General features: G+C 35.3%; 3 protein-coding genes and 1 pseudogene across 10 annotated transcripts; 1 reads left to right on the top strand and 3 right to left on the bottom strand.

Annotated features, from left to right (window-relative positions):
* Positions 1-10,582: 10,582 nt before the first annotated feature.
* On the bottom strand, positions 10,583-12,823 carry LOC111892610 (methylthioribose-1-phosphate isomerase). The gene is made up of 10 exons (XM_023888662.3): positions 12,670-12,823; positions 12,475-12,565; positions 12,348-12,403; positions 12,113-12,271; positions 11,925-12,024; positions 11,700-11,842; positions 11,505-11,610; positions 11,244-11,382; positions 10,899-11,167; positions 10,583-10,810 (listed from the first exon to the last, which is right to left on the bottom strand). Exons 2-10 carry the CDS (start codon positions 12,544-12,546, stop codon positions 10,739-10,741), a joined length of 1,116 nt encoding a protein of 371 aa, XP_023744430.1. The 5' UTR covers positions 12,547-12,565; positions 12,670-12,823; the 3' UTR covers positions 10,583-10,738.
* A 2,030-nt stretch (positions 12,824-14,853) lies between these two features.
* Positions 14,854-16,855, bottom strand: LOC111892651 (probable cellulose synthase A catalytic subunit 1 [UDP-forming]; annotated as a pseudogene).
* A 24,009-nt stretch (positions 16,856-40,864) lies between these two features.
* On the top strand, positions 40,865-43,942 carry LOC111892535 (protein trichome birefringence-like 16). Its single transcript, XM_023888587.3, has 6 exons — positions 40,865-41,047; positions 41,498-41,715; positions 41,914-42,072; positions 42,173-42,328; positions 42,615-42,810; positions 42,907-43,942. Exons 2-6 carry the CDS (start codon positions 41,553-41,555, stop codon positions 43,727-43,729), a joined length of 1,497 nt encoding a protein of 498 aa, XP_023744355.1. The 5' UTR covers positions 40,865-41,047; positions 41,498-41,552; the 3' UTR covers positions 43,730-43,942.
* A 968-nt stretch (positions 43,943-44,910) lies between these two features.
* LOC111892621 (FKBP12-interacting protein of 37 kDa) lies at positions 44,911-48,592 on the bottom strand. 8 transcript variants are annotated; one of them, XR_002850586.3, is made up of 9 exons: positions 47,816-48,592; positions 47,491-47,739; positions 47,137-47,204; positions 47,025-47,061; positions 46,828-46,903; positions 46,427-46,581; positions 46,247-46,353; positions 45,811-46,049; positions 44,911-45,248 (listed from the first exon to the last, which is right to left on the bottom strand). XR_002850586.3 is itself a non-coding variant. In XM_042895406.2 (7 exons), the coding sequence occupies exons 2-6, from the start codon at positions 47,157-47,159 to the stop codon at positions 46,279-46,281; spliced, it is 366 nt and encodes a 121-aa protein (XP_042751340.1). In that variant the 5' UTR covers positions 47,160-47,204; positions 47,491-48,587; the 3' UTR covers positions 44,911-46,049; positions 46,247-46,278. The 8 variants fall into 8 exon arrangements, 1 of the variants encoding a protein (XP_042751340.1); XR_006183182.2 differs by having other exon boundaries at positions 47,491-47,962; positions 48,103-48,592; XR_008232575.1 differs by having other exon boundaries at positions 48,103-48,591.
* Between the last annotated feature and the right edge of the window lie 23,497 nt (positions 48,593-72,089).

The following is a 72,089-nucleotide window of genomic DNA, read 5'->3' as shown; positions in this document are numbered from 1 at the left end:
CCATTCTAAGAAGAAGGGAGAGTACCTTTTATGCTTTATGATAGGTCTTAATGATTAAGAACCATATCTCAATTGATCCTCTAAGTGAGTCTTGGTACAATTGTATGTCCAAGAAGAGGAATCAAAGATTGAAGAAATGGTCAAATCAATAAGTCAATCATACTTCGTTCCAAAACAAGTCCTAAAGTTAAGATTGTGACATTGAGTGAATAGTATTAAGAAGGTTTATAACATTTATCAATTGTGGAAAGTTGTGATGTCTTGGATAAGACAAAGACCAACTAAGACCAAAATTATGAAGTGTTTTGTTTTGATAAAAGCTACACTAACTCTTGAATATTTGTTTGTCAAGAAATGTTTTGACAAGAGAATCGTATATGTCAAGGAGTCAGTAGGAGTCTTTATAGTCTTGAAAAGTTTCAAGAACAAATCAAATAAACCTAATCGATCATCACTAGCACACGAGTTGAGGTTTACAACCTATCGTGAAGACATTATTTTCTGTGCCAATCCAATCGAATTAATTATGCATGTGAGTCCTATGAGTTCTCATTTGAATGCATAAAAGGCAAGGACCTTGATCAATGGAAAGTACATTGATAGGAAAAGGTGAGCTGCTTAACTACTTGGAAGACATGGTGGGCAGCTGTGCTACCATAAGGCAAGAAATCAAGATTAAGAAAGTTCGATCCATATGAGTTTGAATTCGTCGTAAACTTTGGTTTTGACAAATTCACATGGATAGGAACAAATACACCGTTTAAATCTAAGTGTCATAAGATTTCCTCCTTCATGAAAATGATTGTGAGGAAATGCTTTCACTAAGCAAGATTTTAAGAAGATAGTGATTGTAAAATTGCATTCTCGAATTCAATTATAGTTACGGCATCCCTTTCCATAATTTGAATTGTGAGGTTTGGCAATTAGTCTTAATTGTTTAGACACACATATGAATTATCGAAGGCAAATGTGTATAAGTTCAAGAAACCTTGATAAAAGATTATCAAAGCACTAAGTATTAGAAACATGAACTTAAGAAATTCAATAAGCATTGTTTTTCTGAAAGTTAAGATGTTTATGAATACATGTCGAAGCTAGTGGGAGCATAAGTGTTATGTTTTATAATAATCATCAAGATAGTGGGAGCATAAAAGTTATGATTGTATGATTATTAAGGCACGTATTGCAAGTTGGCAATATTAATTATAGAAAACAAGAGTTATACCTTGCAAAGTTGTAAGGGTTGTAAAGTTGTTTTGCTATAATTAAGGGAGAGAATATTATGCTTCATTTCAAATCTAAAGGATTAGGTTGAGAAATGTTAATAAATTTAGTCAAAGGTACAAAATGTGTTCTTAAAATTTCGATTATGATTACGGCATCCCTATTCACTATTCGAATTTTGAGAACATAGCAAATAAAATATTATGCGTCGTGTCCCATACGCTTCGGGTATAGGATCGATTGCAAATGCTTTAATGTTTGACCATTCTAAAATTTTCCAAATGTCTAGCACATTTAGAGGGAAAAAGGACTAGAATCGGTTTAGACTAAAATAATTAAACAACTATCAAAGGACAATCCAAGTTCGACGAGGATTGGTCGCTTGTGAGTAGTTGGAAGTATAGTATTGGAAAATATGGAAATGTTTCCATATTGGATGGACTATATCGACATCATTACGAATAGATAAGATTCTATTAAGAATGAGTTGTCATATGGAAAATATGGAAGCGTGTCCATATTGGGAATTGAATATTGAAAATCTATGTCTAGATTAGAAACTTCTATGCAAAAGGATGTTCAAAGAAAGTACTTTGAATGAGAGACATCACATCTATGGAATTGTCTTGTAACAATCTCCGATAGAAGACTTTGTAATATCATTGGCAATAGTCTTTGTGACTTTGGTGCAGTGACATTACAAAAGAGATCATTGCATAAAATGTTAGAATCTAGCATATTCTATAAGTAGCAAGAATTTGATATTCTTTCACTTATGAAAAGGATTTGGAGTTGTGAAATGAGAATGATTGGAAATGTGTTCAATGTGATCTACTTCACGAAGTAAGAACCATAGGTAAACATTGTGTGCATGCTAGGAGCATGGGACAAGTGTTGTAATTCAAGTAAGAAGTTGATTACCCGAAACGACAAATAATGAGTAATCAATATGGTGATAAATAAAATGTGTTTTATTTATGCTCAAAGGGTTGAGGCCATATGGGATTAGTATTATTCTTGTGTTTCACATTTGCATGTTTTGACTTCCAGAATAATTGAGTTTATTAAGAATAATCGAATTATTCGAACGGGCCACAGTCATTCATATGTTGGAAGTAGATATGAATGAAGACTGTCGTGAATTGGTGTGTGGATTGTCTAAAAGAGTATTAGACATAAGCAAATGTTTGCTGCAACGTTCATGAGTGCTTATGAATGTGATTTGAGCATTGGATTAGACCCACGCTCACTTGGATCACTCCATGGATTGTATCACGAGTGATTGGTGAGACGATAACATCTTATATTCTTGAAACCGAGATGTGTGAGTTGTATCTTGCAAATCGGTTGCATATTGATAATATGTAAACGCACCAGTAACTTGGTGTTATAAAACATATTGTTGTGTGTGATTCAGTGTGTGAGTACAAGCAAGCATTGTATCAAAGTTTATCCGTTCCTTTTATTCAAAGTAGGATAAAAGCGATATCTTTGGGCCCCTCAATGGTTTAGTGATGACAAACGTAAATGCTCGGCCGGGCTAGGGCTAATTTGATTTGTTCAATTAGTCAGTCGTCATAAATTAGAAATCGAGATATAGTACAAAGAGAATGATTTGAAATCATATCTCATATGATATCTAGAATGGAGGAATATATGATCCCTTATCTAAGGACACGCGTATTTGATACGATCAGAGTTGACAGCGGCTTTGGAAAGCTACGATTGCAGATCGGGATCCGAAGTCATACGCAGAATAGTTGTTAGACTTATCCAAGTGGGAGACTGTTGGATTAGTGTCTAAGTCCATAACTATTTTGGTATGTACTTGACCCGATGGTGCATGGTCCTTTTGGGTTGCCTTCACCAAAGCAACTTGATTGGAGAAATAAATAGAGAGAGAGGTTATTATGATTTATTAATATGTTATAAGAATAATATATTAAAGGAGAAATCATATTTGTTTAATTAATATTGGTCAATAATTAATTAAGAATTAATTTTGTGATCAAGTGTAATTAATTAAACTAGAGGGGCTGAGTTGTAATTATGTGATAGTTACAAAATAAGGTAAGGATTATCTTATATATATGGTGAACGAATTTGAGGTGTAAATCCCTTAGAATTTGACAAGGATAAGGGTTTCTAAGACTTATCTTATGGTTGCTTGGTGGACAAGCAACTAGATAAGGATAAGGACTAAAACCCTAATATTTACACCTATATAAACCCCCTAAGGCTTGTGAATTCGGCCAACCCTTCCCAAGAAGTCCTAAGGACGAATTCTAACCTCTCTCCTCTCTCTTTATACCTTCTCCACTTGCTTATGGTGTTTGTGAACCATTAGAGGAGTGACACTTGTGACTCTCAGCTTTCCAAGGTCAATTCAAGGAGGAATTGGATTGTTATTGCTATATAACAATCAAGGTATGTTCTTAAACCTAATTATATGTTAATATTGATTTCCATATGCTAGAATTAGGGTTTATAGTCTTGGATTCAAAGCATGTACAATAGAGAAACCTAGATCCAAGCATTAGGGTTTGTATGAGCACATATGATGTCTTATGATCAAAACCCATCAAAATATTCAATGGTTTTGTTATTTGGTATGCATTGACTTATGTGAAGACCATGTGGGGAGCCCATGGCACTTGGTAGACCATGAGGGGGAGCCTATGGCCCTTGGATGTAAGACCATAGGGGTAGCCCATGGCATTCCAATTGAAGACCATGGAGGGATTCCATGGCAAATTTATATGTATATGTGCATGTCATTATGTGGTTATGTGTTTTGTGTATTTTGGGAAACTCATTAAGTGTGTGCTTACAGTTTTGTTGGGTGTTTTAGGTACTTTTGGTTCTAAGGGCAAGGGTCCGGCTTGATGGCGCAGCACTCTCCAATATTTTCGCACTTATTGTTTGGATACTCTGACTTTGGACAATGTGTTTATGTAATGGAATTTTGGAAAAACAAATATGGTTGAGATTTCTAATTATTAAATGAAAAATTTTATCTGAATTTGTGGGCTGTTACATTGACATTTTCAAAAATCGCATGTGTTCCTAAGATGAAGGGAAGCTCAGTGCAAGTAAGAACAAGTTGCACGAAGATAGATAGGTCTTTAGTTTAGTCAATGTAATAAGATGTTATTAATGAAAGATAAATTTATGTTTTAGGATTGTGTCGCAAGAATATCAACCCTCGGTGCTTCTGCTGCCGGCCTGGTGTGTGACATTTTTGCTTTTATTTTAATACTTTGTTAATCTACTCCTAATAAAAACCTCTCTTAGAATCCACTTATCCACCTTTTAGACTAACAATTTGCCACTTGGCATTATGTGAATCAATTAAAACATAGTTTCCCGCCCATATATGCATTTCACCAATCCCTTGAACCCGTAAAATCAGCTACATACTTCCTTCCAAACCCTAATAAATCATCAACTAAATATCTTCCAAAATTAGTTCTGATATAGTAGGGCTTCAGTTGAAATCATATAAACCTCAATGACATCTATTTTCTTTAACAACGATGTCTCCTCAACCCCTATTATATATATATATATATATATATATATATATATATATATATATATATATATATATAGCAAAGAGAGAGAGAGAGAGAGAGAGAGAGGTAGGTTCAAATGTTTCTCACATCTATTGTATGCTAGAATGCACCAATATGATTTTAGTATTAATTATATGTATATTAAATGTTATCCATACTTATAACTCATTTTTATGGAAACCAATTAAATTCGTCATTAATGTCAACAATAATATTCTTTCAAAATTAATTCATATCTAGAACAATGAGAGTTATTTTAGTAGAATAAGAGTGTATTCTTGTAGAATACACTCTCATTCTTCATATTCCATGCAACTTTATTGTATTTTAAATGAGTGAGTCCTTAAACAAAATACGAACTCATATATAAAAACCTAGATGCGAATTCATTCTGTAAGAATGTTATTGTTGACATTAATAATGAATTTAATTAGTTTCCATAAAAAGAAAATTATAATTATGGATATTATTTAATATACATATAATTATGGAAATCATTTAATATCTATATTTATTTAATTAAATAATTATTTAATTTACTAAATTCTCATTGGTGCATTGTAGCACACAATAAATGTAATAAACAAAATAACCTAACCCTATATATATATATATATATATATATATATATATATATATATATATATATATATATATATATCCTACTATAGTTTTCTTCTTTAGAAGTTAGAAGAAATTGGTTACTTAAAGTTTGTTTGGCATTAGGACATCAAACGAAATTGATTACTAAAATCTATTCTAATAGCAGTGGGCGCATGTGTGACAAGATGAGGAAGGAGGTATGCTCGATTTTTTTTGAACGGTTGAATGATTTTTTTTTTTTGCTCAATTTAGGTCACCCTCTTCTCAAGATCACTCCTTTTTTCACTCTGTGTATGTTTGTTTTTCGTTTTTTCAGTCTCGTCATAAGACTATTTCGTCTTCGATTCATAAAGATAATATCCCCAATTCTCCTCTCCCCCTATATCGGTGTTTCTCCGCCTCTTCTTTTTCGACCTCTCAACACCAATGATTGCCTATTTGTAGACCGTTTTTTATAATTTTATGGATTTGTTGTCGTTCGTATCGTTGGTTATTCTTATATATTGACTGATTAGTTATCTATTTTTAAATCTAAAATTTTAAATTATTATATAACTTCTTTGTTTGCATGATTTTCTTGGTCTAAATGAGTGTTATATATGGCTTCCGTATATTTTTAATCAACTTCCCTTCCAACAGTCACTTATTATTTATTTTAAAATTTTTGCATTTTCCTTGATTTATATCATACTTCCGTTTAAAGACATCACTTTGCATTTTTGTTAGATATTTAGATTTTTCAATCAAAACCTGATATATTTTGTGGGTTCTAATTTTTTCAAATGCAGCTTATAGGAAATATGTCTTATGTTTGATTGAAGGTAAAAATGTGTTTGCTTTGTTTTAGGATTGATATATAATTAGGTATTCATAGCTACCTCTTGACTCTTTTTCGTGTCTGAATCTCTTTCATGTGGTTGTTGTTGGGTAACATTGGATTATGCTTCATTCGTTCCTAAATGTGTTTTGGTATATACTTTTTTAAACAGCTTAGTTATTTTTGGTTACGATTTGACGATGCCTAATTCTCTATTTTGAAGTCTTAAAATTGTTTTGGCTCCTGATAGATCAACATATTTGATTTTTTCATTGTTTCCTGCTTTTACTTAAGTCTATTGGTTAGAGAGATAAATGTATTCTTTGGGGAATAGTGATGCACATATTTATGACAACATAACAAGTGTGCAAAGATATATAGATGTTAGAATTGAAACCTATTTTTTCAAATTTATTACCTCCTTAAGAACAACAATATTCTTTGTAACAAATAGTGGTATTAATTTAAAAGTCAAAAGGACTTTTTCAACTTTCCATGAATGCCATGATTGCTATCTTCTGAAGCTTGCTCTAAATGTTCTAAAATCATATAATCTCCCTCCCTAATGGTCCGTTATGGTAATGTGAGTTGTAAGTGAAAATATATCCTCTATGTAGGATGTAGCAACTTGAAAGACAATTTTTAATTTCTTTTTCAATAGTGTTTTTTATTAAATAGTGGTTTATTGTGATTAATAATGAAGTTTAGTCTACTAAAAAATCAGAATTGTTTGTTTGGCTTTGTAATAACTCATAAAAGTAAAAGAAAAATAGAATTTTTTTTTATTTTTTACCCTAAATTGAAATAATAAAATAAACACCAATAGTATTTAAGATTTACATGATTTTGTGTAGAAAAAACAAAAATAGCGATGCACATTCTGATTTTGCCACATAGTTTTTTTTAAAAGAACTTTGTTTTTATTACAATGTTTTATTAAACTGGGAACTAAATCCGTTATTTTTTTTTTTTTTTTTACAGGCCATTCTAGCAAATTTTAATGCAGGGACCGTTTTTGTATTTTGTTTTAAAAACATGGCCCATTTGTTCATTCCTTTTTAAAATAGGGACCATTTTTTGTATTTTTAGAAAACAGGGACCATTTGTACATTTATTTTTCTGATCACAAGAACTATTTCTGTTAATTTTGATAAACATGGTTCATTTATGCAATTTTTTAAACATGAACCATTTATGTTGAAATAAATATAACTAATCCATATTATGGCAATGTACTTTGCAAGTACAATGCTATAATTAGAATTTCTTCAAATTTCCAGCAAATTTATAACAATATTAAATTTGGAACAATATGTGACTTTTTCCGATTAATCCAGACCAAAATTTCCAGATACTCGGATAAACCATACCGAATTACCCGAACCTGACCAACCAGAAAACCGAATAACCCGAACCTTGAACGGTTCGGTTTCGATTGGTTTGGCCATAACCAAAAAATTGATTTACCCGTACCCGAATGATCTGGAATCTTATTAACCTGTCTAAACAACACCCCTAATGTATAGGGGAGGGTGGCAGGATTTCAATTTGATTCTTTTTTTTATTTATATACCAAAATGCCCTATCATATATATATATATATATATATATATATATATATATATATATATATATATATATATATATATATATATATATATAGAGGTTCAAATGTTTCTACTATCTATTATGTGCATGTAAGATTGATTCTGGACCAATCATTTTTGTTATTTTAAGAAAATAATTAATGCATATTAAATGTTAAAGATTTAATTAATACTCATTATATCTTCAGCATGTAATATGCATTAATTATTTTCTTAAAATAACAAAAATGATTGGTCCAGAATCAATCCTACATGCACACAATAGATAGTTAGAACAAAATAACTTAACCCTATATATATACATATATATATATATATATATATATATATATATATATATATATATATATATATATATATATATATATATATATAGAAATTGTTGGTGATTACCTCACTCATTGCTACATCTGTGAAAGGGTGAGCTTCATTTGTTCCAGGTGATGGACTAGAAAGAAGCTGGGTAGACATGACAATGAGCCTGAAATTTTATAGTTAATGATATAAGAGATACGGGACTTCAAGAAACAAGAGTATTTATATATACACAATTAGAAAATGAAATCGTTGAGCGTAATACTATAAAATCAATATAATAATAATTAGAAGTATAACTTACTATAAGTTTTTTAAAGTTTCATTGTTGTTTGCTTTATCGATCATTTCCGTGTGGTACGCAGGTTATAACCTAGTTAAATAAATAAATAAATAAGGGCCCATCCCACCCCAATGGTACTCTCTCTCTCTCTCTCTCTCTCTCTCTCTCTCTCTCTCTCTCTCTCTCTCTCTCTCTCCTCTTAACCAACAAAGAACACAAATCCTAATATCTTTCTTCAACACCTCTTACCACCACCATCACTTCTACATTCACATTAATGTGTTTTTTAGTTTAGGTAAAAGTAACTCCAATTGGAGCTCATCCATAAATGTAAGGATAAAACCCCAAATTGGTGGTGATGGATTTAACTTTAAGTGACAATGAAATGTAGGACGGCGACGTTGGAGGACGATGACGTCGGCGAAATATTTTTGTTCTTCTAGCAAGGCTTTTAAGCTATGAAACGACATGTGGGTGTTTCCCTTTACACTAATAGCCTACATTGACTCTGTAAACATATAGTAGGAGCTGCACATTGAGACGTTAGCTCTAGATCCAAAGAGACAGATCCAAACAAGTGTTGGTCTCTAGTGGTGGTGACTAGAAGCTCCGATGATGATAACGGGAAGCGACCTTCGTAACCTTGAAAACCTCCAAGACTTTATTTTAAACTCCAACAAACTCACCTACCCTACCATTCTCTCTCTCTCTCTCTCTCTCTCTCTCTCAACTGAGAAACTTCTCATCCCATTTTCCATTGGCAACCTTGAAGCAACCTCCGGTATAAATCGTTGGAGGAACTTACTCAATGGAGTCACCTGAGAAGCAGGTTTAACTTGTAATCACCGGAGAAGCATTTTTCACTCAGAATCAGGTTTCACTTAATGGAGTCGAAGAACGGAGAAGGAGAATTTATCGATGGTACAGATCTAGGGTTAGCAAATCTTAGTTTTTTTAACAATCTTCATATTGTTATTGTTATGTGTGTTTCTTCAATTTCAATTTCATTTTCCGTTTTTCGTTTTCCCTTTTCAAATTTTGTTTTCCCTTTTCTGATTTCGTTTTTCGTGTTCAGTTTTAATTGAAAATTTTTAAAAACGCGTTTAGTTAAAATTTATTCATTTTTCATTTTCAGTTTTAGAAAATTAGAAAACGCTTTTAGATGTGTATATTTCTATCGATTTTCATTGTTAGAAAACGGTAGCGGTAGTATGGTGGGGGTGGGAGCAGCGGCGGGGGCAGTAGTGATGTCGATGATGGCGACAATGGTGGTGATGGTGGTGGCGGTGGTGGTAGTGAGATGCAGTGGTGGCGACAGCGGCGGTGGTGGTGATTGCGGCGGCGATGGTGATGTTGGTGATGGGGTAGTGATGGTTATGGTAGGTCAGTGATTGTGGTAGTGGTGTTGGGTGAGTGTGTGTGTGTGTTTATGGGGGTGGGTGGGTGTTTGTGTGTGTGTGTGTGTGTGTGTGGGTGTGTTTGCATGTTTGTGGGTGTGTGTTTATGGGGGTAGGTGTGTGTTTGTGTGTGTGTGGGTGTTTGTAGGGGTGTAGGTGTGAGTGGGGGTTGGTGTAGGTGTATGTTTATGGAGGTGTGTATGTGTGTATTTGTGAGGGTAGGGGCAGGTGTGACTGTGTGTTGTTTGTGTTTGTGTGTGTGTGTGTGTGTGTTTGTAAGGGTGGGCTTAAGAGTGGGTGGGTGTAGGTAGGGATGTGGTGGGTTAGAGGTGTTAAAGGTGGGAGTGAGTATGTGTTTAAAGTTTAGAAAAATTTTAGAATTAAAAAAATATGGAAAATAATAGTTATTGGTTTTCCAAAATTTTACAACTTCTTTATAACTTTAGAAAAAAGGAAAATTTTCATTTTCCATGAAAAATTTAGAGAAATAGACGAATTAAACGAGTTTTCAAAATTCTCATTTTTCTTGGAAAAATTTTCAGAAAAACGGTCAATTTTTCCGCAACTAAACGCAGTTTAGAAATGAAAGTTAAAGGGTTATATTTGAAACATTTTAAAAATTAATTTTGTTTTCGTTGAACCTAATTTCTTAAAAAGCCCTATTCTTACAAACTAATTTAAAACTACCCTATATACGTATAAAGACCTCACTCATCCATGATCCATTCACTACTACCAAAAAAAATCACATCCTAACCATCTTCTATTTTGACCAAATTTATATTTTTTAATGGCAAAATGTTGTCACACACCTCTAACAGAGAAGCCAATTATTTAGACCTTTCTATGATTTATTCAAAAACACATTACAAACTCATAACAATAGTAACCTAAAAACCCCAGCATATCATTACACATTAGTTGCTCATACTCTTGTGTACAAAACCTTCAATGTCAAAAAAATCATTCCCACTCTTTGTAATCACACCCTACAAAGATTAAAACATAAACATCCATTACAATATATCCATAACATAAATTAATGCCTTTTTTTTATTAATAATGATTGAAGAATACCTTTTCAGTTATGATACCAGATATTAAATTAGCTGGTGTAACATCAAAAGCTGGATTCCAAACACAAATCCCAGAAGCTGCAACTTGTTCTCCCATACCACCACGTGTGTTAAGCAACTCCTTTGGCGACCTTTCTTCTATAACAATTTCATTTCCGGAAGATAATGACAAGTCAACCGAAGTCAAGGGGGCCGCAACGTAAAATTGAACACCATGATGTTTAGCAGATAACGCTAGGCTGTATGTTCCAATCTTGTTCGCAGTGTCACCTGAAATCAAATTTCATTTCATTTTTTTTTAATTAAAAGTAACAAAGGATTTGTGGGTAAAATAGTAATAACATACCATTAGCAGCAACACGATCAGCTCCAACAATGACAGCATGGATACGTCTAGTTTTCATTAAAGCAGCAGCTGCAGAATCTGCTATAAGTGTTGCGGGGATTTTGTCATGAACTAATTCATAAGCTGTCAATCTTGATCCCTACACTTTCACAAATGAATAAAAACAGTATTGATTGAGTCAAACATTTCATCGAACACCTGGGGTGCACACACAAGTAAAGAACTATGCCATATTTCCAGGTAATAATGAAGATTGTTTACTTGGTTAAATGGACGGGTTTCTGTGCAATAAGCTATTTCTAGTACTCCATCAGCATGTAGTGCACGGATTACTCCAAGAGCAGTTCCAAATCCAGCTGTTGCAAGACTATTGAAATGAAACAATAAAGAACAAATCATAAGAACATGTAGCTTAAAAAAAACAGAGTTTGTTATCTAGAGAGGGAGAGGACTAGCCTTCCAGTATTACAATGTGTCAAAACAGACAATTTCTTAGATTCCTTTTGTTGATTTTGAATGAAAGAAGATCCATAAGACCCGATTGCTTTATTGGATGCAACATCGTCTTCCAGCATTACTTCAGCAGCTTCAATGTAAGCCTGAAAGTAACTAAATCAATCTTGATAGGAATCTATAAATTGTTGTGTTTACTGATTTAAAAGCAAAGGAGAGAGGAATTACAAGGAACACTTGGTTAGCCTCTGTAGCAGTTGCAGCAGAGTTCGTAATAATCTCTGTAAGTTTAGTTGCAGCATCTGAAAGATTCACAGCTGTTGGACGACTGAGAAATGGTACACAACAAATCAGGAAAAAGTATTGAGGGAACACTACAAGTATGAGCAAACTATAGTGTTGGTAGTTTGGTTTACCTTGAGACTAGGTATTCCAATTTCGTTTTGAGAAACGATGCTGCGTCATTTGGTGTACCACTAAATTCTTCCAGTTTAGATGCTTCTACAGCGAGTGAAAGTGCTGCAGCTATGGCGATTGCAGGTGCACCACGAACCACCATCTCTCTGATTGCTTCCCTGAATGTACACAAATGGATGATGAAACTAACAGAGAAAACCCTAGGAAACGATGTTTTAGGTGTTTATAGCTTACCAGCCTTCAGCAGCATCTCGAATCTCCAAATAGATCGTATCAAGAGGAAGTTTTCTCTGCTCAAAACAGCACTTACAATTAGATGAAGTGAAGGGAATAAACAAAGCGAGTGAAGGAGAAAGGGGACCTGATCAAGTAGCTGAAGTGAGCCACGGTTATAACGGATGGCTTGCAGAGATGAGTCGGCCTGAGATGCCATTGATGGAAATTGGAAGCAACTGCAATTCAGCAAAAAAGTAAACCAATCTTTACGGAATTAATGGCTGATTACAAATAAGTTGGATTGAGTCGCAGAACACATGTAGATGAAGACGAAACTTACCGGAGGGGCGTGAGTCGTGAGTGAGGTGATCGACGGAGTCGGAGGCGGCTTAAAGGCGAATGATATTCGGAGTAGAAAGGCGAAAAAAAAGGTTCTCAAATATCTACAAATGGATCGGATTCTCACTTTTGGGTTTTTTTTTTTTCTATAAGAGAAATAAGAAGTCAAGGTTTAAAAGAATAATTGTCTCAAAGACATGAATCATGGCATCATGCTACTTGGTTCTTCCTTTGAAAATGCAAACAGTCGTGCCTAATTTCTTTAATATTGAAGCTTATTGGTTGGTGACTACTCATATTTAATTTTAGGCATATTTTGATATGATGTTTGGGAATAAAAATTGAAAAATATATTTTTGTAGAAATGATTATTGATAAAATTTGTTGTTAAAATTGTAACATTAAAATATGTATAATTGTATACGAAGATGTAATGAATGTCAAATGGGTAATTGAGTTTAATTTTTTCCTCAGTCAACGAAAAAGAGGATTTCGCCTAAAAATTAATCAAAAATAACTCTGTTCGGCCTGATTCTTATGTCCATTAAAAAAAGAAAGAGATATTTAACTCGTGTTTGATATTCGTCTGACCAAGTTGGATGAGACCTTTTTGGCTGACTCGGTTAGCTATGTGTGTTTGATAAACATTTTATGCGCGTCTGACTCGGAAATCTAAAGTTGATTAGGAAAGAAGTTGGAAATCTGCTGACTGAGAAAGGGAGAAAAGTTTCCATCGGTACCCTTGCCCTAACGTATCTTCCAGCGTCGTTCGTCGATCGAAGCTCCTTCCTTGTCTATCAGGTATGCTTATGTTGTTCCTTTCTTCTCCAGCAGATCGAAGCTCCTTGTCCTAAAAGTTTCGATTTTTGCCATAGTCGACCCCAATCTTTCTCTAAAAGTTTCGATTTATGTTATTGAGAGGGATACAAGTTTCAATTTTTGCTGTTGAATGTTCTTTTGTTGTTGACAGAGATAAAAGTTCTGATTTTTGCTTTAAGTTTTCATTTTGATTGTTGTTAGTTGTTCACTTCAAGTTTCGATTTTTGCTGTTGAATGTTGACTTTGTTGTTGAATTTATTCATACATGAACACATAGATACATATCTGTTAGATATTGATTTTTGCTGTTAAATATTGATTTTTGTTATTAAATGCTATTTTTTGCTGATTTTTGTTGTAGAATGCTGATTTTTGTTGTTGAATGTTGATTTTGAAGTTTAATTTTTGTGGAATGATTTCTGATTGATGTTAAGATCTTCTATGTCCATAAACAAATGACTTTTTGATTGATGTTAAGATACATATTTTTTCTGTTGAATGCTGATTTTACTCATAAATAAACGATTACTTTCTGATTGATGTTAAGATACATATGTTTTTTTGAATTCAGTTGATTTTTTATCTTGATTTTTGTTGTTGAGTTCAATTGATTTTTAGTGGATGATATAGAGATAAGGGTGGAATGATGGAGGTAAGGGGTTCTATGGATGGATGGGGTTATGGTGGAGGTTCAAGATGGGTGATAATGGAGGTTAAAGTGGGATGAAGAAGATGATGATGTTGTGATAGTTGGGTGAAGAAGATGAGGGGTAAAATGGTCATTTTTTATAAGTTAGTACATTCAGGCACATGTACAATCAAGTAACATGGTTTCTTAATTCTTATTCAGTCAAGATTTTTTACCCAGACAGTCAGCATTTTATCAACCAACAACTATCACAGGACATTAATAATAAAAAAAAGGATTATATTAGGCTATAAAGATAATTAGCTCATAAATGATTAACCCCAAAAAGGCTAATCTTACTCGATGTATGAAACAAAAAAAAATAAATAGAAAATATTATATTTAACTAGTAAGTAACCCATGCTCCGCAGGTGGATTGAGTCAATAATACGCAAAAAATGCATAGCATTTCAAACCAAAGTAGGGATGTGTTGAAAAAGATACGGTGTTGGTCTTGGACAGAATCTCAAAAGTAAAGAATCTATATGGATATTTTATATTTTTGTTCATACAATGAATGTTGGTATAGAGGCATAATGATGGACTATGACAACCTACTTTCACATTCTTATCTTATCAGGACGTCATACTTTTTAAAAAATTTAATTAAACATAAAAGGCATTTAACCTTCAGTCCATTAATGATCAATGATCAGCTTTTCTAGCTCCACATCAAAGTATACAATCTTTCTGCCATAAATCAAGAGCCTCTAAAGTGTTCAAGGAGGATCTAGCAAAATCATGATGTTGTTTATACTTTAAGTTGAATGTTCATATCATTATAAATGAAACTGTAACACTCTACTAATATTTAATCCCTTGATCATTTGTGCAAATATGAAATCTTTCAGAAATGTCTCACACTCACACGGTGCAAGAAATGTATTTGGTTCTACATGATGGAATATAATACTTTTGATCAGCCCCCATTAAAAAAAATAAAAATTAGCTGAGTGCAAGGCTCCTTTAATAAAAGACTATTTTGAAGCTCCAAACCTCTTTAGTCAGAAGATCAAGGGGGTTATTTCCATGCCAAGGAGTTCCATCCTACATAGACCAGCCTTCTTCTGACATCTTTTGGGCTTTTGCTACAAGTGCATTTATTCAAACTTTAAATTTTTCGTATTCTCTCTGCCATAAAAGGGTATTTTAGGTATTTGGAAAAACCTTGGAATAAAACATAAAAACATAAAAGTTGTAAAACTCACCTTCATTGCTCTACGTTCTTTGACCAAATAAGGTTGAATCTTGTCCTTCAAGTAATCTATCTTTTGATCAAAATAAAACTCAGGGGCTCTAGACTCGATGCTATGTTTCTTGCAGAATGGGACCCACTTTTTTGCAAACCCTGTTGTCTCAGAAAGAGACTCAAATTTAAGCATAGCAGAACCATCATCAGATACATAGCAGGAGAATTTGTCAACATGATACTCCATATAAAGAATTTGCAGTGATGAGAGGAGGCTCTTTTAATGGATCCACTATACACACAAAAACATCTATAGGTGCCAATTGTGAAGGTTGTCCTTCACTATCAAACCTACAAAAGGACAAACTTTCGTTATTGAAACTAAAATTACCTAATTGCCCATGATGATGGCTACAAATGAAATTACATTGCTATTTTGTTGCAATTAGACTAAGAAATGTTTTTGTGAGTATTGTGGATCCACTAAAAGGTTATACCTCCAATTATCCTTTGTGAGATAAATTAATGGTTTAACTAAAAGTTACCCTTGCAATGTGATTTATATAACTGGCACTTCATTGAGCCTTAGTTGGTATTTCTAAAAGCAACACAACTCATGAAGATAACGTTTTATAAAGTCATCTTCCTTGGAATATTAACCAAACCCACATACTCTTTTTTTTAGTCTGATTACATAATCAAGATAATTTTCATCATATAATCCGAAGCAATTTACTAAAAAATCTCATTTTTCTGTCTAATTAATTTGTTTCGTTTTTTTAATATGGCGGCTTGGAGGTATAACCTATGTGATTGATTCATATAACTAATAAATTTTTTTTTTAGTATTTTAATCGCCAAAACTTTTGAGCAGCTTCACTTCTTCTTAGTCATTTTGGTAGCCATTCATACCCTATTGCCTAAATAATTCACTCACAAATACAAGTTATGCTTATATAAAGATCAAAACACGCTAAATAAATTGAATTATGCTTGTTAAAATAGTAAAAAAAAAATGTATGCTTAAGATACATTGGAAAAATGGGTGTGGATAGAGACAACTTAAGCAATAGTAAATGTGGCAATTTCTAGGATTTTCAAGATTGACCTTGAGGAATTTTAGCTTCAAATTTCAGTAAATTTTTTATCAATATTCATTAAAGATAAAACCAATGCATACATAAAACTAAAAAAATCTTACATATGCATCAGCCATATATCTGAATTTCATAAATTATATCTCATCAAACGTGGAATATGTTTTCTTCCATAAAGAGCAACAATAAATATCTATATCATATTCATATACTATATTTTAAAAACTTACCCTAGTTGACCTCCAATTGTCGAGAATCACCTGTGGACATATTTATGGGTGCCTTTAGAATGGATAGGTGCAATGTAATATTCTCCTGTGAATCAAAAGAGCACATGGATCTTCTTAATGCTCGCATAAGTGCAAGAATTCATTAGCATAAAAAAATACCACATTATTATGATCCACATATGTAATGAAGTAACGATGTAGATATATTAAGGATAATTGGTTAACATAAACTTAGGCCTGATTTTACTTAAGGCACTCCCAATCACCAAAGCAGACATGTCTAATTTTACCTCCATCTTGTATGTGCTCCCTTCTACCCTTTCCTTCCAGTCCACATTCCCAAGCCCATATGAAGTCAAATCCTTCCAGTCGAGTATACACGAAGTCGAAGAACAGCCGACGATTTTCAGCAAAACGAAGGCTGTAAAGACCGACGGAAGGGCGTGGATAGGCGGAAGGGCGTCTGGAGCTTCGACGGTTCCACGGTGGCGAGCGATTCCAGAGCTTCAGACAAGCAAAGGTGATTTTGTATACATGCAGAGCGGTGGATCAAAAAGTATTGGTAAACGTAGCGGTGGAAGAGGAAGTGGTAAAGGGAAAGGAACGATAAAGTGTTCTAGGGCTGGAGAAGTCGATGAAATCAATGATGATATTTGAGGAAGAAGAAACGGGGTAGAGAAGTGGTGGAGTCGATGCTTTGGAAGGATTTCATTGGGCCGAAAAACGGTGAAACAAAAAATTGAAACGTGTGTTGACGATGAAGACGAAATTAGAGGAGAAAGTCGACACACTGGCCATTTACCAAGAGATCCAATATAATTACATAAAAGGACCCATTGTAAAGAGAAGACAGAAAACAAACGGAATTGACAATATAGACATAAAAAGAGAACCAATAATGTCAATCCCTTAGCCAGCTAAGGTGGTAGCTAAGGTAGGATAATTTTAATATATATATATATATATATATATATATATATATATATATATATATATATATATATATATATATATATATATATATATATATATATATATATATATATATATATATATATATATATATATATACTAGGTGAATGTCCGCGCGTTGCGCAGAAACACCTATATGGTTGAAGTATTTTTAAATATAATAATAACGTTGTTATTAAATTTGACATAATAATTTGTATATACTAAATTGATATGATATATTGATGATTTTGAATTATATGATAATATATACATTTATTATAACTTCATAATCTTAATCGTTTGAATGACTTCTATCTGCGAGTTACATATGAATAAAATTAAATATAATATATGATTTGATGTTACGTATAGTTGTTTTTATTATTAATTAATTTTTTAAAATTTATTTGCTTAAGTTTTAACTTCTATCATTATAATTATTTAAAACATCAAACATTGTTTTTTTTTATTTTAAAGCTAACAATATAATCATTTATATAGATTTGTTTTTAACTATTGTTATTGTAAGTTATTTTAAGCTACTTATTTGGAAACTTTTAACGATTATACAAATATATTTAAGAAATATTTTAGTTAAATTGAAATTAGAATTTAGTTTTTGCTTTTATCACTACAATTTATCACTTTTAACTATTTACAAAATATTCTTTAGTTTTTTTAAATGGAACTGAAATTTATATTTTAGTTGACATTGTAATGGGCAGAAACACCTATATAGTTGAAGTCTTTACAAATATATATTTTTTAAAATATAACACTAACATTGTTGTTAAATTTGATATAATAATTTGTATATTAATTTGATATAATATATTGATTATTTTGAATTATATGATAATATATAAATCTATTATAACGTCATAATCTCAATCATTTGAATGACTTCTACTCGCGAGTTACGCATCAATAAAATTAAATATTATATATGGTTTAATATTATTTATAGTTGTTATTTTTAACTAATTTTTTAAATTTTATTTGCTTAATGTTTTAATTTCTATCATTATAATTAATTAAAACATCAAACATTATTTTTTGATTTTAAAGGTAACAATATAATCATTTATATAGAGTTATTTTTTAACTGTCGTTATTATAAGTTATTTAAGTACTTATTTGAAATTTTTAACGATTATATAAATATATTTAGGAAATATTTTAGTTAAACTGATATTACAATTTAGTTTTTGTATTTATCACTATAATTTATCACTCTTAACTATTCACAAAATATTATTTGGTTTTTTTAGTGGAACTGAAATTTATATTTAAGTTGACACTGTAATGTTATATTTAAATTAACAATTTAAGTATTTTGTCAAAACTATTCAAAAATTGTAGCTTTTAACTGATAATGGTTTACATGCAACAACATTTCAAATCTAATAAATTAAGTATAATATGTTAAAATTTAAAGACATAACTTTATAAGAAGAAGTAAATATATTATTTTAAAATTGAAATTTAGTCTATTTATGATTACACTTTAGATTTGATATCTATTTAACCTTATTAACCAACTTGCAATCATTATTAGAAAGACACTACAATTTATCACTTTTAACTATTTATAAAATAATCTTTGGATTGTTTAAGTTAAATAAAATTTATATTTAAGTTGAGCCAATAATGTTATATTTTAATTAATATTTTAAGTATTTTATACCAATTATTCAAAAATTATACCTTTAAAATGATAATGGTTTACATCCAACAATATATTAAAACTAATAAATTAAGTATTATATGTTAAAAGCTAAAAAACATAATTTTATAAGTAGAATTAAAGATATTATTTTAATATTGAAATTTAGTTTATATATGAATACACTTTAGATTTGATATTTATTTAACCTAATTACCAAATTATAATTATTATTATAAGGAAATTGAAAAGTCATGAGAGTTTCAAATGAATGTGGTGAAAGGAAAAAAGAATGGGGGTTTCAAATACATGAGATTTAAAAAAAAATATTAGCTTTATAAGTATGTATGATTTTGTGTATATGGATTTATACGGGTGTATCTAACACGTTCGACACAACATATAAACAATAGCTATTTGTTTAATTACGATTAGTGGAAGAAAAGAAACATAGCAAGTTTGTGTATTTTCATATTGTTTTCTGTGGAAAAAATTGCAAGAATGGTCCCTGAGTTATGTCATAACTCGTAAGTTTGGTTTGAAAAGGTTTGGACTCGTGCTAGTGGTCCAATACTTTGGTTTTGTTGCGAGTTCGATCCAATTTACTTTGAATTTTTTTTAAATGACATATTTGCCCTTATTAATTTCATTTTCTATTTTTTGAGTTTATTATATTTCTAATTTAAAATTAAACAAAAAAAAAATTTTAAAAATGTGTTATCAGTACCCTCATCCCTCCCTCCGGTAAACATCACCACCACCACCGGTCACCATCTCTCTCTCTCTCTCTGTCTCTCTCTCTCTCTCTCCCCCTCACACACACACAAGAACACCTCCGATTGGAACTCTCACCATCATGTTATTTGTTCTTTGGCGATGGAAACATATATGCAAAGGAGGGTTTGCTTCGAGCTAGGGATTATTGAGGAATGATTGAGTCGGAGCAGAAGATGAACGGCAACAGGCAGCGATAGGGTTTTGTCGGTTTTTCCCTTCCAAATCTTGAAACCAACAAGGAACTCTGAAGTTGTAATGAAGTTGTCGGTTATAGCTAAAGGTCTTCGTCGAATGAGCGAGGGGTTCAGATGATGGTGTCCTACACACCGGCCTAGTGGCGACAAAGATCTTGGTTTGTTCGTGGCGGCGTTAGGTTTTCTGACAAAGTCGACATTGGAGAAGTAAAGAGACGAAGTCGGCGTCAAGATTTGTAAATACCACCACCACTCGATTAGGGTTTTCTGATGATGATGGGTGAAGTCGACGGTGCATGGCTGGTCAACGGTGTCGCTGTGAGAAACAAACTGACAACTTCCAGCAGATGTTTATGGTTTCCAATAAGATCATGGTGGTTCTCGGCAATAATGGGTGGTTTTCGGCAAGAATGGTGGTTGTGGCGGTGATTTTTAGTGACATAGTGGAGTAAGAGAGATTGGTTGTATGTATGTTAAAGAGATAGTTGGTGGGTAGGTGTGGTAGTACGGTTGGGTTTTATTTTTATTTTTATTTTCTTGTTTTTTTTTTTTAAATCTGAAAATTAGAAAAATAAATAATAAAAAGAGAAAATCATATTAATAGGGTTAAATTCGTCATTATAAAAAGTTTTAAAATTTGTGGGTCAAACTCGCAACAAAATCAAACTTTTGAATCACTGGCGCGAGTCCAAACCTCTTTAGACCAAACTTGCAAGTTGTAACATAACACAAGGATCATTCTTGTAATTTTGTCTTTTTGCATTGTCACATTATTATTATTTTGTTGGCACCGTGAAATGTTTTCTTTAGCATATCTTAGGTGTGGTAGTTCCTTAGCACACTTGATATATTTTTGATTTTTTTCAAACTTAAATAAATTATATTTTTTTAAAACAAAAATATTTTATATTAAATAAAAAATATACAATAGATTAAAACTTAAAATACAACTTAACAAATTAAAACATGGCTTAATATTTAGAAAACACGGCTTAATAAATATAAAAAAACACATCATAACTAAAGCAACGGTTATTCATCCGAAAACTGGCATTCCAATTCATCTTTCGGTGACATATGAAGATCAAGATTGTTAATCGTCCAAAGATGATCGGTCAAATGGTGACGAAGATCGGAATGGATTATTGCATTGTTGACTATTATCATTCTCCGTGCCCATTCTTGACCACCATATTCTAGCGGTTTTGTCTTGGGGATGACATGATTCTCATTATAGACACATACTGTGTTTCCTTCATGTTCTAGTATCATATTGTGTAATATGATACACATTTACATCACCTCTATCATGGTTTTTACATCACGAAACAATGATGTTGGTCAAACTGTGACATCGCTTATTTTTCATAATTGAAAAAAAAAACTTTTTCTTCACGCTTTAAAAACCATAATATCTTTATTTGCGGAAAATCCCAGTATACTAAAACATTTTTAAGTACAGATGTTTGTTTCAAAATAATAAAACTCTAAGTATGTCATAATCTATACACAACATATTTATAGCGTAAAGACCTAACGGCCTTGAACACTATTGTAGATCTTCTATTTAATTACTCAACATCATATTTAAGTCTCCAACAATCTTAACATTGCTACATGTAGTGTATATAAATGGAATGTGTCAAGTTGGGAAACCTAGCGAGATACATAGAGTTTTCAATCCTACAATTTAATTAATCCATAATCAATAACCTGCAAAACCAATTGTTATCCAACAACACATCATAAATATCTATAAGTTGTTAGGGCTAACATCCTCACTCCTATCTAGGATCTCGGATCTCAAAGATATCTGAGGATCCTGAAACATATGTCATGATCTTGATTGTTATTATTATTATTTCTTAACAAAAAATTTAACAGCTATATTTCTTGCTTATTGCTCACATGTACAAAAATAGTGATCAACATAAGACTCATTCTCAACGAAGAAACGATTTCATCAGACTTAAGACCCGGAAATATCAAGTCAAACCAACGTGTTCATACTTATTCAAGAGGATCCCAAAAATATCGAATTTTAGTTATTTAGACTAGCCTATAAATACACATGTATTATGCACACTACACACAACTAGACTTATTGCAACATTTGTACTCGTATACTTACCTCCATTTATGTAACCCACATTTCAATCAATACAATTAAACAATAAAGGTGATTATTATCACCTCCCAAGGTTTTGGTTCGGAGATCCTAACAAGGATCAAGGGCTCCTTGTAAACCACTTATGCACTTTTGTTCTCAATTCAATACTTACTTTAACTAGAACACCACACCCTCTCATACAGTTTGGTTGAAAACACTTGATCAATTTTTTACCAAAACAATTTGGCGCCCATCATGGGGTTATGGTGTTCATAATCCTTGAAAATCCTATCTACACAACCAAACCTTTCTTCTCCCTTTATTCCTTCGAAAAATCTTCCACCCCCTCCGAGCGAACTCCCTAGTCAAAGAAAAACTTCTGATGTACCGAAGAAGAGCACCCCTCCAGTTTTTCCCGGATCCCTGGGATCCCAAGATCCTCCTGCATCGGTCTCCAATAATGAACTCTTCTCTATGATGAAGATGTTAACACATTAGGTGGATCAATAACAGGAAGAAAATAGAACACTGCTTAAGGAAGTGGAAAGGATAACGACAGAGATCTGTAAACTCCAGGATGTGACACCCTCGATCTTGCAACCAAGGATCCTGAATTTCGACAATACAGGATCCCTAGGGAAACATCCGGAATCGATAGCTCTAACATGCTTTGCTACCCCAACTGGGTGAGAAATCCCAAACATCCAAACTCCTGTGACCCATGATGTTAATGAAACCTTCAATACCCTTAATAACAGAAATATCAGTAACTTGGGATTGTGCATGTTCTTGATCTATAAGGCTCCTACCAAAGTCATCAATAAATTAGAAAGTATCCGGTGTAATTTCTTTGGGCGGGGGGGGGGGGGGTGAATTGGATAAAAGAAAATTTGTATGGGTTGCGTGGAAGAAGGTCTTAAACTCAAATATTAATGGAGGTTTTAGACTTCGAAGCCTTCAATCACTTAACCTAGTTATCCTATCAAAATGGTGGTGGTAGTTTAAGAAAGAAGAAGGGTCTTTATGGCACAATGTGTTAGAATCCATTCATGGTCCAAATGGGAAACTTGGATTTTGTCGGTCAGCTGCAGACAAAAAAGGAACATGGGGGGATGACCAACAACATCAATAAAGCTCTTAAATTCAGAAATATAAATCTTAGAAACATGTTTTATAGAACTTATGAAGGTTGGGAGTGGGGCCTCGAAGATGATGAGAAATTCACGATTTCTTCCATCCTAAAGCTTATAGATTGCCACACCCTTGAACGTTTGGATTATCATACTTACCCGAACAAGTCCACTCCCAAAAGAGCAAATGTACTGTTTTGGAGAACAAGGTTGGTTCGTTTACCAACCTTGGCGAATTTGACAGTGAGAAGTTCTCAAATCAGATCCATGCATTACTCTTTGTGCCATAGTTATGAGGAGACGAAGAACCACCTGTTTGCCTAGTGCTCGATGGCTAAGGAAGTTATCGCTATTATTAATATGTGGAGTCATGAGTTCCCAGCTGACAAGGTTATCATCGAAGTTATGTTCCAAACTATTCAGAAGAGGGATGCAAATAATAAGGATAAAAGCAACAGGGTTGGAATGATTCTATTGGCTTTCATATATGTTTTCTGGTGGTATAGGAACAACAAGATTTTCAAGGGCATGATCATGAATTGTAATTCCATTTTCTGGGAAATTAAAAACCACCTCCTTTTGTTGGATAAAAAGTATGGACTAATATCATAAAATTCCCATGTTTTTGCCACTAAATTGGCAAAAGCCCTAAATTTAATTCTTCATTGATTGCAGACATGATATTTTCATGGAATTATGAGAAAAGGGCAAAGTGTCGGTTTCACCGTTTTCAGCAGGTTACAAAGCAAAGAAAAATGATAGAGGTCAGTTGTTAGCTAGGTCAAGTCATTTCTCCTCTCCAACCTCAATCCTGCAACATGGTATCGTCCTCCAACATGCACACACAAGGGTACAATGAATAAGCTTTAAGGAATCGGTGTTCTGAAGATTTGAGATGCGAGTGTGATGAACGCGCCACTTTCTCAATCTCCAAAATTGTCGAGAATCCATGCAGGAAATTCAGGGGGTGTCCAAACTATCTAGTAATATCGACCTTAAGTTTTCTACTTTTTTTTCTCTTGAACTAGTATGAATAAGTGGTCATGTTGTATAGGACTCCAAAAAAATGCAATTTTGTATGGCTCGATCCACCACTGCCAAACACTTACTACAAGGAAACCATGTGGAAATTCCCTATGGATTTGAAGGAGGCTAAGAAGAACAAATCATTTGAAATGGAGATTTTGAAGCTTTCGGAGGAGGCCAAGAACAACAAAGCAGTTCAAATGGATATTTTAAACCTGTTGAAGGTAATGCTAATTATGATGGTCGTTCTTTTGGCGGTGGTAATTGTGATGGGTTTTATGCTTCACAATGTTGTGGTTAAAGCACTGTGAAGTTGTAAGCATTAGTTAGGTTCACGTGGAATAGTAGTAGTAGTTTAGATGTAATGGTTATTTGGTCAAGATAGACAGTAATTTGATGCATGTGTTATGTATGTCAATATTTTGGTGTTGTAAGAGATGACAACGATAATCCTAATGATAACAATGTATTATGTATTAGTAATGACAATAAATTTAACACATACCTATGAAAAAAATAACCAAATCTTGAAAATGTAACATCAAGCTACTTAAGAAACTAACCAAAACATGGAAGGTAACAACAATTATACTGATCAAGGCATATATATTGATAAGATAACATTCATATATCCAATGTCAATTTAAGTTAATAGCCCCAAAAAGGGAATGTACTTTCCAATTCTCATACAAACCACTACCATACCAGGTAGCCTAATTAGAACCAACTTCCAATTTATGGACAAGAATTGGAAGCTTGTTACCAAAATACAAGTGTACCAAAAGTAGAAGTTTACAAAAAGGGCAACTTATTTACTAATGCCCATTCTACTTATTCAACCCTTTAAACATAACTTCTTAATTGGTAAATGTTTACTAAAAGGGCAACTTATTTACTAATGCTCATTCTACCCATTCAAACTTTAAAACACAACTTCTTAATCTAAAACCCAAGGGGTTTTGGTAGAACCACCACCATCAGGATCTTGGACCATTTTCCTAAGCTTCGGTTTCCTAATTCTTTCAGAAGGATTCCTCTTTTTCACCTAATGGATATTGTAAGAACCAGGACCCAAGGGTAGCACTCTTTCTCCAACCTCTATATCTTCAACCTCTCCTTCCTTAGCCTATCTTTTTTTAATCTCTCTTTCCTCAACTTATCCATAACACTACAATATGGAAAACTAGTTAGTAAATCTACACGACCACTAGATTGAGAACCAGGAGGAGTACCATCTTGACCACCAACTTCAGAAATAGGAGGAGCACCATCTTGACCACCAGATCTAGAAACATGAGGTGCATAATCTTGACCACCAGATTCAAAAACAGGAGGAGCACCATCCCTTCTTGATATAGCAGGCCTAAGTGGAGGAAATTGGTCAAAGATAGGTTTTTGTTTCCTATCTTTTCCCAGGTCTTCAAATCCTCTTTTTTGGGACAGGAGGCTTAGTACTTCACCATTTGTGCATGAAACCTTATTATCCCCAAGCTCTTGGCAATTTCCACACCTCACAGTCCTAGGCACCTTTAACCTTTGTGAGGGGTATTTGGCATCTTATGATTCATATACATGCTTTACTCTCTTTACTTTGGGTCTTCCAGGCGTCCTTCTAACTAGGGGTGGTAATTGTTTAATAAAATCAGTCGTTGGCTACAAGTTGATGCAACCTACAAGTAATATGTTCTCCATATATGTGGCAACATAATTGTCCTTATAGAACCAAGAAGAAATGAACTTATTTGGATCTTTGTAGATGAATTTGATTGCAACTTGAACATGAACACATGGTATGCCAGACAACATCCAAAATTTGCAGGTGCAAGTGTGAGTGGCTAAATCCACCTTGTATCCATAATAGCAATGCCTTGTCTCAAACACATCCCCTTGACTTGACACCACTGTCCACAACCTACACAACAAACAAACAAACTACACACATAAACAATAAATACATAATACATGCACATTAAACAAACATTACCTCATATCCTTCCTGAACTCCTCAATCTTTAATAAGATGTTGGGCCCACAATTACCCCTCTATTTGGATACCTCTTCACCTTGATGATAAAACCTTTTTCATAAGGAAAATTCTTATTTCCTCAAGCATTGTAAGTAGAGGCTTCTTCTGCATTTCTTTGATCATGCCATTAAAACATTCTGAAATCCCATTCTCTACTACCTCACAAGCATAACCATGAGAAAAGAAGGCTATGCACAAGGCTTCAGGTTTCCTTTCCATAAGATAGTTGTAGCATGTTTTTATCATCTTCTCCATTATAGCAACAAAGTCCCCTTTCACTATACTCATAATAGCTTCCCAAAAAAATTCATCACCTCTAATCCTGTGTATTTCTTCTTGAAATTTTCAAAGATGTGTCTAGCACATTGTCTGTGCTCAACGTGGGGGAGTAGGTCTGCCACAACCTATAGAAGTCCTTACAATTAACAAAAAAACACATGCTGCAACTAATGACTATTACATAGACTAATGTATATTGTATACTGATATATATTATATGTACCATGTGTTGGTCTGAGATAACAACTAGTCCATTGCCAACACCAAGATCCAAATCAACAACCAATTTCTCAATAAACCAGGTCCAATTGTCCTTATTCTCATCATTCACAACTTCCCATGATATTGGGTAGACATGGTTGTCTGCATCTCTTCCAATAGCAGTTAGAATCTCCCCATTTATTTGTCCCTTCAAGATAGTACCATCTAGTCCTATAACCCTTCTGCAGCCTCTGTTCCATCCATCTCTGAAAGCCTTGAAGCCAACATAAATCCTCTTGAAATAGTTAAACCCAAGATTACTTTCTACTCCTACCAAGCAAGTTATACCCCGGATTAGTCAACCTAATTGCAATGGCATAGTTCCAAACGCTAGCATGATGGTATTCTAACTTCCCTTCTAGCACCCCATTATCGTATCCCCTGCTCTTTGGAATTCCTCAACAGTTACACTCACTAAAAACCTTTGTAGCACATCTGCTTGCATATCTAGAAATGTCATCTTGGGCTTCATGATTACATATTTCATGTAATGTTTAGCTATCCAATTGCTAGCAACTAAGGAACCGAAGTGATAATTCATAGCACATAAATGAATGTCATTATAGAATTTAATCTGGAATGTCCTTTTATTGTACTTCCATTCAGTTGCAATCCTAAAGGGACACTTTTTTTATTGTCACAAGTTCCACTTCCACACTTAGCTATAACCCTCACTCTATCATTTTTTCAAAATAAAGTTGGTATCCTCCATAGACTGCATAGTTTGTTAATGCAAAACTGAGTTGAGCAGGGGATACATAACAGTCTCCTAATCATGGCCTCATTTCTTTCCAGTCAACATTGGGATCATGCACCTTATACTCCACACCAACATCTTCATCGTCCTCATCTAAGTGGACATGCTCATTTTGTTGGCCACCAGGATTGTCTCCATCATCTACCATTCTATCAACACTTCTCCTTAAAATGTTTTCATCTTTGAATAAGTTAAGGAAATGGTCATCATATAGTTTTGAATGGATTTTGAAAGTTTCTTCAGAAAAATTCACGAAGCTAAAGTCAAATGCTTCATCACCGGAGTTGGGGTTTGGAAGGTAAGTCTTCTCAAGCACCTCAGGCTTCTTAGTTCCAGAAGTAGAAGCCATATGTTTTATAAAAAAACTAACTTGTTAGTCCATAGTTGGAACTCCATAACGAAGATAACCACCCACAAAACCCTTCACTTTCTTTATTTCCATATATGTACCTTTTTACTCCACGTTACTTCACCAATGATTTCAGAACTCAAAGATGCGAAATTGGGGACTGTGAAACCCTTCTTAGTGTGAAACCCTTCTCGAATGCATGAAAACACTTTCTCAGTGATGGTTCATGAAAGGTGATGGCTAGGAAATAGGTTTGAATTCGGATGGGGTAATATTTTAAGGAGAATGGTGAGTGAATAGTATAGGTAACCTGCTCATTACCGGCTATTCACTCCTAAGTGATAAGTAAACGAAAGTATTGTGTCCACATTCAATGAAAATTTTAATTCAGGGTTTTTGCTAATTTAGTGGCAAACACATAGGACTTTTTGCCAAGTTACAAAATATAGTTTTTTGTCATGGGATAGTTGGACCATCAGTCTCAATTTGCCTTGTATTTCATTTAATGCTCACTAGCATCTTGATCGTGTTGCTTTAATAAATTTCTCTATGACGTCCCATTTTGACAACAAAAAATTTTCAAATTTATTTAAGTAAATATTCTCAATTATAAATTTGTTATGGAGAAAACCGTGTATTCTAAATATATTTATAAAAATCAGAGAAATATTAAAGTGTGGAATCTTCATTGTTGTTGATGAATGTGTACAGTCACGCCTACGCCTTCCCATGATGACCGATGATACCTGAAACAATAAACAACTGGATAAACACAAAGCTTAGTGAGTTTCCCCCAAAATACCCCATATGATAAACATACTGACATGCATCGGGTCCACTCAGCCATTAGGCTAGAATACCCTGGGTTTGTTGGCCTATTGCCTAAACCCACCCGCTCTTCCCGAGCCTCTGTGCCTATGGCTTACAACCAGCCCGCACCGAGTATCCTGACCTACAACACAAAGTAGGACTGCCTCAACTCACTACTACCATATGTTGACATACAAACAATCAAGATCAAGTCAACACATAATACATGCAATCATCAATGATACAACTCACTACCGCCTACTAGTCCTCTCACAATATACAATCCTACTACCAACTAACCTCCATAGAATGCGTAACCATAAGTAACCATAGGAGAGATAGCCACCCAAACTGATGATCCTACTCTAGATCTACATCCAAACAAGGAAAAGGCAAGAAAGCCTAGATTAATAGTTCTCAGGCTATCCTACATGACTACGTAGGGCACTCTACTAGATTATAACTAGCAAGTACAGATAGACATACAGATCTACAGATCACTACCGCATAACAACATCCTAAATACTAGGATACAGATCTAACATATCACTACATCATATCAATATACCAACTACCATGATATATATCTAACAGGTCACTACATCATAACAACATCCTAAATACCAAGATACAGATCTAACAAGTCACTATAACGAAGCAACATATCAACTGCCAGGATACCGATCTACCAGGTCACTAGAACATGGAAACATACTAAATACCAACAATCTAGGGAATGCATATCCGTATGTACTCAAAGGTGAGATAGGCACCCGGACAAATAATCCTATTCTCGAGCCACATCCAAACTAGGAAAAGGCAAGAAAGCCTAGATCAAGAGTCCTCAGTCTATCCTACATGACTATATATAGTCCTTATGCCATCCTTCCACTAAAGATAACCAAAACTAGTAGGTTGAAATTGGTGCCTTTAACCCATGGGAACAATGAGGCAAAACTCACCTGAAATGAAGAAACCCAAGAACATTGTAATATGCTCCCTGCTACACTACTTGCTCATGTGGATCCACTAACATCAGAAACATATGAAATCTTAATCACCAATTAAAAGCCTCAAGTTTGACCGAAATTCAAACTTGTTCAAAAAGTCAACAGTCAACGGAGTCAACAAAATTCAAAGTCCAAGGCTGGTTGAGTACGCCCTGCGTTCTCAACTTACTCCCCGTGCACATGGGATGGCTTAGTATGCCCACCGTACAGAAATTATGCTCAGCGTACTCGAGCTGGTTCCATCCTTTCCATTAAGCACTTAATCCCTTAAGGACCTTTCATCCAAACTCAGATCTAGCCTCAAAACATTGTCTTAAGTCATAAAGTTTCCACCTTTATTACTTTCCATGGCTAGGGAAGGTCCAAAAGCTAAAACCCTAACTTATTAATCTATTAAGACATTACAACTTTTGCATGGAAGGGATATGAGGACCAAGATCACATTTTTATGGTTCCTAACAGCTCCATAATGGATAAAGTCTCCAACTTTATCCATTAGAATGGTCCCAACAAAGAAGATCTAGTCTTTAAGTCATAAAAGGACAAAAAGTGCATCTTTTTCAACTTAATCCATTAAGTCCAAGTCTCCAACCTTCGGATTTGAATCAGTATGATGTTTAGATGGATAAAGTTTCTAACTTTATCCATAAAAGGTCACAAACTTTCAAGATCTAAAGTTTATGCACTTAAAATGACCAAAAGATCATAACACCCTAAACTAGCTAGATTTAACAATTTCTTCATCAAGATTTATGTCTCCAGAAAAAAGATCAAGGTGAACAAGGTCTGGATCTACAAGCTCCAATGCAACCAACTCTTCTTCAATGAGTTCTTTCTTCTCCAAGGTGCACCAAGAACAATCCAAAGCACTTAAAACACCTTCTTTTTGCTCACAAGGATCAAAATAGGGTTATGGTTTCAAAAGAGGGTGTTGGAGAGGTGGAGGCTGAGAATGGAGTGGGTTTGGAGAAGTTAAGGAGCTTAAATAGGCCTCAAGCCATGAAAATAGGGTTTGGGCACTGATCGCGTACGCCTAGCGTACTAGGGATGCCCTAGTACGCTCAACGTATGCGACTAGACCAAAAATCACCATAACTACAAACGATCGTAACTTTTTCGTTCCAACTCTATTTTCAACATTGTTTATATCCATGGAAAAGGTGTTGAAGAGTTCTACAATATTATCTAAATATTTTGGGATAAAAACTTCTCGAAAAAAAAATCCATATTTTATGCAAGAACCTGGCCGGCCTATTCCCTTTTACCCTTCGGCCCAAAACACAATTCAAGGGTTAGATCTCTCGAACATCATCACCTCCTTCCACAAGGTCTAATATTTACCTCCTTAAGGCCCATAACTTTTACAAAATCAACTTCCGACCCACGACCCTAAATTAAGAATTGACAGGAAACAGGATGTTACAGTTCTCCCTCACTTAAATTAGATTTCGTCCTTGAAATCAACACTTGTTTCCACTTCATGATGCAACCCCTCACATCAACCAAACTAACTGAAAACCCGTAGATTTGATTGGCTCGAAACTTCCTCGGCCAAACGTCATCATGATAATCTCGCACATAAGTGCACCATCACGACGAGAACCAACTGGTTACATACCAAACTAGGTCATGCTCTTACTTGGCTCCGAAAAACCTGGTTAGCTATCTACAGACAACACTCATGCTTAAACTTGATCCACTGACCAACAAAAAAACTCGGGCCAACAAAAATTAACTAATCCTAACAGGTCTTCGGGCCATGACTCAGACCTCCAATCCCTAATCAAACAAGAACAGACAAGGAAGCCCTCATCACATCCCTCAACCTGGGCTCCTAACACCCTAGAGTCTAAAGCACAACCACAAACTACATATAATTCCACAAATAAAACTAATATGACTTGAAGGGGAATCCAATAGTTGGTGATGATCTTAACACGAAACTGAAATATTCAACAGCTGCACAAAAGTCTTGAACTTGGAGAAATCTGACTGAGAACCGTACCTTGGAATAAGGTGTTCCTGCTACGAGGTTCCACTCTCCCTTACTTGAATTATACTGGAATTTGAAAACTTCACAATCCTTTGGTCCCCTGCTACTTGATCTCAACCATTGATATCCATACACACAGGAGAATCTAAATCCTCACAACATTCACAAATTCCATCACGCATACAATCGATTACAAGATAATTAATCCATTCATAATAATAATTCATTTAAAATAGAGAGAACAAATCAATTTCATTCAATTGATCATCCAAGGTTACAACCGAACTTCCAAACATAAACATGAATTACAAATAAATACCAATACTACATCAATTGTTAAATAGAAGAACTGCTAACTCACATATCGGTCTCCGGGACACCAAGCGTTCCAAGACGACTGTTGGGTAACTGCCAAGATAGGGGTGAGGGATCCAATACCTTACCAAAAATGAGAAAAGGAAAACGAGCTCTATTGTGAATTTCCTGGCTGCAACAGAAACAAACCCACACACTTCGCCTGCAATCTCTACCAAAATGACCCTCCTCTCTACACCTGTGACATACAAAAGATTTTCATATCCCTTCAGCTGATCCCGAACTCCAGTCGGCAGACTTGAATAGCTTTGCTATAGGTTAGGACTGAACTGGAGCCTGACACTGATCCCTTGCTTGGTTGTCTATCTCAATCTTTCGCATCCTCGCGACATCCTGAAGCTTAGCGATGGTACTATATCGGTGGGTAGACACAAACTGCCGAATATCCGTCTTGAGCATACTCAGGTACCAAGTCATCCGAGCCTACTCAGAGGCAGCAAATTCAGGGTAGAAGAGAGCCTTCTTCGTAAACATCTTAGTGATCTCCGTCACCGTCTCAATAGTTTGCCTCAAATCCAAATACTCATGAGCCAACCTCTCCCTCTCCACCAAGGGAACATAACTCGCACATAACATCTTCGAAAAGGACTCCCAAGTAACAATAAATCTCTGCTCAAAAGAGTAAGCACTAGTCACCAATCTCCACCAATGCCTTGCCTCCAACCTGAGATGGTTCATGGCGTACTTGACCTTATGTTCAGCAAGGCAAAAGCTTGTAAAGAAACAACCTTCCACATTAGACAACCATATCATTGCTACAATTAGGTTCCCGACCCCATCAAACTCCGAAGGCTTTGTATTGTCGAAGTCACGATACAAGAAAGAACTATCCCCTCGAATCCCTGCCGCAGAAACACCGCAGTGGTTATAGCAATACCAACATCCGAAAGAGCAGAATACAGATCATTAAAAAGCTCAATCATGGCAGTCTTGATAGACCCAAACATCTCCGACATAGACCTCCGAACAGAAGAAACAACCTCAGTTGCGATGATCTCTCGAATCTGATCATCAATCAACCCTAGCCTATCCTAGCCACTCGCTCTTGACACGGAACCAGATCCTCTCGTAACCACCATACTAAAAATATACCAAGAAAAGATCAGACATCATAACACAATGCTCAACACACCAGGCCCTACTCTTATTAGTTCCTTAGTAGCCTCGAAATTCCTCATGAATCCCAAACGAATCCTGTGCTTTCAGTAGTACGGGCCCATACTACCTTCCACACCTATCCGTAGTCGATTCAGAATTCAGCCCAAGGTCCTAAGTCATTGCACTAGACCACTCCTAGGTATGCTAACACCCACTTCTCCTACGAGCTACAACTAACTTCTTAAGCACTCCTCCTAGGATTACCCTCGCTCCCGCACCACAGATTGCTTTTGTGCATGCTTGTTGTACACAATACAAGATTAGATAGATTGTCGAATAATTGAATCTGCCCTAAGTCCACAATTAAACATGGAACATGAAGTAAGTCTAAGTCGATCATTCTAAGGCTATTCAATCTCGACCATATACAACTAATCAACATACACGCATCAATCACAAATCAAGTAATATATATCAAGCAAGAAACCCCCTATATCTTACAACATCACAAAAATTAGGCATTTATATCCAACAGTTCCTAAAAGAACCTTAGCTTATCCACTAGCTAAGTCGCTCAAACCAGGGCTCTGATACCAACTTGTAACGTCCCATTTTCACATCCAAAAATTTTCAAATTTACTTAAGTAAATCTTCCCAATTATAAATCCGTTATGGAGAAACCTATTTATTCCAAATACATTTATAAAAATCAGAGTAATATTAAATCACATAATATTAATTGTTGTTGATGAATGTGTACAGTCAAGCCTTCGCCTTCCCATGATGACCAATGATACATGAAACAATAAACAAATGGGTAAGCACAAAGCTTAGTGAGTTTCCCCAAAAATACCCCATATGATAAACATACAAGCATGCATCAAGTCCAATCAACCATCATGTTGGAATACCTAGGGTTTTTTGGCCTACCGCCTCAACTCAACTGTTCTTCTTGAGCCTCCGTGCCTACGACTTACAGTCGACCCGCACTGGGTATCTTAGCCTACATCACAAATCAGGACCGCCTCGGCCCACTACCACCATATGTGTAACATTCAAGTTATGGTAAGTTTCATTTTTAGCCCCTAATGCAAATTTCTTTCAAAATTGTTCCCTTGGTTAGTACGCAACGTACTCATTAGGTACGCTTAGCGTACTAGCCATAATTTGGTCACGAGACTTAACCACATATGCGGGGCGTACGTGGAGTACGCATGACGTACGTGAGTTTGAGACAAACCCTAATTTTTAGGGTTTGCACCCTATTTAAACCTCATTATAGCCTCATTTGGTCATGTTTAGCCAGCCTCCACCTTTCCCTTTCCCAAAAACAAAACCCTAGAGTGATTTGGTGTACATTTTTTGCTTGATAAAGGGATTTTGGCGTCTTAAGGTGAAGAAGAAGAAGAGTAAACTCTTGAGTTAGTTGATTGAGCTTGTGGATCCAGGATCACTTCCACTTTTGCAAGCCTTTTGAGGTAAAAAGCTTATGCCTTTGTGCTCTTCTATGTTAGATCTAGTTCATGGAACATTTGTGCATCTTTTGAGTCCTTTGTATTAAAGGATAGCTTTTGATCTACTGCAGGGGAAATGGATGCTAGATCTTAGCTCCATTCAGTCCCTAAGTTCATAAAAATGCCAACTTTATGGAGTATTTGGACCCATGCATGTATTAAAACATTTGTTAAGCACTTTTTGAGCTATTAAGCCCCATTAAGCTATGCATGTATGTAAAGTTGCCAACTTTACGTGATAAGTGGCCTCTAGGGATCAGATCTATAAGTTTGGAGGAAAGGCTTAACCAATTAAGTGCTTAATAGAGTAGGATGGCATATTGAGGAGTACATTGGACGTACCCAGTTGTTACGCTGCGTGTACTAGCCCCAAAAGGAGTACGCTAAGCGTACGAGCTGAGTACGCCTCGCGTACTCAGCAGATGGGCCTTGGACTTGATGTTTTCGGTATTGGGGCAATGTTTGGGCTTCTTTTTTTTGGGCCTTATTGAATCATTAGACTTTTGTGTTGGACTTTAAAATAGCATGTTGGGCTTCCTTGGATTTTAGGCCCATGATGGGTTTGGGCCTAATTTGAAAGATTGGGCCATAATTGGGCCTTGGGTTGCCAAGTAGAGTTTGGGGCTTCATAGTAGTTGAATTGGGCATTAGCCTTGGGCCAACTTGGATAAAGGGCAAAATGGTATTTTTCCCTGGTTATGGGCCTAATAGATTAGACTTATGGTTATGGATTGGGATCCAATTATTAATTGGATGTTATTGGTATTTATTGTGTGGGGATTTGTCGGACCAGCATGCAGAGATTTATCTGAGTGATTCAGGAGTTTGAGGTGAGTTTCCTCACCATTTTTAGCAGGTCGAAGGCACTAATGTCTGCCCATGGTTGATATGTTAGGATGCTAGAAGTCTCTGTGACTCTTGCATCTCTATGTGCATGTATTCTTACTGGGCGGGGCCCATTGGTTATTTTGTATGTTATTACTTGTTATACTTGTATGTTTGTATGTTGAGCGGGGCCCGTTATGCGAGTTAGGGCAAGGCCCATTATATTCAGTGGGAGGAACCCTTTATGTGAGTTAGGGTGAGGCCCGCTATACTTAGTGGGCAGGGCTCGTTATGCGAGTTAGGGCGAGGCCCGTTATACTCAGTGGGCGGGGTCCGTTATGCGAGTTAGGGTGGGGCCCATTATATGTTTGATATGTGTGGTATGTGGTATTTAGGGGAACTCACTAAGTTTCGTGCTTATGGTTTTCAGTTTATGTTTCAGGTACTTCTAGAGCAAAGGGGAAGAGCTTGGGGTGATCCCAGTGCACACACTATCATGTTTCACATTCTTATGATTACTCCGATGTTTTATGATCTAGATGATACATTTTGATTTGCTATGGTTATTATGATATTTGGATAATCGTTTTAGTTATTTAAAAATTGAAAATTTTTTGTCTATATTTTTGGGACGTTACAATATGTCAACATATAAACATTCAAGGATCAAGTAGGGACATAATACATGCAATCATCAATCATAAAACTCACAACCGCCTACTAGTCCTCTCATATCATCCAGTCCCGCAACCAACTAACCTCCACATAATGCGTAACCATAAGTAACCATAGTGAGATAGCCAACTGAACATAAAATCTTACACTAGATCTACATCAAAACAATGAAAAGGCAAGAAAACCTAAATCAAAAGTTCTTAAGCTATTCTACATGACTACGTACAACCCTTAGGTCACTCCACTAGATGATAATTAACAAGTATAGATATGCATACAGATCTACAGATCACTACCACATAGAAACATCCTAAATACCAAAATATAGATATAACAGATCACTACAACATACAAACATACAAACTACGAGGATACAGATCTAACAAGTCACTACAACATAACACACATCCTAAATACCAGGATACAGATCTAATAGATCACTACATCATAACAACATACCAACTACCAGGATACCGATCTACCAGGTCACTACAACATGGAAACATACTAAATACCAAAAATCTAAGGAATGCATAACCGTATGTACTAAGAGGTGAGATAGACACCCGAATAGATAATCCTACTCTCGAGCCACATCCAAACAAGGAAAAGGCAAGAAAGCCTAGATCAAGAGTCATCAGTCTATCCTACATGACTATATACAGTCCTTATAGCATCCTTCTACTAAAGATAACCAAAACTAGTGGGCCGGCATTGGCGCCTTTGACCCACATGTACAATGAGGCAAAACTCACCTGAAATGAAGAACCCCGAGAACATTGTGATACATTCCCTGCTACACTACTTGCTCCCATGGATCCACTAACATCAGAACCATATAAAATCTTAATCACCAATCAAAACCCTCAAGTTTGACCTAAAGTCAAACTTGGTCAAAAATTCAACGGTCCAGGGAGTCAAAAAAATTCAAATTCTAAGGCTGGTTGAGTACGCGCTGTGTACTCAACGTACGCCTCACGTACATGGGATAGCTTAGTACGCCCAACGTACAAAAATTACACTTAGCGTACTTGAGTCGGTTCTATCCTTTCCATTAAGCACTTAATCCCTTAAGGACTTTTCACCCAAACTCATATCTAGCCTCAAAACATTGTCTTAAGTCATAAGGTTTCCACCTTTATGACTTTCCATGGCTAAGGAAAGGTCCAAAAGCTAAAACCCTAACTTAATAATCCATTAAGACATTACAACTTTTGCATTGAAGGGATAGGAGGACCAATATCACATTTTTATGGTTCCTAACAACTCCATGATGGATAAAGTTTCCAACTTTATCCATTAGAATGGTCCCAACAAACAAGATCTAGTCTTTTAAGTCATAAAGGGACCAAAAGTTCATATTTTTCAACTTAATTCATTAAGTCTAAGTCTTCAACCTTCAGATCTGAATCAATATACTGTTTAGATGGATAAAGTTTCCAAATTTATCCATAACAAGGTCACAAACTTTCAAGATCTAAACTTTATGCACTTAAAGTGATCAAAAGCTCATAACACCCAAAACTAGCTAGATCTAACAATTTCATCATCAAGATTCAAACTTTATACCTCCAGAAGAAAGATCAAGATGAACAAGGTCCAAACAAGTTCCAATACAACCAATGCTTCTTTAATGAGTTCCTTCTTCTCCAAGGTGCATCAAGAACACTCAAAAGCACTTAAAAACACTTTCTTTTTTGCTCACAAGGCTCAAACTAGGGTTAGGGTTTCAAGAGAGGGTGTTGGAAAGGTGGAGACTGGGAATTGAGTGGGTTTGGGGAAGTTAAGGAGCTTAAATAAGGCTCACACCATGAAAATAGGATTTGGGCACTGATCACGTACACCCAACATACTAGGGATGCCTTAGTACGCCCATCGTACTCCTCGTACGCCCAACGTACGTGGCTAGCCCAAAAATTGCCATAACTTCAAACGATCGTAACTTCTTTGTTCCAACTCCTTTTTCAACCTCTTTATATCGATGAAAAGGTGTTAAAGAGCTCTACAATGTTATCTAAATATCTTGAGCTAAAAATATCTTGAACAAAAATCCATATTCATGCAAGAACCTGACCTATGACTTTTCCATTTTTACCCTTCGGCCCAAAACACAATTCAAGGTTTAGATCTCTCAACCATCATTACCTCCTTCCATAAGGTCTAATATTTACCTCCTTAAGGCCTAAAGCTTTTACCCCATTCGACTTATGGGCCACGACCCTGAAATATGAAATGACGGGAAACAGGATGTTACATTCTTGATGTTAAAAAAACTTATTCGTACAATTTTTAATCATCTAATATTAAAATCACCCTCGTTATATACATGATCATAGGGGAAATGCTACTATAGCACAAATATCTTTTATGTTTGGTCCGATTTGACCAACCATGTTATTTTTTGCATAATTGACCATTAACCTTTTACTATAGATGTCAATTATACCACCGTGACCGTTTGTAGAAGATTTCCCAGTTTCTAATACCATTTGTCATTTATTTTATGTTTAAAGACTTAATGATGTGTATATTTGGTCCACATCATTTTAATGAGATATATTAAATCAACCCTTTACTTCACTCGTCTCCTTCCTGTCGACCTCATTTCCTCTACGAGAAGTAAACGACTAGTCAAGAGTTAGGGTTTTCAAAGTTGCTTAAGATCGAGGTAGCAGTGCTGTCGATCGACTTCTAAATGAAGCTATGAGCAAAAATGACATAACCTAATGATGGACAAGTTGGACTGTTTGCGATAGTGGAACTAAATTACCAAGGTGTATTTACTCATACTCCTTTGTCTTACTTGGGGGGAGTGAAAAGCTCCTTCGGTAATGTTGATTTTTCTTTTATGACTTATTCTCATTGTGTCACTTTCCTAAAACGTTTCATGAATGAGGAGATTAAAAAACTTTACTACTGTGAACCAGAAAAAGGTTTATGTGATGACATTCGACCTCTTTTTGATGATGTAGATTATGTTGCTTTTATTTTTGATGCATATGACACACATGACATAATTTCTATTTATGTTGACCATGATGGGGATGGAATTGGGGGGGGGAGGTTTGATGAAGAACATAATGAAGTTGATGATAACGACTCCTGTGTTGATGGTATGGAAAATGGAGACAATCTTAGGGATGTGGAAGTTGAGCACATGTTCCTTCTCTGCTAAGACTTCATTATCCAAGTTCATCACCACCTCCTTCTCCTTTGAAAGTAGATACTCCTGCTCGTGTACTTTTGTTCTCAACATGACCAACTCAACAAGTTCTTCCTTCATATTCAGCTTCTCCTTTAAAGACCTGATTAAGCTTTTATAGCAACCTTCAGGTAGTTCGTCATCCTTCCACATAAAGTAATCTCACTTTTTCAATTGTGTCTGCAAATGAAGCGATGTACACGATCATCACATATTTGATGGTTACGTAACTAAAGTACACGATAAGGAAGTAAACAAAGTTGCATAAAGTCATAAAAACCACTGTCATTCTACTATTCGTTTAAGTGTTAGGGTTTCTAACTATAATCCTACACATTTTAAACATTATAAAATTAGACATTACTTTGAAATTATTAACGAAATCGACAACTAGGCTATTCTGACAATTCCAGAATTGGTGACCAGGATTGTGGTACTTCAAGCTAGTTCTTTCCTTGGCGGGCTTATCACACCCACACATGTTTGCACTACTGGACGAGTGTCGGAAGTTGGTGATCTGCAGATGTGGGTTTCTGGATGAGGAAATCGAAGAGGAAGAAGCCATTAATTGAAACTCAAGTTTGTTTGGGAAGCTTTATGTAAAGGGAAACAAAGATATTAGGGGTGATCCAAAAGAGGTAGCTATCTTTTGTTTAAATACCGGGCCATTGACTAAGTATTCCACGTGTAGTCAACAATACATGGTAACTTCCGATCTCTTTCCTACACTTTGAATGCCAGGTAAGTTTCTTAACCGGAAAACCTTCTACAAACAGTCAGAGTGGTATAATTAACATCCACAGTAAGATGTTAATGGTCAATTATGCAAAAAAAATAGCATGGTTGGTCAAATCGGACCAAACATAAAAGATAATCGTACTATTGTAGCATTTTCCCCATGATCATATATTGAGAATGGAAACACTTTCGAGAATCGTTGGTTTCATTTGGTTTAGATAATACCACACATAACAAGTTAAATTACAAAATAAAACCTGAATATTCAACTTCCAAAATCAATTAGCCTAATTGAGGAAAGGGAAAATAAATATGTATATATTCATATTTTTGCCAAAATGGGTTAAACAGTTGTTATAAATAAGTGAGAACCAAAAGGTGACCATCTTAAATTCTTAATTGGTATCGATTGCTACAACGTGCGAGGGTTTCTACGCTTAACATCGTCTTCTTCTGTTCATATCGTTTCTCTATATATTCTCAACTTCTTCAACTCATTTTCATTTTCAATAAAAAGAGGAAACCCCAACCGCTTTCTGGATTGGTCCTCGATTCAAGGGCTCATATTCATTCCGAGGTCCATTCAGGTATGTAATTCCTCAATGTACACAAACTGTATCTGTAAATTGTAATTGTCTGCATATATGCAGTTGAATGATACGTACAGATCGTTGCCCCGATTCTTAGGTCTTTTTATTGATTGTTTTGTTACATTCGTTTTTGGTGAGAAACCGTTCTATCTCTCTCGGATTGTGGTAAATAATAGTAATTATTTAACTTTAGATCCAGATATTGGTTTGTTCTTGTTTGAATTAGTTAGCGCTCCGATTGCGTGATTCCCGGTTACTTGATTCTCAGTAAACAACTTTGATTCGATAATGTCACCTGCTTAAATCGTTTAGTCACAACATTTTACAATTGCAGGAGAGGATAAATGTTGGAATAAGGAAGAGTGTATGTAGATCTGTAGAAAGGGTTTCGTGAAGAAGAAAGTTTTCAAAATTTAATTAATTTTTTTCATGTTGTATGTTCTGCAGATATCGGTCTGAAAAGGCAATGTTATTGGATTAAGAACCAGAATTTATCTTATCGATGAAAGGAGGAGGAGGCTACTTCTATGGGCTGAAGATGAGGCAGCTCTCTCTCTTCTTCATCGTTTTTGTTTGTGCATCGATTGTAGTCTGGAATTGGGAAAAAACCCCTCGTCTCACAACTTTGCTTCCACCTCATGATCAAACATTACATATCTTTCCAGGTTTGATTTCCTATCTACCTCTCTTCTTTTAGTTTCTTTATCCTCCTTTAAATCAAATCCATGGACTTTCCTATGCAAATCTGAACCATATTCTTATCTTCCTGATCTTCATTTCTAGTATAAGAGGGGGGAGTTTTATAAATAACTTTTCAGAAGATGTTTTTGAAACCTTTTCTTTGTTGAAATTTGTGATGTCAGATGAATTGAAAAGGGAAAGGGAACATGTCACCGAAGTAAAACAAGACTTTAAGGAAGATAAACCAGTCGTTAATATTCTCCCACCATCACTTTCAACAAATACAGCATCTTTGAACACTCGACAAGATGAATCCCCAACAACTCACGAAAACCACCATGGTAAAAATACTCATTCTTTTCTCCACTGGGATTAACAAACTAAAGTCTGATTTTATAAAATATGTCATTGGATCTTATTGTTCATGTTACATGGATGCAGAGAGCAATGCTATTATTGAAAAATCCATTTCTGAAGGAGATGATGACTCAAAACCATTTAAACCACAGTTAATAGCTTCAGTGACCTCCCATACAACAGAGTCAGCTGTGACAGAAGAACACATTGACACTCCAATGACTAATGTAGAAAAGCAAGGTTTGTCTTACTTTTTTTTTTTTTTTTTTTCATTTCAAAGTCTAATAAATTATATAGAACAATAAAGATGATACTTCTTAAAGGAATGAGTGCATAAACATTCTTTCTTGATTTGGAAAGGAGAGAACCAAATCTGGAATACAACTAACCAACTTACATAATAATACTGATTTTTAATACTCATTAATGCTTCTTGAATACTCTTTAAACATCAAGACTCATGTTACATATTTTTACATCTCATTACTTTCTTGACAATTCCATTTTACACCAATTCCAATTCCAGCCTGCAACTTGGGAAAAGGAAAGTGGATTCCTGCTGATAACAGACCTCTGTATTCCGGATTTGGTTGTAAACAATGGTTATCCGGAATGTGGGCTTGTCGCTTGACACAGAGAACTGATTTTGGATACGAGAAGCTCAAATGGCAACCAAAAGATTGCAAAATTGACGATTTCACAGGACCTGAATTCCTCAAAAGGTAAACAAAACAAGCAAAGATTCGATTCCAGTTTTACATCTAATCAAAACCACGGTTTAACTGATTCCAATGACACATATTCCATTCCATTTCCAGAATGCAGGATAAAACCCTAGCTTTCGTCGGCGATTCCTTGGGGCGACAACAGTTCCAATCTCTGATGTGCATGGTAACAGGCGGCGAAGAGATGCCGGATGTAGAAGACGTCGGAACGGAATACGGTTTAATCAAAGCCGAAGGGTCAACCCGACCCGACGGATGGGCTTACCGGTTCCCAACCACCAACACCACCATCCTCTACTACTGGTCCGCAAGTCTCTGCGATATTCAACCCGTTGACCCGACAAACCACGCCACCGACTACGCCATGCACCTCGATCGCCCACCGGCGTTCCTCCAACACTTCCTCCACAAAATCAACGTCCTCGTTCTCAACACCGGCCATCACTGGAACAGAGGAAAACTCAACGCCAACAAATGGATCATGTACGTGAACGGAAAACCTAACACGAATAGAAAAATTGCCGACATCGGAGGCGCTAAAAACTTCACGATCTACAGCGTCGTGAGATGGGTGAACTCCGAGTTGCCAAAATACCCGGGATTGAAGGCGTTCTTGAGGTCGATTTCACCTAGGCACTTCTTCAACGGCGAATGGAACACCGGCGGCACTTGTGACAGTACAACGCCGGGGACATTGGAGGTGGTGCAAGAGGAATCTAGTGATCCGGTGGCTGCCGGAGCTGTGAAGGGGACGGAGGTTAAGTTATTGGATATAACGGGGTTGTCGTTGGTGAGAGAGGAAGGTCATATATCGAGATATTCCATGCGAGCAGCTCCCGGGACGCAAGATTGCTTGCATTGGTGCTTACCTGGAGTGCCTGACACGTGGAATGAAATCCTTTTTGCACAAATTTGAGATAATATATGTAGTTTTTATTCCCCCTTTTTTTTTTTTTTTTTTTTTAAATGTATAATTATTAGTATGTGGGAGATGTAATTAAAAGCAGAGTTTGTTGTTTTTGATATGAAAGAGGGAGAATATTTTATATGTTGTATTTGGTGTATGTTTTTTGTACCCAAGTAATTAAACCCATTAATACATTATACGTAAATGTCTTGTTAATTACTATCTAATGACTATAATCGATGCAAAAACTACTACATCATATCATTTTTTATATTCCATTCCACTATTAATTTTTCCTATAATATATTGAATTTTATGAAGTTCAATTAAAAGTTATAAAAGCTAATTTTTAATATATATATTTAAGATTGAATTTTATGAAGTTCAATTAAAAGTTATAAAAGCTAATTTTTAGTATATATATTTAAGATTGGTAAATTTTTTTTTGACAATTGAATTCAAAATCCATTGAAATCAAAATCATTGAAAGATATCATAGATTTTCATCAATTTAATGGCAACTTGCCACGTCATTCATTTTGAGGTTTTAAAGGTTTTAAACAGTTTCAAAAACTGTTTGACTGGGCCAGGATTTTTGATAAAGGACAAAAGCTTCGTTGATTGGGCTTTGATCAGGTTAGTTCGAATCCGAACTTGTGCATCTTTAATTTAATTTATGTTTTCTAAAAAAATGTAATCTACTCTTTTAGTTCTCTATAATTTGGTTTGTACACTTCTAATTAGAAAGGGAAAACTGAACCTCATGACTGGACTTGTCGTCGAAGCCCCATCACAAGGACGGTAAATCGTGAATTCGAGAAACACTAACGATAAATTTCAAAGTTCTACGTTAATTTTTGTCCAACCAAAGATAGTTTCGACTGATTGTATTTTCAATTATATAATATATTAATGTTCACTTTTGGATTACGATCATTAACTAGATGAGGAACCCCTCTTTGCGGGGATGGATTTGGACAGCTCCGATCATTTTGACAACTTCGTGCTTGTTATCGATAGAAATGATTACATGGTAATTTGGTATGTCTTATGTAGATATTCTTGCATGGACAATTTGTTTACAGAATGTGATGGCTTGAGTATGAATTTTGTACAAAATTTTAATTTTCTAGCAAAGAGTTAACTATAGAATGCGGTTTGGTTTGGAAACAGAAAAGAGGAAGGGGATGGAAAAGGAATCGTTGGTGTTGACTCTAATTAAGTGTTTATGAGCCTCATTCTTGAAGGAGATTCAAGAATCCAACATGTTATCCACTGTTGGGCATATAATCTTAACTAAAAACAGAACAGAAAACTCAGTTACATAACAAAATGTTATATCAAGATCTAACACTCTTAAATAGTATCCATGCATACAGAGGTGTTTATGTAACAATAGATGGTAATCTGGAGGCTCGCCTTTCCAATCCTCTTCTTATTGTCAGCAAATCTTGCCTTCTTTCTTTGCAATGTCGATGGTGTGACCAACCTTTGTATCTATGGAGCCTTGCTCACTTCATTACCTTACCTGTATGTATTAAATTCCTATTAAAACCCTTTGTCAATGAATGAATCCAATCACCCTTTTGCTAAAATATATGTATAACGAAAGAAATAACAATGGAATAAAATTATAAAAGAATCAGTCCCAAAGCTTGTGCTAGGTCAGCTTCTCTTGTCACTAAGCTATAAAGACTAGTTTGCCCCCAATTTCTGCCTTTCAGTTTGAGGTTTCATGGCAGGAAATCTCTATGTTTATTTCTTTATCTACTAATAAAAGATAAATTTATATTGTTAATATTATTTATTTATTTATTTTTACTTTTTATAAGATAAAATAACATCATACTGTTGACAAATTGTAGTTAAAAAAGAGTAAATGAAAGAAAAACCCTAATATTTTGGGTATTTTTTTTTTCATTTGAAAATTATAAAATTTTAACTTTTTAACCATTTGATATTTGGGAATTGATAAAAAAATTCATAGAAAATTACTTTCTATGAATTAATAAATCAATTTCCATTTCTATACACACAACCCATGAGTATATCATTAATATAATGCAGGAAAAAAAATCGTAGAAAGTTACTTGGATGGAGGTGAGAATAACAGCAACATCATAGATAGGACTCCATTGATTTTGCAAGATGTCCAAACACACTGCATAAAAATAATAAATTGTTTCTTATAGAGTTATGGTTGTACTTACTATTTGGGTGGAACAAACGACATACAAATCTCATAGTTGGTGCCTTATTAGAATAATCCTCTAATTATTGTAGAGGAAAGAAAATGATGTTACGCCCATCCCATGGACTGTCATCCAGACTGAAAATAAAAGACAATATGTATTACATAATATGTGAATGGAATATAAATGTGTATAAAAATGAAAGAAAATGGAATCAATTGTAAGAATTTTGAGATGTTAATATTACTGAGCACCCATAGGGGCAAAATGGTCAAATTGTTGTACAATGTGAGTAATAGATAATATAAAGAGGAAATAAAACAAAATTACACACCTTCTCTAGGGAATTACTCAAGAGATGCTATACTACATCAATATGCCCTTCAATTTCAACAGGAATGGTTCCAGAACCATATCCTGATCATATATTGACACACGGATCTGTCCAAAAATGAGTAATAGCTAAAATTAAAAAAAAAACCACAAGAAGATAGAAGAATAAGTAATTACATACCTGCATTGATGGAGGCTTGAGTTGTGATCTTAATTCCCAAACTACAGACTGAATATGAATAGTTTTGAAAAAAAAACATTTAAATCTGATATCTCCTGTTCCCGCTTTGCAATGGTTACTATAAACGCATCTTCCCTTTTCTTTGCTTTTTCTAGCTGAACAAATATAGGGTAAAAAAACATGAATTAGAATTCAGAAACCATGGTCAGTTTATTAGTTAACTGATGTTACTGGTTAACCCGATCTCTAAGTAATTCTTTAGAAGATTTTAAATTGTGGAGATAAGTGACAATATTTTTAGGTTCTGCATAAATAAATTAGTTAAATATCATCAATAACTATAATTGATCTTTTTATTTATTTATAAGAGGGTAGCTAAAGAAATATATTAAAAAAACAACCTATTGTAATGTAGGAGTCATTCTGAAATGCAGAATGCCACTTTTGAATTTCTGACTTTGTAGCTTCAAGCTCTAACTGGGACAAAGATCATTAAGATAACAAAGAACACCATTAATATTGTATTTAGATCTTACTGTATGATTGTTAAAGATATTTAGAGCATATTTATTTAAAAAAGAAAAAAATATATACATACTTGGCATGTGGCAAGATTATCTTTACAGTTCTCGAGACTACAAAAGTCACAACACAAATAAATACAAGCAAGGGTTAATTTCTGTATAATATTACAAAAGAGATGATATTACCTTTCACGCAGAGATAAAATCATCCCAGTTGCTACACCTGATGCAGTTTCTTCTGTTTTTGAGTTAGCCTGAGATGCAATAAATAAGTCATTAATCATCAATATGAAATCTCTTGTTAGCTTCCGAATTGATATTAACAAAAACAAATACATATGCTCCATATACAATCTGATGTTAAAGCAGTTAAAAAAAACATAGAAAGGCACTTATAGTTTCATAATTTTATCAATTTAACCAATCAACTAAGGGGCAGAATACAGAAAAGTACAACAGATTTTCACCATTTAATAATAATAATAATAATAATAATAATAATAATATATAACAAAAAATAAAATCAATAAAAGCTCTCACCAATATGTTCTAGCACCCTGAGAAGTAAGCTCCATGCCTTGGGATCCAACATCATCCTCTACAATCTTACTAAGTCCAAAATCAGTTACTTTTGCAACACCAAATTCATCAAAAAGGACATTTACAGGCTTCAAATTATCATGAATAATCTTCTAGTTTCTTTTGTTCAAGTAAATAAGTCCTTGAAATATTTGATATGTTGTCGACCATCTCTGATATTTCGATGGAGTTGCAAGAAATCGAGGTGTCCTGATGACATTCGATTTAATAAAACATAAAAGAATAAAGAAAGTGGTGTGAGGTACATCTGGTGAATTGAAGTTACCGGGAAAACCCGAGAAATAGGGTAAAGAGACACAACTGATGCAATTGGTCGAGAAGAACTCGAAACACACCACATTCGCAATCGATAATCGATTGGATTAAAGAGGCGGTCATGTTACTTTCATTTCTTTACAAACTTTAGTTTGATCTAAAAATCAAAAAATGGGTCCATAACCGGAGCATATGTACATCGTCCGTGTCAGTTCCAACAGTGGAGAGTTAAAGAGAAAACAATCAAAAGAAAATTAGTGGAAAAAAAATTAGTAAAAAGGAAAACGAAACAGATACCTATTACATTCCTAGAAATAGGGGTTTCGTTCCATTCGATGCACCTAAGATCAAATGACGAAGTAACCATACTCGAAACCCTCCAATATCATTTTTTATATAGATGTGCTAGTGGGGGTAAATAGTTAGTGGGAGGTATGAGATTGTGATCATCTAGTGTCGACCAGACCGATGGTCTGTGACAGTAAGGGGAGTTGATGGTGGTGCGTTGGGGGATGTGTCGCAGGCGATGCATCGGCAATGGGTTGCTGGTGGCTGTATAGACAGAAGACAGAAACATACAACTGAAAGTGAAAGAAAAGTATTGGTGGAGGGAGCGGTGATGGGTGGAGACGAAATGGAAGAGAGAAGATGGAGGAGTAGGTTTTTCTAGAAAGAATGGTAATTGATTACGCTTCTAAAGAGATGAGAGAAGGTTGGGGCGGTGACCATGTACACAAATCCAAATATGACCGGAAGAGAAAGCGGTGAAGCAAACACGTGGTTACCAACAATATAGATGTAACACCCTGTTATTCATTGATTCCTAGCATGAGGCTCTGGGCCGAATATTGGTCATCATAAGGATTAGGGACTTTGAAGAGGTAGGATCTAGGCCCATTTGGGTGCAGGTGATGTATTAGAAGTGATTTGGGTGTTCAGTTCTTGTTTTGAAACCTAAGGGTATTTCGGTAAAGCGGCGGTTTGGGCTTTTGGTGGAAGATGGATTTTTGTTTGGAAGGTCTTAAGAAAGGTTTGATTTGTTAGAAGTGTAGAGCTTCTCGTCACCTTTCTGTGGATATAAGGATCATCGGAATCGGACTTGTAACGAAGAAGTTATGGCCTTCGGAAGTTTTGTGGTTTTCAGGCTTAGCCGAGTACGCGGGGCATACTAGGGAAAAAGGGATTACGCTGGGCGTAATGACCAGGAGTGGTCGAAAAGGTTCTCTGGAGTACGCTGGGCGTAATTCCGTCAGATCAGAACCGTATTTTAGAGTCTTGGACCCTATTTAAGCTCCTTATCTCATAACCTAACCCCAAGATCTTCAACCTCCATCCCTCCAAACCCTAGAAATCGACCCTTAGCCCCCATTTGAGTGATTTAAGAGCTTAAAAGTGATTTTTGGTGTGTTTTGGTGCTAGAGGAGGAAGAAGGAACTTCTTAAAGAGTAATTGTTTGACTTGGAGCTTTCGGATCCAAGCCTTGTGCACCCAAATCTATCTTCTGGAGGTATAAAGTCTCAACCTTTACAACTCTTTCATGTAGATCTAGCTAAGTGGTACATTGTTATGATTTTGGTCCCTTTGAGGTGGTTCTTGTGAGTAGAAGTTACTCCAAAACCTTTGAGCCTCTTATTTGGTCCTAACTAAGGTTATGGAGTCATAAAGTTTGGATCTTGAGGAGTGTAAACCTTCCATGCATGATTGGGTAGTTATTTGATGAAAGTTTGGGATTTAGGGTTTAGATTTAGGCCCATTGAGTTATGCTAAGTCATAAATTTGGAAACTTTATGACTTAAGAAGTCCCTTGAAATCAGATCTGAAAGTTTGGACTGAGGTCTTAAGGTATTAAGAAGTTTAAGACATTTTGGGAGTGATTTTTGACCTTTTGGAATTCATCTTTGGTGTTTGGGATTCATTAAGCCATGCAAAGGATTAAAGCATTCGACTTTATGGATCAAGTCACTTATATTTAGCCATTTTCAGGTGTTGGACGTCTTGACTTAGTGGATTAAGAACTAGGAGTGAGAGTTGGTCAACAAGAGGAGTACGCTGGGCGTACAAGCCTGTACGCGCAACATACAAGCCCTTGAGCCAGTACGCTTAGTGTACAAGCTGAGTACGCCCCGCGTACTCAGCAGAATGGAATTTTGCTTTTTGGGCTTCGTTTTGGGCCATCTTCTGGGCTTTGTTGTTTTGGGCGTTGTTGGGCCATCAGGTTTTGGGTTGATATTTTATTTGTAAAGCCCCACTATGGTCTTGGGCTTAGTTTGCAAAATTGGGCCATTGATGGATTTATGGACATTATAGTGTTGGGCTTTTGGTTTGGGATTGGGCCTTAGTTTGAATCATACAGGGCCAGGGGTAGAATGGTCATTTCACCCAATGCATGGATTAAGGATTATGCTATGGACCCAATTGCTAATTGGGTATATTGAGTGGTAGTGACAGCTCGGGAAGCTGGCGAGGCATCAGCTAATGATTTCATGGGGGAATCTTCTACAGTGCGAGGTGAGTCTTGTAACGCCCGTAGATCAGGGCTAGTCAAGTTAGAGGCAATAAATGTCGAAAATGATGTTTAGACAAAATATTATTTAGAATAAATAATTTGAACCAAGTTGTAGTATATGTCACAAGGTTTCCGTACATATAAAGAATGCCGAAATCCGAGTTATAACGTAGAAGTTATGACCCGTCGAAGTTTCGCGACGGAAACGGCACGGCACCAGGAAACGTAAATAGTGAATTTATGATAGAGCGAGATTTAGTCTTAGCAATCTAAACGAAATTCATAGAGTATGTTAAACTAAGAACATCGATAAAAAGAACGCCCAAATCTGACTTCGTATGAAGAAGTTATGATTTTTCGGAGTTTCGGATTAGCGGTGTACAACCTGAAATTCGAATATTAGATCGAGTGACTTTCAGCCGACACGACCTAAATGAGAATCGAAGATCTCGTTAAGAGTAGCGTAACGAGAAAAAGATGGGCGAAAACGGACGTCGGATGAAGAAGTTATGAGGATTTAATGGACCAATCCTGTCCCGGCCTGTTAATAATATAAAATTTAAAATCAAGTCAAAATTAGCCGATGGGGTCTAAATGAAAGTTGTAGAGTACGTTCCCACCTTCATGCTGATATAAAAATCGTCGAAAACGGAGCTCGTACGCGAAAGTTACGAATTTTTAAAGTTTGCACTTGAATTTGCGAAACTGATTGCGAAGTTGTTGATGTGGCCAAATCTCAACCGTCGCTTGCTGAGCACGGTCTCACTTTGGATGATGACACGTAGCCTCACATTACACTCCGCTTCCGAGATTAATACGCCTAACGTACCTTCGCTTCCTATCCGACCGGTGTGCGAGGCAGCTGGAACCAAAGAGATATGTACTATAGACCTTGTAATAGTGTACTTTGTAATGTAAACAATTATACTTAAATAATTATTTAGTAGTGTACCCTTGAATTAATGAATTAGAGTAGAGTTCCATAAACTATACCTATTATACTTTATATTCTTGTTTCTGTATAGTGTTCTTTGAGCATGTAAAATAGTGTAGTATTTCCCAAACTAAAATTATTATAGTTTGAATGTATGTTCTGTAATTAGATGAAAACCTTTGTAAGATATCAGTGTGTATAAGTAATGATAAAAGATTGGTATAAAATCCCCTCTTGCTCAACATGATACAAAAGGGTAAACAATATGCTTTATATTCACATATATTCCCAATATATAATCAAGGGTGAAAAGACGGTCGAATAAGAAATTCAATTCTAAACACACAGCCATACAAGGAACATGATTTAGGGCGGAGTATGTGTTTGTGTAAGGATAGCGGCGCTGTAGAGATGATCCCCGGGTTGATGTATGCGGAATTAATGGTATCCTAATAATAGTTAAACACATAATTATATTTAAATTAGCGAAACCATTAATTAAAGTGTTAAACAACACTTATTTTGTGTTAAGAATGATTACCGAGAATTGTACAAGTGTGGAAGAGGGGGTTTCAGTTTGTCCTTCACCGAAATCCCTTTAGCGAATTCAATTTTCGGTCTTGGACAGTTTTCGGCCGAAAACGAGTTCTCGATCTTAGAGTTTTCGGCCACTTGATGACTTGAAGACCGTTCTTGGTGTTCTTGGTGAAAATATGAAGATTTGAAGGTTTTCTCTTGAAGGTTTGAATGTTCTTGGATGATCCTTGGGAGCAAAATGAGAGTGTTTTCTAGGGTAAAAGGTGAGAAATGATTAAGTTTTCGAATGAAAAACTTATATATGGTTGACTTTTCGACCGTAAAAGAGATTTCGGCCGAAATCAGTTTTCGGTTGGAGGGTTCTAGACCGAAAAAGAGGTTTTCGGTCCGAGGGTTTTCAGTTCCAAGGGAAAACTTTGATTTCTAAATATGTTTTATTCCAAAAAATTATATAAAAACATCATTTATATAATTTAAATTATATTCTAACCCTAATGAAATTAACGAATTTAATGAAACCTCAAATTTTATTTATAGAGTTTGACGTGAAAACTAACGGGCTGTTACATCTTTTTTCTTGTATGTGCGACCCAAGTTGTTCTTCCAACTCGTCGAGTTCCTGCCTATCTTCATCCAACTCTCTGAGTCCACCCATGTGACTAGCCGAGTAGCTTCAGTTCTTAATCCATACAGTGGCTTTTCAAGCCATGCAGGGGCTCCAACTCATAGATCCACTCTTCCCAAGTCTATTCCTCACATAAAGTTGCAAACTTTACGTGAAACCAAAGAGATATGGGATTAAAACACTCTAGGGCTAGGTTTTGTGACCAAGGGGATTCACCAACAACTTATTGACATAGACTTTATGGCTTTATGGATCCTTAATAGCCTAGATCTGAGGTAGCAACCTCAGATCTACTCCAAACTCGAAATAAACCTCCTCCATACCCAAAAATGCCCAAATATCAACCATAAGATATATCTAAATGCAATAAGGTCAGCTTATTACCTCAAGGGATCTGAAAAGTCACACCAACTCTGAATCTAAAGCCAATCCTTGAATCACCAAAGGTTTCCCTTCCTCCTTCTTCCTTCAAATCACCCAAAATGGCAAGAAAGCTTGAATGTGCTAAAATGGAGGCTTAGGGTTTCGTGTTCTAGATAAGAGAGGCTATAGAGAACCCTAAGGGAGAGAATGAGATGTTTATATAGTACACAAAGTCTTGGATTTAGGGTTTTCCTCTTTAGACCGAACTCGTCGAGTCCTCTTTTCGACTCGTCAAGTCGGTTACTTACTCTTCGACCTGGATCCCGCTCGTACTCGTCGAGTTCCACCTTGGACTCGACGAGTTGACCCCCTTGACTTAGGGTTTTCCTTTCCTTTCTTGGTCTTTCTGATTATGGGTGTTACGGAAAGATAAACGGATCTAGTACATATTGATGTGAACTGGTCAGATCCACCATAAATAATGATAAAGGCTATTCGTCATGATTTACTAATGGTTCGGTAAATATGGTTATGCTTCCAAGGTTAAGTGTAATTCTGATACATTGAAAAGATTCAAAGTATAGCAGAACCAACAAGAAGAATCAAATTAGGCAGAAAGATAAAAAAGTTTCTCCAATCTGAAAGGAAAGGAGAATATTTTAGTATCATATTTTATGATCATCCTATTGATTATGGAACCATGTCACAATTTATCCTCTAAGGACACCTTGGTGCATTTTTATGGCTAAGAAGAGGAATCGTGAATTGTTGAAATGGTTAAATCAAATAGATGAATCATACTTCATTCCAATATCGAGTCTTAGAGTCATGCCCCAAGATTGTGCCTTGAGTGACATAATCTTAAGTAGGTTTATAACACCTCATGACATGTGAAGTTGAAATTTTTATTACTCTTGCACATTTGAAATTGGTAAGTTGTGATGTTTTGGAAAAAACAAAGATCAACTAAGACCAATTACATGAAGTGTTGTCTTAATAGGATCTCACACTAACTCTTGAGTCTTTGTTTGTCAAGGAATGTTTTTTGAAAAGAGAATCTTATATGTCAAGAGGATAGTGGGAGTCTTAAAGATCTTGAAAAAGGTTTCAAGAACTAATCAAGAATAAATCTATTGTTTTTCACTAGCACACGAATTATGGTTGATAACCTATCATGTTGACATATTCTTGCTTCTATGCCTATTCCAGTTAGTTTGACTATGCATGTGAGTTCTATGTTTTCTCATTTGAATGCATGAGGCAAAGCGCATTGATCAATGGAAAGTGCATTGATCTGTAGGGGCGAGCTGCTCAACAACATGAAAGTAATGGTAGGACCCTTGTGGTACTAGATGGCAGGAAATTATGACTGAATTAGTTCAGTCCATATGAGTTTGGATTTGTCACTAATCATGTCGCGTGATTATGGGACAAATTCACATGGATAGGAACACATACACCATTAAACTAAGTGACAAAGGTTTCTCTCCATTTCATGAAAATGATTGTGAGGAAACATTTTCACTAAGTAGATGTTAAAGAGTTAGCAGTTGTGTTAATTTCTTTCTCAAATTCGATTATGATTACGACATCCCTCTTCATAGTTCGAATTGTGAGAAATGGCAAATGATTTGAACATTAGGGACTTACTGCTGTAAGTTCTAAAACTGTTTAGACGCACATATGAGCTTTCTATTGAAAGGTGTATGAGCTTGAGAAGCCTAGATAAGGTCTTGTCAAAGCATCTTATATCATAAATGTAAACTTTGGAAAGAAAGTCAATAAGTATTGATTTCTAGAAGTCCAACTGATTCCTGGGTACATGTCAAAACTAGTGGGAGCATACGTGTTATACTTGTAAGAATGTAATTATTATGCTAGTGGGAGCACAAATATTACATTAAGTATTGCGAGTTAGCAATGCTAATTAAAGAAAACAAAAGTTTTCAAAGTTGCACAGTTTGAAAAAAAATTATTTTGCTATAATTAAGAGAGAGGAAATCACACTTCATTTAAAATCTAAAAGCTCAGATTGAGATTTTAATAGAATTTAGTCCTAAACATATATGAATGTTATGATGAAATGATTCAACATAAAGAAATTCTATATATGGAAATGTTATAGCGAGATACTGATAAAGTATCATGTATTTGTGTAAGACATTATAAATCGTGTTCCATATGCTTCGGGTATATGATCGATTGCATATGCTATAATATTTGTGTGTTCTGAATTTTCCAAATGCCTAGGGCATTAAGAAGGAAAATGGACTTGAACCGTATATGACCAATGTTGTTAAACAACTATTAAGGACAATCCAAGGTTCGCCAAAGATTGGTTGCTTACAGACAGCTGGAAGTATAGTAATGGATGAACCATATTGACATGATTTTAAATAGATAGGATTGTCACATGGAAAATAAAGAAATGTTTCCATAATGGGATTTGGATATTAAGAATCTATAGGTAAGTTAGAAACTTTCATGCAAGGAGGATGTTTAAAGGAATGTACTTTGGATATGAGACTTCGTATCTGTGGAATTGTCCTGTACCAATCTCTAATGGAGTGATTTGTAATATCAATGTCCAAGTCTCTGTGACTTTGGTGCATTAACATTACAAAAGGGATCATTTCATGTTAGTTTAGAATCTAACACATTCTAATAATGGCGAGAATTTCGTATTCTTACACTTACGATAAGGATTTGGAATTGTGAAATGAATATGATTAGAGATGTTTACAATTGATCTATTTCACAAAGTAAGGATCATAGGCAAACATAGTGTGCATGCTTGGAGCATGGGATGACTATTGTTTTAATTCAAGTATTAAGTTGATTAGTCGAAACATTATACAATGAATAATGTGTAATCAATATGGTGATTAAATAATAAGTGTTATATTTATTGAGACCATATTAGATTCGATTATTCTTGTGTTTTACTTTGCATGTTTTGACTTCCTGAATAATAAGATTATTCAAACATCCACAGTCGATCATATTGTGGAAGTAAGTAACGAGGCAAGACTGTCATGAATCCGACTGTAGATTGTCTAAGTGCTTAGACATAGCACAAGTTTGTTGCAGTGTTCATGAGTACTCCTGTAATGAGATTTGAGTATTGGATTAAACCTACACTCATCTGAATCACTTCAAGGATTCATCACGTGTGATTATGAGATGATAATATCGTATATTCTTCAAATGGAGATATATTGCTGTTGTTTACGAGTCGGTTACACATTGATAATACGTAAGCGCATCAGTAACTTGATGTTATAAAACGTATTGTTGTGTGTGATTTGATGAGTAAATAATACAAGCATATGAGTCGAAGTTTATCTGTTCCTTTTACCCTAAGAGGATAAAAGCGATATCTGTGGGCCCCTCGATGATTTAGTAATGACACCCTAAGTGCTTGGCCAAGCCTGAACTGATTTGATTTGTTCAATTAGTCAGTCGTCATAAATCAGAAATCGGGAAACAACACATGAACAGAGAGAATTATTATAATCCATGTCTCACTTCATACGATATCTTGTAGAACGGAGGAATATATGATCCCTTATCTAATGGACGCGTCAGAGTTCGACAGCGACTTTTGAGAGCTACGATTACTAATCGGATTATGAAGCTACTTTGGCAGTTATAGTTATTCGACTTATCCAAGTGGGAGACTGTTGGATTATGTGTCCAAGCCAATAACTATAATTGGTATGTACTTGACTCGATAGAAGCATAGTCTATTTTGGGTTGCCTTCACCAGAGCAATTTGATAGGAAGGATATTTGAGAAAGAGGTTGTTTGTGATTTATTAATATATTATAAGAATAATATATTAACTGAGAAATCATATTATTTAATTAGTATTGATCAAGAATTAATTTGGAATTAATTTAGTGATCAAAAGAGACTGATAAAATTAACGGGGACCGATTAAGTCAATAAGTAATACTTATAGTTTAGGCTAATGATCCATATTGATTAGGATGGACTAATTCTATGTGGGAATACATAAAGAGTTAGTCTAAAGGGCTTATCATATGGATTTTGGGGTTAAAGGCCCAAGGAAGTGAATTAAGGTTTACAAGTTAGACCCTAAGAATTCCACACTATAAAAGTAACCCCTAGACTCCCAAAATTGGCACTTATGATCATAGATGAAACCGTAGCCGAATTTGGAGCTTCATAGCCTCTATCTGAAAGTCCTCCTCTTGCTTTTGGTGTTTGTGAACCATTTGAGGCATCACACTTGATTTGCTAAGCTCTTGAAAGGCTAAGTTATACAAGCTACATAAAAGAGGTATTCATCTAATTAGTTTTTATGTTATATATATCTCCAATTGCATGCTATCTAGGGTATATGCTTTGGATAATATGAAGTTTCATGTATAATTTGAGAGAACTTAGATCCAAGGCATTAGGGTTGTATGTGCACCATATGAGTGCTATAGTACTGAAAACCCATCACAAACTCCTCTAATAAGGCCCAAAAGTCTTTCCTTCATTAATGGGCCTAGCATCCATGGTCCAATACTATAATGGGCCACAAGGCCCATAAGGCCCAATTATGTCATCAATGGCCTAATAACAAGTTCAGAGGCCCAAACACTAGAAAATCCAGACCCAAGGTTAATTAGGGCCCAAAATGGCCCAAAAGTCCATTGGAAGCCCATAGCCAATGTAATACTAAAAATTTTCAAACAAAATTTTCATTTAAAATCTCATAATTCTCATAATACATTTCACAAAAATCTCATTTATTTAATTTACAAGTCGCAACTCCATAATTGTGTGATTAAAATCCAGGATCCTCAAAAACATAACTCTTTCACTGGTGTGTACAATCAAGCCGGTGCCTTCCCGCGATCCTGAGAAAACCTGAAACACATAACACATAACACGGTAAGCACGAAGCTTAGTGCGTTCCACAAAATACCACACATAACTCATTAGCCACTTGATGCTATAACACAGTAAGACCTTCCGGTTAATGTGTCTCAGTGGGACCCTCTGGTCCCATTACTCGGGTGGACCCTTCGGTCCTAACTCAGTAAGCACATAATAATACACAAAATGAATCACATAGACATAATGTAGGATATCTCAGTACTCAATATAAACACATAGGCATCTCAGTCACACAAAGATACCACTTATGGTAACTATAGTGAGAAGACTCACCTCGACAACAAGCAATCATCCTCACAATCGAATCTCGAACTAGCCACCGCCTAACACATAGGGTAGTTATCTCAATAAATACTCAATTCTAGACTCTAAGTAAACCAAAGGTTATTCATCCTCTTTATAACTCTTAAAGTGGGTAAAAGACCATTTTACCCCTTCATGGTCTCCATTACTCATGTTTGCCTAAACCCTAAATGTTGGATTAGTGTCTAAGTCCATAACTATTTTGGTATGTACTTGACCCGATGGTGCATGGTCCTTTTGGGTTGCCTTCACCAAAGCAACTTGATAGGATGAATTATGGAGAGAAAGGATTAAATATGATTTATTAATATATTATGGGAATGATATATTAAAGGAGAAATCATATTGTTTAGTTAATATTAGTCAATAATTAATTGGTAATTAGTTTTGTGACTAAAAGAGATTAATTAAACTTAACGGACTGGAATTGTAATTATAAGATAATTGTAATTTGGGCCATGGATTGTCTTAAATCAAGAGGTGGACGAATTCTTATGGGAAGCCCATAAGGAAATCGTCCAAGGGATTGATTAAAGGAGTCTATGGGTTGCTTAGGGCTTAAGCAACCAAATTAGGGTTTCCTTGTTAGATAACCCTAATAGCCTCACTATAAATAGAACCCTTAAGGCTCAAAAACGTGGGGAACTTCTTTTCTAGGGTTAGAACACGTTTTGGGCAGCCTTTATCCTCTCTCCTCTTCATCCTCTTGCTTATGGTTTTTGTGAACCATTAGAGGAGTGACACTTGTGACTCTAAGCCTTCTAAAGTCAATTCAAGGAGGAATTGAGATTGTTATTGCTACATAACAATCAAGGTACTATCTTAAACCTAATTATATGTTAATATCGATTTCCATATGCTAGAATTAGGGTTTATAGTCTTGGATTCAAAGCATGTACAATAGAGAAACCTAGATCCAAGCATTAGGGTTTGTATGAGCACATAGGATGTCTTATGACCAAAACCCATCAGTGGTATCAGAGCCTAGACTGGTTTCAATTGTATTGATGCATTGTACATCTAAAAAATTCGATTTTTGGTGTTCTGGAGGCTGGACTCACCGAGTCCATAGCTGAACTCGCCGAGTCCATGCAGACTCGACGAGTCCAAGCCTGACTCGACGAGTCAACTCGTCAGATGGGGATATCTTCGCGATTTCTTGCTGTTTTTGCTTATGGATAGTTACCTTATCATGTTAGATCAATATAAATCCGATTTTATGATATATTTGACTATATTCTTGATCTAATTGAAGATATTTATCAATTAATAAGATAATTGTTTCCTTATATGATAATTGATTAATTATTTTGACTAAATTGATAAATTGTTTTGCAAGAAATCATTAAATAAATCAAATATGGATAATTATGTGATTAATTGTTAATTTAGATTATTTGTTATTTGATCCTTGTTGTTATGAAAAGTTTCATATTTTCCCCTTACGTTTTATAGTTTAAATTTGAACCCAAAAGTTTTGTTGTTATTGAAATTTAAATAGTTAAAACCCTAATTTTTTGAAAAAAGGTTTCAAAACTTGCCCTCAAGTTTTGGAATTTAAATTTTGATTAAAATGGTTTAATTTTGATGTATATTTAAATTCTAAACCCTAATGTGTTGAAATGTTTCAAAACTTGCCCTCAAGTTTTGGAATTTAAAAGTTGATTAAAAGTTTAATTAGGAATGTTAAATTCTAAAACTCTAGTATAGCTTTGAAAAAGTTCAAATCACACCCTTATGGTTTTATTAATTAATTAAGGTGTATAATTAATAGAAATTTAATAAATCCATAAAAGTTTAGGTTTACAATTTAATTGAATTAAAAGTATAATTGTTAAATTAGACCACCTAATATTTTAAAAGTGTAAAATACACCCTATACTATATATAACATTAAAAGTCTAACATTATATATATGTATGAGTAAAACTCAGTCTTACTGTTAGTAGGCCTCATTCACAAAGCTGGTCTATAAGGGGTGTTTAAGGAAATTGCCTATAAAATGGTGATTGAATGGGTATCCATTCTTACCCACCGCACTCTTGACTAGTGGAGGGTCGTTAGCCGAACGGGTAGGATAGGACGAAAACCATCCATTATAAGTATAATGAAGTATAAAAGTAACTAAATGTTTTCATCAAATTCCCAATCTTAGTTACTTAGGCAAAAGTGAATTGATGCAATTCCATGAAATTACACTTTGTGCCCTTGCAAAGACGTTAGTGGAGCGTGTGTGGTTTACCGGCACACTAAATGGTTCTAAGCAAAGGTAGCAAAGGGTGACTCAATGTTTGTCATAGTTCGGTGGAGCGTGAGCGTGTGTGGTTTACCGGCACATCGAATAGGTGACTATAACATGTGAGGGCACCATGTAAGTTTGCATGGTTATTCACACCCACTTTGTGATCCTCGGCATCCCAGTCACAAACAAGAGGGGCATATCGAGATTTAAACATGCCATTGAAAGTTCAATTTATCTCAAAGGATCTAGGAGTTTTCATAGATTTAAAACTTAAATTTCTTTTCGTTTTTCGTGGTGAAAATTAGTGAATCGTCATTCACTTACCTTCAAATATTCTGCAATTAGGGTTACGGCATCCCTCTCCCGAGTTGTAGAATATTGTGTTGGGTCCTAGCCTTAGTATCTCATTTGGGTGATTTACTAAGGATTCAATCAATCAACTAAGTTGAATTCGTTTTCTCCCGTTTTGTAGATGTCAAAGTTTGACAACTATGGTCTTCTCAAATCCCGTGGAACAAGCATTCCACATGAAGATGATATTCCACGATTTGATCGAGGAAAAAGAGATCATACTTCACTTCCTCCTCCTCCTCCAATTATTCTCCCTAACCCACAAGTTCAAAGGCTTGAAAAGTTCAAGATCACTCAAGCCCTTTTGGCAAGTAAACATAAAGAAGGAAAGTCGATGTGTGCACACGTCCTAGGGATGAAGTCACACATTGATAGGTTAAGAATGTTGGGATCCGTTGTCTGTGAGGAAATGGCTGTTGATTGGGTTCTTCAGTCACTTCCTAACTCATATAGTGAGTTCGTAAGAGAGTACTATATGATGAACTGCGACATGACCCTTATAGATCTGACCTATATGCTTCTTGCTGCTGAATCAGCAATGGTTTGGCGCAATAGAAAAGCAAAGTTGATTGGTGAATCTACCTTCAAGACCTCTATGGATATAGACAATGGCGACGAAAGACATGCAATGATCGAAAAGTTTGATCATAAGAGAAAGGCGATGTCTGAAGTAGTTCCATGTGCTGTTCCAAAAGAGTCAATTTGCTTTTATTGCCAAGAGAGGGGGCATTGGAGACGAAACTGCCCTATTACATAAGAGATCTAAGAGATGGGAGAGTCAAAACGTATGGCTCTGCTTTAGGTAATATCCATTGACTAACTCTTTTAAGTTTCTATTATAGATTCTTAAAACATAATGTGATAAGATTACAATTGATGTTTTGTAGGATCGACGAAAAGAAAAGGACGCTTAAGGGAAGAAGTGAGCAGAATCTAACCGAGAAGGAATGGATTTCGATCGCATTACTTGAAGATTAGATTCTTGAGCTACTACTTAGAGTTAGAATTAGATTGCTAAGAAATATGTACTAGCATAGTTTTTCAATGAGATGCATTGTAAGGACAAATTTTTCTGCAATAAAATAAAATTTTGATTTTATACTATTTATTTATCCTTGCAATGGCGTATGTGAAAAATTGATGTTTGAATGTTTCTATTATTAGCAATAATGGATTTGATTCTTAATTATATTATTTATGGAAAGTCGAGAATTTACCAAATAGGGAGAGTTTTTCATCGCCCAAGTTTCAATTGGACAGAAACTTGGAATCATGCAACTTGGTTGCACGATGAATGAGAAATTTCATATTTGGAAATTAGACTAATTCATTGACAAAGTGTCAAGTGAAAGACTAGGAGATCGAATACATAAAGCTGCGTGTTGATCAAGTCCACCATAAGAGTAACAAAGATATTCGTCATGATTTACTAAAAGTTTAGTAAGTATGATTATACTTACAAGATTAAGTGTAATTCCGAACTGATTGAAAAAGTTTAAATCAATAGCAGAATGAATAAGAAGAATCAAGTAGGCAGAAAGATAAAAGTTTCTCCATTCTAAGAAGAAGGGAGAGTACCTTTTATGCTTTATGATAGGTCTTAATGATTAAGAACCATATCTCAATTGATCCTCTAAGTGATTCTTAGTACAATTGTATGTTTAAGAAGAGGAATCAAAGATTGAAGAAATGGTTAAATCAACAAGTCAATCATACTTCGTTCCAATAACAAGTCTTAAAGATAAGATTGTGACATTGAGTGAAAAGTATTAAGAAGGTTTGCAACATTCATCAAATGTGGAAAGTTGTGATGTCTTGGATAAGACAAAGACCAACTAGGACCAATTTATGAAGAGTTTTGATAAAAGCTACACTAACTCTTGAATATTTGTTTGTCAAGAAATGTTTTGACAAGAGAATCTTATATGTCAAGGAGTCAGTGGGAGTCTTAATGGTCTTGAAAGGTTTCAAGAACAAATCAAATAAACCTTATCAATCATCACTAGCACACGAGTTGAGGTTTACAACCTATCGTGTTGACATTATTTTGTTTCTGTGTCGTTCCACTTGAGTTAATTATGCATATGAGTTCTATGATTTCTCATTTTGAACGTATAAAAGGCAAAGCACCTTAATCATTGAAAGGTACATTGATAGGAAAAGGTGAGCTGCTTAACTACTTGGAAGACGTGGTGGGCAGCTGTGCTACCATAAGGCAAGAAATTAAGATTAAGAAAGTTCGGTCCATATGAGTTTGAATTTTTCGTAATTGGTTTTAACAAATTCACATGGATAGGAACACATACACCGCTCAAATCTAAGTGTCATAAGATTTCCTCCTTCATGAAAATGATTGTGAGGAAATGCTTTCATTAAGAAAGATTTTAAGAAGATAGTGATTGTAAAATTGCATTCTCGAATTCGATTATGGTTACGGTATCCCTTTCCATAATTTGAATTGTGAGGTTTGGCAATTGTTTACACACACATATGAACTATCTAAGGCAAAGGTGTATAAGTTCAAGAAGCCTTGATAAAAGATTATCAAAGCACTAAGTATTAGAAACATGAACTTAAGAAATTCAATAAGCATTGTTTTTCTGAAAGTTAAGCTGTTTCTGAATACATGTCAAAGCTAGTGGGAGCATAAGTGTTATAGTAATCATCATGATAGTGGGAGCATAAAAGTTATGATTGTATGATTATTATGGAACATATTGCAAGTTGGCAATATTAATTATAGAAAACAAGAGTTATACCTTGCAAAGTCGTAAGGGTTGTAAAGTTGTTTTGCTATAATTAAGGGAGACAATATTATGCTTCATTTCAAATCTAAAGGATTAGGTTGAGAAATGTTAATAAATTTAGTCAAGGGTACATAGTGTGTTCTTAAAATTTCTATTATGATTACGGTATTCCTCTTCACAATTCGAATTTTGAGAACATAGAAAATAAAACATTATGCGTCGTGTCCCATACGCTTCGGGTATAGGATCGATTGCAAATGCTTTAATGTTTGACCATTCTAAAATTTTCCAAATGTCTAGCGCATTTAGAGGAAAAAAGAACTAGAATCGGTTTTGACTAAACATAATTAAACAACTATCAAAGGACAATCCAAAGTTCAACGAGGATTGGTCGCTTGTGAGTAGTTGGAAGTATAGTATTGGAAAATATGGAAATGTTTTCGTATTGGATGGACCATATCGACATTATTATGAATAGACAAGATTCTATTAAGAATAAGTTGTCATATGGAAAATATGGAAACATGTCCATATTGGGAATTGAATATTGAACATCTATGACTAGATTAGAAACTTTTATGCAAAAGGATGTTCAAAGAATGCACTTTGAGTGAGAGACATCACGTCTATGGAATTGTCTTGTAACAATCTCCGATAGAGGACTTTGTAATATCATTGGCAATAGTCTTTGTGACTTTGGTGCAGTGACATTACGAAAGAATCATTGCATAGAATGTTAGAATCTAGCATATTTTATAAGTAACAAGAATTTGATATTCTCACACTTATGAAAAAGGATTTGGAGTTGTGAAATGAGAATGATTGGAAATATGCTCAATTTGGTCTATTTCACAAAGTAAGAACCATAGGTAAACATTGTGTGCATGCTAGGAGCATGGGACAAGTGTAATAATTCAAATAAGAAGTTGATTACCCGAAACGACAAATAATGAGTAATCGATATGGTGATAAATAAAAGGAGTTTTATTTATACTCAAAGGTTTGAGGCCGTATGGGATTAGTATTATTCTTGTGTTTCACATTTGCATGTTTTGACTTCCAGAATAATTGAATTTATTAAGAATAATCGAATTATTCGAATGGGCCACAGTCGTTCATATGTTGGAAGTAGATATGAATGAAGACTGTCGTGGATTGGTGTGTGGATTGTTTAAAAGAGTATTAGACATAAGCAAATGCTTGCTGCAACGTTCATGAGTGCTTATGAATATGATTTGAGCATTGGATTAAACCCACGCTCACTTGGATCACTCCATGAATTGTATCACGAGTGATTGGTGAGACGATAACATCTTATATTCTTGAAACCGAGATGTGTGAGTTGTATCTTGCAAATCGGTTGCACATTGATAATATGTAAACGCACTAGTAACTTGGTGTTATAAAACATATTGTTGTGTGTGATTTGGTTAGTAAGTGCAAGCAAGCATTGTATCAAAGTTTATCCGTTCCTTTTATCCAAAGTAGGATAAAAGCGATATCTTTGGGCCCCTCGATGATTTTGTGATGACAAACGTAAATGCTCGGTAGGGCTAGGGCTAATTTGATTTGTTCAATTAGTCTGTCGTCATAAATCGGAAAATCGAGATATCGTACAAAGAGAATGATTTGAAATCATATCTCATACGATATCAAGAATGGAGGAATATATGATCCCTTATCTAAGGGCACGCGTATCTGATAGGATCAGAGTTGACAGCGGCTTTGGAAAGCTACGATTGCAGATCAGGATCTGAAGTCATATGCAGAATAGTTATTAGACTTATCCAAGTGGGAGACTGTTGGATTACTGTCTAAGTCCATAACTATTTTGGTATGTACTTGACCCGATGGTGCATGGTCCTTTTGGGTTGCCTTCACCAAAGCAACTTGATAGGATGAATTATGGAGAGAAAGGATTAAATATGATTTATTAATATATTATGGGAATGATATATTAAAGGAGAAATCATATTGTTTAGTTAATATTAGTCAATAATTAATTGGTAATTAGTTTTGTGACTAAAAGAGATTAATTAAACTTAACGGACTGGAATTGTAATTATAAGATAATTGTAATTTGGGCCATGGATTGTCTTAAATCAAGAGGTGGACGAATTCTTATGGGAAGCCCATAAGGAAATCGTCCAAGGGATTGATTAAAGGAGTCTATGGGTTGCTTAGGGCTTAAGCAACCAAATTAGGGTTTCCTTGTTAGATAACCCTAATAGCCTCACTATAAATAGAACCCTTAAGGCTCAAAAACGTGGGGAACTTCTTTTCTAGGGTTAGAACACGTTTTGGGCAGCCTTTATCCTCTCTCCTCTTCATCCTCTTGCTTATGGTTTTTGTGAACCATTAGAGGAGTGACACTTGTGACTCTAAGCCTTCTAAAGTCAATTCAAGGAGGAATTGAGATTGTTATTGCTACATAACAATCAAGGTACTATCTTAAACCTAATTATATGTTAATATCGATTTCCATATGCTAGAATTAGGGTTTATAGTCTTGGATTCAAAGCATGTACAATAGAGAAACCTAGATCCAAGCATTAGGGTTTGTATGAGCACATAGAATGTCTTATGACCAAAAACCATAACTAAAGTCAATAGAAATCAACTCGAGTCAACATTCCATGTTTGACTCGACTCGCCGAGTGCACCTATGTGACTCTTTGAGTCCACTCGTTTCCTCGGAAGTCTCGTGAAGGTCCAACTTAGCTCGCCGAGTTATCGCGTGATCAAACTCATCAGGAAAAACCCTAACCGACTCATCAAGTCGGCTCATCGACTCGGCGAGTCCATTCAGACTCATTTCTCATTCAGACGATTTCAAGGCATAAAACCTTCCCAAACTCTAGATCTACGTTCTTAGGGCTCGATTATCACATAAAGTTACGAGCTTTATGTCCATGCATGTCATATGATGCTCTAAATGCCAATATAACTCTAACAAAGATGCTTAACCACAATAACTCTTATATGGTTGAATAAAGCTATAATCCGTGGACTCTCTGGACCTCATAAAGTCCAGATCTAAAGTCTAGGTCTCCTAATAGACTCCAAGCACTTATTGTCCCAACAAAAGGTAGAAAAAGCCCTAACTTCCATAATCATGAGATCTAACTAATAAGATGAGAAATGTGTAGGCTTTATACCTTCTACAGAAGCTCCACGTGAAGAAATGCTAGATCCCACAGCTTTTTCTCGTTCCTTGCTTGTTGCTCACTCCTTTCCTTCCAAATATTCACCAAAAGCCCTTGATATTGGCTCAAGCACTCTCTCTTATCTTCAATGGCCGCTAAGGGTTTCACACAGGAGATTTGGGCAGCTGGTGAGGCGCATTTGAGGTTATAAGTCCCCTTACATAGGCCCCAACCTCGGGAATTTAGGGTTTCCTCACACATCACCAACTTGACAAGTCGGTACACTGACTCGTCGAGTCAGTTCATTAAACCCACGCGGATAACTCGACTCTACTCGACGAGTTGGACTCACAACTCGCCGAGTCGCTCCATAAATCTCAGAATGTACTCTTACAATGATATACCTAAAAATCCAAATGTTATAGCCTACTAGGAGCGTACACCTAGCATACCCTTCAATACGTGTAGCATACTACGTTCATGGGCTGTACGGGCAACGAACTAACTAGTACGCGCAACGTACAGGCTGCTTTGCACAAAGTTCATTAAGTGCTTAATACGTGAAGACTCTTCACTTAAATTCCAGATCTTGGTCATTTTAAAGTTCCTAAGGCATAAAGTTGGCAACTTTATGCCTTTGTATGCCATATGTGATCCCAACACCTTACTTAATCCATTAAGACCCTCCTTAAGGTCTTAAACTCATGCATATAGCCATAACTATCATCAAGTTAGCATTTTATCCTTTAACCAAACCAAAGAACCTCAGATCTAACCTTCCTAACCTCTGGAGTCGCTCCAACTCACTAGAGAGGATTCATGGACTCAAAAATGGACTTCTACAAAAACCTAACTCAACAAACAAAAAGGATAAGCAAGGTGTAAGCTTTTTACCTTCAAAAGCTCTCCAAGATGATCTAGATGCAGGATCTAAAAACTCCTCCCACGTCCAAGGCTTGAACATCACCTTCTCGTTCTTGCAAACCCACTAAAATGGCCACCAAAATCACCTTTAAGGTCAAAACTCACACTCTCTTTTAAATACAGGGTTTAAGGAGGAAAAGAGGCAATGGAGGTTGTTTAGGGTTTTGTCCAAATGACATAAGTGTGATTAAATAGTGGTTCATGGTCCAAAATTTAGGGTTTTGAATCTAGCCACGTACGCCCCACGTATGTGGTGCCAATCCGCAATCATGCCATCTTAGTACGCTAAGTGTATGCATAGGTACGTCCAACGTACGTAGGGACTTCATTTGCTAAAATAAATTCATTCCAAGGGTCAAACTGAAATTGCCTACATCTCGAATGTTACACCCTGAAAAAAGTTTATAAACAATTGGGTAAGTGTTAGGCTTAGTGAGTTCCCCCAATATAACATATACCATAATACTTATACATGTATACAAATAATGGATCACATACTTTAATCGTTCCACCATAAAATCTATACGAGTCTATAAGCTCCCATACTTATTTCGTTCCACCACCAACCCTAACTACACTGACGTGGGTCTATAGGCTCCTGTACTTTATCCATTCCACCATCAACTCTCACTATCTTTTAAGCATATAAACAATTATGCACATAGATAGTACACATTCGACTTTAGAGGCACATAAAAACTACACTATGGGTTCTACTCAAGTGGCTCTTATATCTTAACATACATGGATATATATTGGAATACATAATATAGTGAGATGAACTCACATGGACAGTTACTTCGAAGATTAACAGCTATTTGAATGATCCCACTGATGAGCAACGAGCCTAACGAGTATTAAGCTATAATACTATAACTTACTAAATCCCAAGGGAATCCGGTAATGTAGGCTAAACCTATCACAAATCCCAATGAATACAGATAGTTCTATCAAGTAAGGATCATTCAAGTAGGACAGTTGGGAGGCATGATCATTTCGGCATATAACTTTTCTGAAATCCAACAACCACACCAACATGACCATTTTTGACACCTCTCCCATAAGTAGATCAATCAGTATTTTGACATGGAATTACTGAGAAATCTTAAATATATGTTCATAATAACGAATTATGACTTTAAATATAAGTTACACTGAAAAAAAAGAATGTAGCTTAACTTACAGAGATTTCCTTGACAAAGTCCGGAAATTGTACTGGCAGAACTCCGGCCTGATAGCTACTAATTATCGCGCTCTCCGGGGCCTCTAAGCTTCAACAAACTATCCTAAATACTAAGGAGATTTTCAGAACTATAACTCATAAATTTGTGAGAGAGAGTTGGAGGGGAGGGAGAGAATGAGAGATGCTGCCCTTTTATATGCCACTTTTGGGGTGCACGGCGTGCAAAAGCGGTGCACGACATGCATTTTAAGGTAACGTCACCCCAGGCACTTTGCGCTACATGTCAAGCTCTCTGTGGTTTGCATTTTCACCTTCTAGGAGCGCGTCGTGCACCGCGCGTGGCGCAAAACGTAGATTTCATAAATTCCATTACTTCTTTATACAGACTCCGTTTTTGACGTTCTTGTTTTTTTTTTTTTTTTCACTCGTAGCTCTCATTGAGTACTACAACTTTCCTTTAGGTTCCATTGACTAACTCTGACTTTATTTTTAGCCCTTATTTTTATATGATTTAATGATTTTGCAAAGAACATAATTCTCTGCTACGGACTCCGGTTTTGATGTTCCTTTTACCAAAATTCTATCTTAAAGAGTATTATGAATTTCCTTTTAGTGACTTTACCAAAAAGACAACTATTATTTTTGTAACTTTTTACATCAAATATTCTTTGTGTTTGGTTGACTTTTATATCTTATAAATATCATATATAATAATACGGAGTCGGATTTCTACGAAATTTATATTTTCGGATAAACAAAAAACATATAAAATAGGAAACAAAGTAAAGAAACTAACATGTTCCATTAATACGTGTTACACAAACTAATGCATATTTCATTGGATTTCTAGAAAGAACAAATAGAGAATGGATTACCAACAATGGTCGATGCAGGGAGGTGTTAGGCACAACTCGCTAGGATATAACAGCTACAAGGAGGCGGTCGTCGGTGAGGGAGAAAGAAAAGTGAAGAACAACCATTGGGCAATGGCATACGAAGGGCCAGTAGCCCACCCGACGTAAAAAGGAGAAGTCAATTCGAAGAGGAAGAAGCGCGTGGCCATTAAGGAAATATGTGCTTGAGCTACAACATGGAGTTATGTTTTAATTTGTTTGTCTTTTCTTTCTTTTTAACAATGACTACAATTATCAAGTAAATATCTTTTAGTTGGTAAATATTCCAACTAAAGTGTTTAAAAAAAAAAAAAAAGCCTCTGAAAATATCTCCCTGTGATAAACATGTTTTAAAAGAATGTTACTATAAATATAGTAATTAAATAGTTGAAACTTGTGTTTATAACCAGATCATTTATAACATCACCTGGAGAAAATAGTGGTTGTAATCAGATCATTTATCACGTCAGATGGTAGACCACGTGACATTAATTTAACAAAAGTATTAGATTCTATTTTGTTCTTACCAAGAGTAAATAATTTATTTGAAAAAAATGAAAAAAATATATAAGTGTTTTTGGTTAACTGAATGGAACTTCCTTATGGAATGTGCAAACATTATTGAGAAAGCGCATATGAAAAAGTTGGACAAGATCCTTATAAATTGGAAGGTAATACCGTAATAGAGCCCGGCCATCTAAATTTAGTTCTAAGTCTAATTAGACGTGGCAATGGGGCGGGTTTGGAGCGAATCGATATTGATCCAAACCCTTTTAACAAATTTCAAAATCCGATCCAAACCCGCTCCGTAACCAGCAGGGTTTTTAATAATCAAATCCATACCCTTATCCACCGAATCAACGGATATCCAAACCCGCCCCGTAACCAATAGACTTTTTGAATTATCAAACACATTTTACTTAATTCATAAAATAATATTTCTTAAATAAAATAAATGTTGATTTAGAAAACACATTACGTACTCGAGGACTTCCGATTGGAATTAAAAATCACTATTGTATTAACTTATGATTTATTTTTTACTGTCAATTGTATTGATAGAGAATAGCAATGACAAACTTTCATTCAGCTGATGAATGAATTTATTGATTTATGAATGAAATATGATGATTGCTTGATGAAATATAAATGAAATGACATCTTTCTTAGTAGAATACTGGAAGTATAGAAGTCGACTCCTCGATTCTTATGTATAAACAGTTTGGACTTTGGCATTTTCCCTTTGGACTTTTGATTGGAATCAAAATTAAATATTAAGAAATATACAATATAAACCAATAATTCAAAATTTATACGGGACGGGTTATAAATGGAGTGGATCAACGATGATCCATACCCGACCCTTTTAATAAAAGGGTTAGCGGGTATGGGTTGTTAACGGGTAAACGAATCAAAAACTATGCTCCAAACCCATATAATTTTTAAGTTGTTAGTATAATGTTTTTAAGATGCCATAAATTTTTTATTTTTAACATGTAAAATTATGCTATAAATAATTATTTGTTACCTAAAAATAGCATCTTTTAGCATAAATAACAACTTATTTTAGCTCAAAAAAAGACTGTCCAAAATCAATCGATGCCGGGGGAACGGGGGTGAGGGCGGTGGTAATAAAGGGGATTCGGGGGCGGGGGCGAAAATAGAAAGACTGAATATTTCGGAGGCGGGGACGGGAACGGGGGCGGTGGAAGCACTCCCCGCCCTGTTTGCCCCCATTGACATCCACCTCTAGGTACCTACCACATTGGTGCCGTACCCGAATAGCGAAAAGAAAGAAGCAAGAAATTTGGGTCAAAATACAACCACCTCCGACCATATGATCCATCCGGTTAAATTTTGGATACGAATTATAAGGAAAATATAACAAAAATAAATAATATATAATTTAAAGGCACGTATCACTCAATAAGTTTTAATCAATATAATAAGTTAAATATTATTATTGCAAAAATAAATATGGTTTGAATAGCAAATGCCTTGTAGAGTACAGTTGTAGTTCTTGGGATTACTGATTACACACAACCACCAAGGACAAAATAAATCAAAAACAAAATTGCAAAAATGGTCCCTGTGGTATGCAAAATTTTGGGGTTTTAGTCCAAACAATGATTTTTTTGGTTTCGTAGTCCTTTTGGAGTGGTTTGTATGTGAAAATGGTCCCTCCGAAAATTGAAATGACTATAATACCCTTGGGGTATTTATTTTTCATTTTTCTTTCATTTTTTTAAATTTAATATTTATTTATTTATTTTAACAATTAAAAAAATAATAGAGGACCCACCTCTCTCTCTCTCTCTCTCTCTCTCTACTGAAGAATTTCATCTTCTTCGTATTCTTCATACATCCCCAAATCAACATCATAACTCTTCTTCATCTAGAATCAGTACTTATACACTCAAGAGGTTGTTTAAGTATAAATATTACAACATCAAGTAGCGGTGATTTTCGGGGGTAGTGTTCTTTATGTTTTTCAAGGTGAAACAGGTTAATTAGGTTTAGATTGCTAGAGAAGATGATGGGTTGTTTGAAGTGTTCTTGTTGTGAAACAAGTTATTGCACCCCACCCTCCCCTCTTCGGTCACCCCTTTCTCCAAT

Source organism: Lactuca sativa, chromosome 5, assembly GCF_002870075.4.
Source record: "Lactuca sativa cultivar Salinas chromosome 5, Lsat_Salinas_v11, whole genome shotgun sequence".
NCBI lineage: Eukaryota > Viridiplantae > Streptophyta > Magnoliopsida > Asterales > Asteraceae > Lactuca > Lactuca sativa.
The sequence above is the reverse complement of the archived record's forward strand: the minus strand, read 5'-3'. Positions and strand labels throughout refer to the sequence as shown.

Coding starts and splice junctions, on each gene's coding strand:
- LOC111892610 (XM_023888662.3), bottom strand. CDS start 12,546: ATGGCATCTCAGGCCGACTCATCTCTGCAAGCCATCCGTTATAACCGT. Junction 12,025..12,112: donor TTGGAATACCTAGTCTCAAG/GTAAACCAAACT, acceptor ACCATTTCTCAG/TCGTCCAACAGCTGTGAATC. Junction 11,383..11,504: donor AAACCCGTCCATTTAACCAA/GTAAACAATCTT, acceptor GTGAAAGTGTAG/GGATCAAGATTGACAGCTTA.
- LOC111892535 (XM_023888587.3), top strand. CDS start 41,553: ATGAAAGGAGGAGGAGGCTACTTCTATGGGCTGAAGATGAGGCAGCTC. Junction 41,716..41,913: donor AACATTACATATCTTTCCAG/GTTTGATTTCCT, acceptor TTGTGATGTCAG/ATGAATTGAAAAGGGAAAGG. Junction 42,329..42,614: donor GACTAATGTAGAAAAGCAAG/GTTTGTCTTACT, acceptor TTCCAATTCCAG/CCTGCAACTTGGGAAAAGGA.
- LOC111892621 (XM_042895406.2), bottom strand. CDS start 47,159: ATGATTTTATCTCTGCGTGAAAG. Junction 46,582..46,827: donor TGACTCCTACATTACAATAG/GTTGTTTTTTTA, acceptor ATATTTGTTCAG/CTAGAAAAAGCAAAGAAAAG. Junction 46,354..46,426: donor TCAAGCCTCCATCAATGCAG/GTATGTAATTAC, acceptor ATTTTTGGACAG/ATCCGTGTGTCAATATATGA.